The sequence below is a fragment of the Teleopsis dalmanni genome, chromosome 2 (assembly GCF_002237135.1).
Source record: "Teleopsis dalmanni isolate 2A chromosome 2, ASM223713v2, whole genome shotgun sequence".
Lineage (NCBI taxonomy): Eukaryota > Metazoa > Arthropoda > Insecta > Diptera > Diopsidae > Teleopsis > Teleopsis dalmanni.
In genome coordinates, this window is record NC_051847.1 from 174018179 (window position 1) to 174090267 (window position 72089).

The window sequence follows — 72089 nt, forward strand, 5'->3', positions numbered from 1 at the left end:
AGTCATAAATTTTGAAAACTATCGCAACTCGCAAAACAATGATGAAACTCATTAATTTAAACGAGATTTGACACATGCACTGATAAAACTTCAATTTATATTCCCGAAACAGTAAAAAAATTTGTTTGGAAAACTTTGAAGCTAAAGCGCAGCAAAATTAAAAATAAAAATAGGAGTGTGGATACTGTGGACATAGTCCGAAGAACTTTAGTATTTGAATACTAAATTATTTTAGTATATGTAGATTTTTTTGTGATTTTAAATAAAAATTCAAATATTTTACTTAAAGCCTTTAATTAAAACTATATGATTATAAAAACCAAGTGATTTTCTATAGAATAAATAACAGAAATGAATTAATGAACAGAAATCAATGAGGCAGATCAATTAAGTTCAGAAAACGATCTATGCAATCAATAGATTTAGATCTTCTCCTACAATAGAGTCACTATTTCCGTGATGTCTAACATTAGTACCAGGCAAAACTAACTAAGTTAACCACGCAAATCTCAACTGATATCAATAAATAACGAATTAACAAAATTATTGATATAATTTTCAGGCCACCGGAAAATACGAGAAATTTAAATTTTGAATAAATTAGCTAGACTAATATCAGAAGCATGCGTAACAAAGAAATCATTGATGCTATTAAGAGGTGCTTAAAATATAATAAAAAAAATAAATAGTATTTCTTATGATTAGCAGAACTTAAGCAAAAACCTACAAAGAAAATCCAATATGGCGAAGCTATTACTTATCAATTATGAAAATCTTTTCAAGCAGTGTTAGGAACAAAATGCCGAAACTGTCGATAAAGCATATAGATTATTGGCTAATAGACATCTATGCCAAAATATTGGATATCTGTAAAGACGGCAGAAGTAATAAAGAAGAAAAGAAAACAACTACATAGATTCTTTGCAGATACCTATGTCCGTCAAAATGAAGGCATCGCACAATGAAAGCCTATAAGCCAAGAAGCTTGGCTTAAAGCCATACAATTCTAAACAAAAAATTTCATATCCGAGTGTATGATAACAAAACAAGCAATTAGACACTTACGCAGTAAAGGAGGCACTAAAAAAGGCCTCCTCACACACAATTCTGAAAAATAGACTTTTCATCTTTTATTCTTATTCTTTCTTCTTATCCTTTATTTTTAAATATTTCTTTTGTTATTGTCAGGTATTAGGTGGGAAGTAAACCATGGATGCGTCGAGTAGCGGGCTTCTTCTTCGGTTTCATTAAAGTGGAGTTTTATATGGTTGGTTCCAAGCTCTACGCATAATCTCATAACCCCTTGAGAATTGTTTCGCTAGACGTATTATTCCACTTCGGACGGATGATTGTAGTGGGTTCCATATGAAAGCTATGTGTCAACATATAGAGAACAGTGACTAAAATCAATTTAGCATGTATGCTCACACTCTCAACCACTTTAATATTTGGTATATAACTTAATTTTATGTGAGAAAACATATCACTGAAATTTTAAATAAAGTGTGTAAGTGCTGAAGAATGAACGTGAACGGATATTATAGCACTGTAGACTCAGACCTCTGGTGAAGCGGGAAAAAAACATCTATTGGATTTTGGTTTTTTGGCAAAATTTGTTTAAAAAAAAGTATTTTTCATACTTTTAAACCAAAGCCACTTGCATTGTATATAAATATTATTCAATTTGTGGTTTTTTTTCACGTTATTGCAATGTAGTATTTGTAAATGTAAACAACCGAAATGGTATTTTAAAAAATTCAATCAGGAGTATATTATTTCTAATTGATTCAAGCCAAGACGTGGATGACTTTTCTAATCCATGAAATCGATAAGAAAGCCTCAACAATTACAGCGAACAAACAAACAAACAATTTGAGAGTAGGCAAACACTTCAGTTGTCACTCAAGCAAACATCTGTGTTGGTAATGAAAAAGGATTAAATTCCCGAAGCACATAAAATCACATTAAAACATTCTTTTTGTTCAAAAAGGGTGTGATTGCATTAAACTATCGCACAAAACAAAAAAAAATACAAGAAAATATAAATCAAATATATTTTTTAGCTCAGACAAGAAATGCAAGAATACAGAAACCATTGTAAAAATAGTGTTTTAAGTATCCTTTGACAAATTTAAAATCAACAAATTCGTTAATATTTGCACCAAAGACACCTCTGAAGGACATTCTCCATGACACCAGGCACATCATTCGTTGCACTTAATTTATGCACATTTGTGTCGCTTTGTACGTTAGTTGTGCCAATTATTTTGAAATATTTTGTTTAGAATTTATGAAAAATTTGAATTTGCCACATCATTTAATTTTGAATTTTTTTATTTTAACAGTTCAAATGATTCTCAATGCACAATAGCAACTCCCAGTAGATTATTAGTGCTCGCTACTATCAAAGGATCTGATTTGATTTGATTTGATACCCACCCAATTTGCCAACTGCTCATTTAAATGTTCGTTTGGGTGTGGAAATTTTTAAATTATTACCCGTGCTCGTTTGCATAATGAAAACATGAGCTTCGATCCTAAATTGAGCTCATTCGCTTTGGTCCTGAGGCCGTTTAAGTACCTCAGCTAACACGCAATGGAAAATAATGTTAATTTGAATCTACTTGCGTCATTGTGCTCTGCAGTGGAAGGATGCGAGTAATTTATGAAATTAGCTGAAGCAACACTTTTTATGCGCGGATGTTAAAAGCAAACTGATATGATAAATACTCTCAGTATCATCGCGAATAGTCCATATCTGTTTACAGATGTATGGTATTTTATATCAATATGACACATTGAATTCAACTAACAAACAATCACATAAACGCATTAAAGGCACTGGTACTGTTTATATTAAATTATCACCCTTGCTTTTATGCTCTGCACTCTGACGGTTCTACACGAAGAGATTGAATTGTCAAGGGATTCTTCCTATGCTGCGAAAAAGGTGCTGCATTTTAAATCAAATTATTGGGCTGGTTACCTAATTTGCCTTTTAGTTTTTAAATGCTTTTGGAATGTCATGATAAACATTAAATACACTAGAAAAAATTTTTATAAAATTTTGTTGTAATAAATAAAGTCATTCTATCCGAGTTACTTTGAGTTTTAACTACAGCTACCACCATAATCCCATCAAAATTTTAGGTTTCAATAACAGTCACCACTATATTCGGCTCCTTTATCTACACCAAAATAAAGGGGCCAACCATAACAGCCGAAGCTGTGTTCCCGAACCCCATGATACAAGATTTATACCTTTAGTCGGGTGGCGCAAAAGAAACTCATACATTACCATGTATACTCCAAATAGTATCGTATGAGGTCTATTGGATTTTACTATCCTCTTACGAACTTGACCTTGGAAATATTCTTACCCCTTTGCCGTGTGGCTAAATTAAAGTCACAATTAATTTAGTGTATTAGAATTAGAATTATGTGAGATTCTTGGTTGCCGTTAAAGCCGAACATTACGACCATTGTTAATCTTTTGAATCTTAAGAGTTAGTCAAAATCTTGCCATATACATATTATGCATGCCCACTATATCCGCAAAATTAACCAAATTCCTACCTACAAATTAAATTTCAACATAAAACTGTGTTGATTTTTTTATTATAATTAATATATATATTAAATCAGACAATCTAACACCCCAAGTCTAATATCTCAGCGTTCATAATTATGTAAGCAAGTACGCTATGCTTACATATTCTAGATATTGATTATTCACTTCTTAAGACAACAAACTAAGACACATTCTAGATCGTACGGGTTAGTGTTTACCAATCTGCGACGTATACCCCATAATTAACAAAAATTTGTACATGTTAGTTTCATCAAAATAGATATATATAATGTGTAACATACATATAAGAACTTGTTAAAATTCGATATTAGATATTAATTAATTTATACTATCTAATACTAACTAACAGTGCATACTAACTGATAAGCAAAAAATATGTGCATAATCATTATCTATGCCATAGAATAAAAAAAATCATAACTAGTACTTGTTTCAGTTTGCTAATATGCTAGGGGAGGCGAGAAAGTTACAAATATTCTTATGCGGGCCATGAAAAAGTTTGGGATACGCTATAAAAAACCATTGGAATCCTATATTCAGTTGGTACTAATATAGCAAAATTAGAGTCATTACTATATATTTCAGAGTTTTTTTGTCTGGAGTATTTTTAAACATTCCTATTTAGATAAAGTTACTTGAATATATATTTAAATCCTGAACTAATCTTTTTAATGGAAATTTTTACTTAAGTTACGCAAATAACATCAACTAAGTCAACTTTTGCTAGTCTCTCATATTCCATACAATTTTAAATTATTGGAACTCAACTAATCCTCAACTAACTCAAAAAAATATTAATAATAATTTAATATTCATATATATTCTGTTGTAATAACTTTTAAAAAAAATTTTATTCAAATTTTATTTATATTTTTTCAGTGTATTCATTGTTTTATAGCATTAAAGAAGTTTCCTCTAACTCACACACAACACTTATTGCCTGGATTGAAATTTTTAAATAGTAAAAAACTACATTATAATGTGATGACCTCTGGCAAGAATCGGCACAAATATATAAGCGAGCCTCAAAAATCTGAGGGTTGAGCAGTAGCTTTGTTTTTTTTCTATCGAGAAGGGAATAAAAACAAAAAACAAGGATATTTCATTAGGTATAAGAGCAGCTAACAATGCAGAGACATCGAGTAAATTATTGTTGTCGGTGATTAGCGCCGTAGGGGAGGTGGTTACACAATTTCGAACATATTTATTCCAAATTACAATGTTTACCGAACGTCAACTTGATTTTTTCTAATTGATGTCAATATGTAGATTCTAAAATGATTTTTTGTTATTCTATTAAGTGTTTGTAAACAGCAAATATAATTATAAGTATTTAAATATGTGAAAGGGTATTTGGACTGCGGATTGGTTTATGGTCTTGTACAAATATTTGAACATGGACATTATATACATATGTTCACATTTTAAAAATCTTGCATTCAAAAGAAAATACCATATATCATTGATAAATAGATTATTTTTTAAATCTTGAATTATTAAATCTAATTTAAGTAATAAATACATTTAATATAGAATTTAATATTAGGGATTTGAGTGTCAGATAAAAATTTAAAATTAATCTAATAATAAACATTAATAATAAACATTAATTTGTTATCTGAGAAAATTTTAACTGCATTAATTAATAACGTTTCAATGTGCATTAGGACGGATACTGACATAGCCATGCTTTCAGAAAATATTTCGCTATCTCTAGAATAAGTCTTACAAGTTAATCTGGATAAACTTCCGATTTGTTTCGGAGCAATAAATCCTCGATAGAAGTAGGGATCTGTTTTTAATAATCCCTTACAATAACTTGTCAAAGATCATTTTCATCATATCCATAAATAATGATTAACTTATTTATGTTTACGAATCTAAGAACCAATGCAAATCAAAACCCACGCTTGCTAGATAAATTCAAATTCTCAAAATTTCTTTGATCTCAGAAGTTAACAAATGATCGACTGATTACTTTTTAAATGTATTCTTTTAATTTTAATAGTAAATTGTATATTGATTTTCGAAGCATTTTTTATCGTATGATGTGCTTATGAGATCTTCTCTCCTAAGATTATGTACTTATATGTTTTGTGGTTTATTTTTAATTAAATAAATAAAATGATCATTTTTTTAATACCGATTTCACAAAAAATGTTAAAAAAGTTGGAGATTTTCACAGCATATATGGCTTTAAAAATGTAGTAGAGCTCATAAAGTATTTATATTCTTGATCAGCTGGACGAGTTAAGTTCGTTTAACCCTGTTCACATCTGTCCCGTTTATCTGTTTCAGTTCATTCTAATCTGTCATTTTTTAAGCTATTCAAATAAAACTTTGCAAGTATAGTTTTTGTAAATTAATCTTATTTATTTGTCCGATTAGACTATGATATTTTATAGTTATCATCTAAACTAAACAATGGGATGTGTGTTTTCTCCGTTTTTAAAGATATTCGAATAAAGTTTAGTGTGAAATATATTTATATTCATATTAGATTTGGATATAGATGCCATAAAAATTTTACTCTAACTTCCGAAATAAACACAGGGTTTTGTTAGAAACCCTTTTTTATTATAAAATTTACTTTTATTTTTAATGACCGTTTGAACAAAAATAACACTAATTTTTAATATGAACTATTGTTTTCAATATAGAAGTTTTTATCGAACAGTAGTGAACTACAACAACAAAAATTTTTATAATATTTTTATTTTTACTGACTTATTTAAAATTTGGAACTTAAACATCATTTATAGAACACACTTTTATAACAAAATTGATCGTTTTAGTTTTAGATATAACTCGCATATAAACCGGATATGTATTGTTTCAGAAATAATATTTTATTTTTCATTGTATTCACTTCTAATTTAAAATTTAAGTATCTGCTATAGAAAAATGATATGTGGCAAAAAGGAAATCGATCAGCTTAGATTTCGATATAGAAGAAGATAAACTGATACTTCAGATTTAACTTATTGTATAAAGAACTTTTTTATTTGTAATATTTTAATCTGAATCTGACACACCTTGGAAAATACAAATATCCTGCATCGACCATTATTTTTATATTATATTTTTACTCTTTATCATTAGTGTAAATAGTATATGCAGGCGTTTTCTTTTAGTTTTGATTTGTTAACATATATTTATTTGATGTAATAAAAATAATATAGATTCAATTAATACCAAAGTGAAAATATTTTAGACACTCTTACAATTCAGTGGAAACGATATCTAAACTACAACCAATTCAAAGGTCACTTAGATTTCAAAATAGTGGATAAACAGGATCATATAAAAAGATTACTCTAATCTCCAAACGTTTTGTTAGTGAATTCCAATTAGTTTCATTTAAAGTATACTTCAATAACCGGTAACCCAAACCTTTTTAGTTTTAAAATAATGTTTTCGAATGAAGTTACTTGTAGAACAATAGATCTGTTATGGTCATAGTGCTCAGCTTCACTGGGCGGCAGTGTTGTGTTAATTTCTTTTCTAACTTCCGATAAAAACTTTAGACATAATTTTAAAAAAGGTTTCTATCTCAATTTTAAACTGTCTACCAAAATAAATTAATTGCCAAAAACAAAAAAAAATATGTAAAAAAATGAATAAATAAAAGTCTCTTAATATTTTTTATTAATCTTAGAGTTTTAAAAGTCAAATAAACAACATCGGAAACAATAACAAAAATTATTGTCAAAACTTCAGGAACAATAGATCGAGATATGTTTGTAAAATTGTAAAAATAGCAAATGTCCACTTTGTAAAATTAAATTGCAATTACCCCCACTTTGGACCGTTTTTATTATTATGATTACAAAAGTGCCTGGCGTTATTTACCGACTTGGCCGCAACCGAAATTACTTTTAATCACAAATGAAAGCAGAGATTTTCTGCTGGTTCCAGTAGTTAATGTGTGTACAGTTTTTATGAAATCATAGTTAAAAACACTAACGAACGGTTCGCTCATATTTTATCCGATATTATTTCATTATGTTGGCAATTTCGACATTTAAAATTAGTAGAATCCCAAAAGACCAAAAGCCAAACATCAACAAAACTGAAAAATAAAAAAGAAAAACCCACTAAAAAGGCAGAACGCACAGAGATTGCAACATGAATTCCCAAATCCCAGAGGAATTCTAACGGGCATGAATCAACGCAATCATCGACCGAATACCGGCAACGGCAGACCGATATAGTAGATCGCAGGTTGAGGTATCAACACAAAACAATCGTCATAATAATCATAATAATAACCACATTATTGCGGTTAATAATGAAAAATACCATTTTCGGTAGTGAAATCCACACTTTTTGTTCTTTTTTTATATTTCATTTATTGTTTTGGATGAAGGTGGTGAAATGCTACCTAAAATGGGCGTAGAAGTCATGCCTGTACTTGGGTATAAAAATGCAACCCTTAAATTGTTGGCTACCGGTACGCAATTGAGGGAGACATTTCGTTGGATAAAATCACAGTTAGTGATTCCTTAAATAATTTTCGTTATGATTTCTTTTTCCTCATAATATTTGCCTTTGCTGCCGTTTTGCAATAACTTGGATGAGTACGCAAATAGTGGGCGTCTTAACTCAATTTGTAATACCCGTATATAGCATTGGCTTGAGAGGTCTTTGAGGAATAAAAAATATGTTTTTTATAATTTCGCAAAAATTCTTTAACGCAAAATGAGACCATGAATGTTATTCAGTTACAATTAAAGTATAAAAAGTAATTGTTACAGGAAAATAAATATTGGATCAGGGAATACGAAAACTTTAAATTGTGTACACCTTAGATTTCGCAATTTATATTGAATTCTATTTGAACTATATTAAAAATTATACATTTAAGAAAATATACTTTTATATATTATATATCTCTTAAGTTAATTACGTGCCAAAGTGAATATATTTTCTAAAAGTAATTTAAGTAAATATATTGGTCTTTCAAATAATCATTTTATTGAAATGATACCTAACCCTTCAACATCCTGTCAGAATCCCAATTAATATTTTGTCTCTGCGCAGTGCACAGAATCTCATTGAATCTGCCTCGTTTGATTGAAAGAATCTTTTATCCTTACTTTTATCCTTAAACTTAACAGCTTACCCAATATTTCTTATATTTCTTCCCGTACCAGCTTGTTTCCACAACCTACGCCTTCATAAGAGTATAAAAGAACTCAGATTTATTTAACTTACTTCAAATTCGATATTTTAAAAACATACATATCAAGATGATGTGCTAATAAATACCCTATTGGAAATTCCATGGAATTTCCATGGCACTAATTTAAGTTATGTGTTTGACATAACTTACTCCTGGTAAGAAGCGAAACCCATCCAATCTCTTCTGATCTTTGGATCACAGCACCCTGTGTGTAGCTCCACGCCCAATAAAAGTAAAATACAATCAATCTACCCACATAAGTTTAGGGCACTGACCTCCGTAGTACTAGGTATATATCTCCGATCAGGTGTCGCAAATGAATCTCACTCGCTGCCATTTACACTCCAAATAGTGTCGGGAATAGTGCAGGGATTTTAGTTGCTTCTTACTACAGGCAAGCCTTACCTTGAAAATATTCTAACTCCTTCCTCACCGCAGGCTGAACAAGACGTTTAACGAAGCCCCTTTGCCTATTTCATAGTATACATGTCTATAACATATTAAGAAGTAATTCAATTGTTTTGTTCTATTATATAGAGCCGATAGTCAGTTTTTAAGCATAGCCATATGAGTTCTGACAGAATTTAGACCAAGTAAAGCTGCTTAGCTATCAGATATGTTTATTGTTAGAAGACTATTATATTCAATTACAGTTACTCAAAGTTAAAGTAATTGTAGTTTAATAAGAACGAAAAAATGTGTCCATACTGAAAATTTCTTTCCTGTACATTCGAGAATCTTGAAAACAAATTTAATTCTCCAATGCAAGCATCGGTAAAATATTTATTCTCAAATACTTTAGTGTTTTTTCTTTAATTGCAATTTATTCTATCTTAGGTTGTAGTAAACCTTAATATATTTGAATTGTTCTTTTTAATAAACCTATTGAATTATTGCTACAATGATTTTACAATACGCATGTAATAACAATATCACATTATATTATATATATATTTTTTTTTCAATTTGCTTGAAAATTTAGTTTTATAGTAAAAAACGAACACATATAAATGATTTTTTTAATACAGGTCATAACACAAACACTCAACAGTCCTCTATAACGATTTGTTTGTCATGATTATTTTATCATTCTCTACGGAGACCAGGTGATAACATGAAGTATTTAATGAACCAATTGTTACAAGATGTCAAAGATAGTTTATCATTCTTGTTTCGATTACCAGTGAGAGCTCAATTTAGCAGTCTTATATCCATTTCCAACCCTACAAAAAACAATTACATGGTTCATATGTAGGTAATATGTCGTTTCTAAATCTCATTTTAAAACATATACCATATTATCCCATATTATTAATAGGAGGCTTATTATTATTAACGATTATTAATATGTCGTTTCTAAATCTCATTTTAAAACATCTATTATCCCATATTATTTATAGGATGCTTCTTATTATCTTAGGATGCATAGAAATATGAAAAAAATGTATAATATATATAGTAAATAAAATATATATTCAAATTCTAAAATTAAGTTAGATTGATGCATTGCATTAAATAAATGGAACCTGAGAGTTCCGGCAATAACGAAAACATATAATTTTACTTTTCTATTAAATACTTTTTAAAAAAAATAATAAAAAAGAATATTAGAATAGGTTTGTTATTACTGAGTAGTTTATTAGACCTGTACGTCTCTTTTATTTAGAATTTAGCTGCTAAAATCATAACATATGTAAAGTAAACTTAACTTATTTAATAAAATTTGGAATAATTAACTATTTTAGTATATGCAGTAAAGTTGTTTTTAAATAAAACTACGAAATAAGTTTTAAATGTTAATTAGGCCCGAATGTTATTCAATAGCTTTTCTTAAAAGTGAAATTCTGTGTCAGATTCGCCTATAAGTCCGGTGAGAACAAAGCAGTTATTATAAGATATTCTCCCTTGTAATAATCTACTAATTTACTAGTTATATAAAGGTTACGAATCTAGAAGTGTCTTCCTGATTAAAGAATCTAGACGTATATTCATTTTTTTTACTCAATTTTCTTTCAAAACTTTGTGAGGCTTTCCATATTAGCTTTTGATAGTTTTTCAGTGATTTCAAGGAAAATTTTTTCAAAAATTGTAAGTCTGTTTTTGACTAGAACTGAGCATCTGCTAAATAGGTGACCGCTTGAGAATTCTTCCAATTCATTTTGGTACAGAGACCACAAATATCGATAGCTAGAACTCTGTGATCTGCAATTTTTTTGAATTGCTGCACAGTAGTTAATGGCATGTTACAAAGGACCTTATATTATTAATTTCGATTATACTCAGGTTAATAAATTTTGTAGTTCTAGCTGGGTTTGAAATAATTTATATAACTCAATAAATACATTTATTCTACATACATATATTATTTAATTGAGTTTAGTTTGCATGAACTCATAAACTCCCAAACCTGGATATAATCATAATTCAATGAACTCTATAAAAGCAAACACTAATTACAAACATAAAAAATTCAAAAACTTTGTTTTTCAATAAATAGCTGCCACATATACGTGTTTCCACATACTAGTAATACATTGTTTTATCACATCATCTTTCACGCATAACGCAATTAATACCAGTGAAACCATAAATTTTCTAAATCACCAGAACTAAATGCACTGCTAATCCCTAATAAAATGTCAACTAAAAGTAGAACTTTTACACTAATAAGGCAATTAATCACCTTAATTACCGGTGATTAATCATAAAAGCCATGCCTTCCGTTTCAAACGAGATGCGTGCTGACACTTTTTAAGACAAATTTAGCTCACGCCCAAATGTAATAATTTAAAAATTTTAGATATTTAAAAAATTACAAATTCAATAAATAAATCATCAACCCCTAAAAAAATCAATTCAAATTCGTAGCCGAAATCTGTTTCAGTTGATTTCAAAGTTCTTAGAATTGTTTTTTTTTCAACTGGAATACAAAAAGATTCACGCTCCAAATGAGTTGATTTGGTGATGGCAACGTTATGGTGCTGGAATCTGAAATTAAAACAAAAAAATCCATCATCGAAATGTCAACAACACTCACATGCACAAAGAAACTTTAAAATCCTTCTCAACTGCAGTTCAAAATTGAATTTCCATGAACTTCCATGAGTATTTCGGTATGCCGAGAGCTGTGACAATCAACACCCTTTCGAAATTCGCTTGACATCGCATTGACCCATAAATAAAAGGTGTGCTCACGCAAGAAAAGTGTCTATCGTGGCAAGATAATGCAAGGCACAGATTAAAAGATGACAAACAAAGCTGAAAATCCTTTCTCACACTACTTGCCGCAGGAGTCAACTTAAGGACTGATTAAAATGTTAACACTGTGAAGCGCGTTGGAAATTTTAATTTGTAATTCGACACTAAATTGGGTGTAACTTTAGTCACGGCGGCATATTTGTGCGGTTTCGATTTCACTTGGAATATTCCATATCCGTATTGGATGGGAGAGGAGCAGAGAAGCAACATATGTGAGAAAGTGTGTCGAATTTGTATGTAAAATAAAAAAGGAAAGGCGGAACAAAATTACGTTTTAATTATGTCACATGGAGGATATTCTACTTCATGGCCTATGTTAATCATGTGGCTTAGCTTCATCACCGACACCGACATGGATTGTAATATAGTTTCGGTTTTTTAAATTTGATTGATTGAAATGGTTCAAAAAAATTTTAAATTAAAATAACATACAATAGTTTTTTTTTAATTTTATTTAATTTAATTTTTTTTTAAATCAATAAATTTGTATTTAAGATAATTAACATAATATTTGATATTAAGTAATACGCTATTGTCGGTCCTGAACTGCCGACATTCTGACCTTCGTTCAGAAGGCGGTATGTCTTCTGTTCGGTTTGAGTTTGTTGCAGCACAAAAGATCAATTATAGTCGCAGTGCTCTATTCTGTTGGAATCTAGTACCCCGTTTATTCCTATCATATCCTAATAATCGAAACAGCTTTATGGTCAGCCAAAAATTCAATTAATTAAAAATAAGTAAACATTTTTGTTGTTGCAATTCACTACTGTTCGAAACCTCTGTCTCAATAAATGGTAAATATTTACAGACCTTTTTATTTGTTTTAAAACTATTGAAATAATATTAATTTTAACACATAATCGTCATAAAACGTTATTATGTACAAATGAAATGATATCCTTCTTATATATGAAGAAATATATTTTAATGATTTCGAATCACACAATTTAGAGACCAAGTTAATGTAATAATTTGATGTAAATACGTGCTTTTTTCTGCCTTCTCTAAAAGGTATATAATATTATTAAATAGAGAACACCATACACTCAGGTGCTCCATTGTGCTAAACACACTTATTTTAACCAATTGTTAGGCTTTCAATGAATGTGTGTACTTTTGATGATTTTGTATTGTTCCATATGTTATAAGAAGTAATAAGTTTGTCCCACAGATGGATGAGTCTGTTAAGTGAGAGTATTTAGAGAACAAAATATTTTTTGTTTAAAATAATTTAGCAACTATAAAGAATCTAAATAAAAAACTATTAATTTACAAATATATCAACAAATATATATTATTTAATAAATGTAAAGATCATTTTCTATATATTGATCTAAAGCCACACCTAATTTACCTAATTTTTATGTAATATAACCTATTCGAAATTTTGGTAAATTCTAACATTCCGTGCCATATCGACATAAATTACTATTTTCCGCAATTTACAATCAATTTACTCGAACTCGCACACGGCCAAAATCTGTCTATTACCATCTCTTCGAATACAGATTTGAAGACCTGCCGTTTCATTTGTATTCTAAAACACCAAGTCCCCGAATTAGTACATCGAGATAAGCTCGGCAGATATATCAGATAAATGGGTTTAACGTGGTACAACCTGCGGATTCAATAACAAACATAACATTTTATTTAGAATTCAATATAAAGAAAAAAAAAATATATATATAAAGAAAAAATATCTTATATATATAATTCTTCTGTACGTGTGTTGACAGTGAACTCCTCCTAAACGGCTGAACCGATTTTGATGAAATTTTTTGTGTGTGTTCAAGTGGATTGAAGGAAGGTTTAGATTCACAATTTGGCCCACTGGATAATGTCTTTTTAATTAATTTCTTATTTTTTGGTATCCATGTACATTTATATTAAAAATTTAAAATTTATTCATGCTTACTTTGATTTGTTTAAAAAGTTTAAAATCTCTAAAATGAATCGTAAAACTGCCGTTGCATAGCTTAAGTGCATTTAAATTCCGCAGTATAATTATAGGTGACCCAATTTTTAATCTTAAGCTATGTGGTGGTATTCCTGGAAACTCCAACGAATTCAAAAATTCAACAGGATTCAACGATTCATTTTAGAGTTTAAACTTTTTAAACAAATCAAAGTAAGCATGAATAACTTTTAAATGTCTAATATAAATGTATACGGATACCAAAAAACTGTATAATAATTAAAAAAACGTTATCCAGTGGACCAAATTGTGAATCTAAATTATCCTTGAATTCACTTGAACACACACAAAAAAGAAGAATTATATATATAAAGATATAAATAACGTACAAAAAACAATGCCACGTCTTCGTGGACGAGGAGGAAATATTGGTCAGCGGACTCGGAATTCACAATTACTCCAGAACCGTCGGTTAAATAGATCGCCAGAAAACAATTAAAATGTAAGAAACCAGGATACAATCACACGTGCTAAGGAGCAGCGCATCTGGAAAAGTTGTATTACCACCATTGGATTCGCCGCCAGAACCATTGAAAGCACTATTGGCTGGAGCTACTCAATCTAAATTGTTTTTTCGTAAAATTCGCAAATTCAATTCGTGCTTTCAAATGACATCATTTGGAACAACAAAAATCATTCAGAATGAGAATGGTCGCAATTTTCAATCAACGTTTAAAATTCAGGGCCAAGTGTATCACCAAATTGGTTCTTTAATGCCGATGTCCAATAACGATCCCAAATTTCTGCAAATCTACTTCATGGGTGATGAGAAGCAGCAAATAAACGCACGTTGCCAGTACAACCATATCGAGCAGATGGAGGAGCAAGAAATTGTGGGTATTTTAGAACCGTTTTTAAAAAATCACAACTAGTTGGTCCAGTTGCTCAATACCGTTTCAAACAGACTGCTAAACGACAACTATACAAACCAGGAATGCTACCATATAACTTAAGATTAAAAATTGGCTCACCTATAATCATGCTGCGGTGAAATTATTTGCGAAATCTGACAGACTTACCAACACCGCGTTATTAAATCTCTGAATGGTTACAGGCTCCTCGGGGAGGTATGCAGATCTGAGGTCAATAATTGCTTAGTCTGATGAAGTGATAAACAATAACCTTTTTTCATTTAAAATGTAGTGCTTATAAGGATTTGAAGTAACATGAAAATACTTGTAACATAAGTAATGCATGTGGACTTTTTGTAGATCAAAAGAAAAAATCAATTCAAAATAATTTTCGCACTAAAATGCTAAAGGTTAAGTTGAATAACAACAGATATTATAACTCAGCTGAGCAGGAAAATTAATTGCAAGGGGAAACAACGTTCGCCGGGTCAGCTAGTATATATATAGATATAAAGAAAATAGAATAGAGATATTGATTTGGATCAAGTAATGATTGAACAATAATATTCTAATAAATAAGTAAAAAATTATATATAATTTTCATTAAATAAGGATTCCAAAAAATTTAATAAAAAAACAAAAAATTTAAAAATAAATAATACTTACATATAATTATATTTGTCATTAAGTTATATAGAATAAAATGTACTTATCCTTTTTAATATCAATAATATGGTATATGTGACAATATCTATAATTACCTTCCCGACCTCTGACCGTCTGGCATATTAAATTACTACAAAAGTAATAAATCACAATACGACAACTGAGTTTGCGAGGCGAAAAACAATTTTCCTTCCAAATGACCATGTCACAGAGATTTTCCTCATATGAGCACTGCCCGCCATTCACGTACGTGAAAGTTTGTACATAAAATGTACCCTGAGGTGTGGAAAAATGCTATTTTGTAATTGATACTAAAAAGCCCTTAATTGGCACCTTAACGTTTGTGATTTTCTGACAAATCCCTTAAGGACATCGATGTTACGTTTAGGGTGATTGTCTTAGAGTGGGGGTTGCATCCATATAAGTATGTGCGATTTAATTGAAAATAAATCGAATATTGTTGAAAAGCTGTAAATATGGTGTAACTTACTACAATGGGGAATAATTGATGAGTTAACATAATTCTTAAGACTCTTATGTTAAATGGAAACATATACACATTATTTTGGAATAAATTTATTAACTTAACTTCTACATACATTATTTCAGATCAATATTAGAAATTTCGATTTATCAGTTATTAGTTGTATTATTAGAAGATAGTTATAAAAATTTCTTAATAACCATCATTATTTTAAACTTTTTTGGTCTTATGAGTAATCTGAATAGTTTTAAAACTTATCTTTTAAGTTACACATTTTTCACTTTTAAATATGTGAGGGACATTGGACCCATGTACGGGACATATTTAAGCGACCAAATAATTTTTCTCACTCTTAAAAAATGTTCATTTCTCCAGAAAATAATTATATTTATTATATGTAGAAAGAGATTTTTTAATATTAAAGAGTATAAATAAACTCTTAAAACATAATTCAGATCAGATTCAAATGATTTTTAACCATCTTATTTGAAACAAAGGAATTATCTAAAAAAATTTGTGCAATATTCAATGTATTCCATAAAGCGATTAAGACATCAAGTTTCTATTAGACCTTTTTATACTTATATTAAACAGCAATGTACAATATCACTAAACCTAAACTTATATAAGCTTCATAAGTATATTTTAGAAGTAGTATGCCTTAAAGCTTAAAGTCTTACTTTTTGCAACACTTTCATAGATATCATAAATATAAATAAAGTTAAATTAAAAATGTTTTAATATATATTCAATGGATAAAGCTGAATATTTTATTTTAATTAAATCTGCTTACCTATATGATTGTCCATTACCCCAAAGTATAAGGAATCACAGTAATTCCTTGCCAGTGTAATTTTTCACACCATGTCTGCTTAATGCTTCACTGCTTCGTTCAAATGAATTTTCCGTATATTGTCAATCAAGGCTAACAAATGGCACTAATCCATAATTGTCTTATGTGTGGGTCAAGTGGAACGATAGCTTATAAATAGCATTCAACTAATTTAATATCAAAAGGAAATACTGGAGCTATGACTACTTATTCACCCATTTTTTCCAAACATAACACCGTCCTCACCCTTGCTCCTTTTTTTTTTTGATTTCCCTGTAGCAACAAGCTAACGAGGAAGGTATCCAGTAGTGAAAACAACCCTGCGGTTTTGTTCGTTTGCTGTCATTTGTTAACAATTTGTGTTGTTTTATTTTGCATATCCTTCCCTAACGTTTCACCATAGGTCAGTTCAATAGAGTTCAATACATGCCAGTAACCAGTGGATCTCCAACAATGCTCTGTCGTTGTGTGTTTTGATTTTGTGTAATTGCATTACACACATATATCCATTTTGTTATATTTGGGCTTTACCCAATTTGTTTTATAATTGAATTTGAAATTGAAGATGACACTCGGTTTCAATTGCAGTTAGTAGCCACAAACAACTGCCGACCACTCTTGCCTACCTACCAAGAGTATTTCCTGCAAAACAGAATATCCTTGTAGCCGTAAGGGTGTACAACGTACATGCATTGCATAGAGCCAGATACAGATATTTACATAAATAGATGGACGCGTATGTCCGTCCGTTTGTGTTAATGTGTATTTGACCGAAAATTCAATTATGTATAAAATTTCAAAATTTGATTTATTTTAAACATTCGTATACGCAATTTTCTATTTAATTGACTCCATAGACTTCAGTTATGGGCTTGTGGTGCGCTCGTATCCCGACTCCAACCTCAAGGTTAATATGCGTATTTAAATTTAATATATTACATTTTATGCATCATTTAAGTTTGTGGCTTTTGCAAGTGATTTATTCATTTTGCAAATTATCGGCATTTACTGCAATATTACAAAACACTTGTGTTCTGCTCGCATTTTGCATATTTCAATGAAATGCATAATTGCATTACTTTTGCAGTTTAAATACGTTTCGGATAAATCTGATATAACTGACACGTAAAGATTTATAAATTTATATAATTGTCCTGTTTAACTTATTTATAGGATATAATTTTCATTTATTTGATATTTACATATGGCTACAATTTACCATTTTATTTATATTTAATCTCCTTATGAAAGTTTTCAAGGAAAAACATTATTAAAAATATGTATAGCCATTTATTCTACCATAGAAATAATGTTTTTCGAACTGCACTTATCCCCAATGTTGGAGTCTAAGGCATACACAATTGCATTTTCATCGCATTGAGTCTTAGGTTTGTTCTACAAATAAGGTGTCTTTTTTCCCGAAATATTATTATTTATTTATTTATCAATATCTATTATCTTATCTTTAAAGCAACACCCTCCAGATATAATACACTTATGTCAGAGCTTTCTTTAATCCACGAAGTACTTCAGATATGCACTTTTTATATGGCCTTGAGGTCTTCCAACGATGCGATTGTAATTCTGTCCTTTTATGGATTTTTGCATTTTGGAAAGAGTCACATGAAAAAGAAAAAAGTACTGTGAATATGGTGGCCAAGTTATGAGGCCCCACTAACTTGCTTATGCGACGATTATTTTACTCAAGATTTAGCAGTTTCTGAACAAACTTCATTGACATACGATTTTACGTTTTAACATTTTATAACAATTCGTTTATATATTTTATAATTTTTTTTTAATAGAGTTTTTAGTTATCTTTCCTAGTAACTCATCATACACTGTATTCAATCGTCTTTGGTATAAATTAAACAATTTTGGAACAAACTACGTTGACACACGTTTTATGCCTAAAATATTCGAAAAAATTGTATGGTATAAGCCATCAGTATACCAACATCCTCCATAGATTAGGTTAGGTTATACCGGCAACCCCTAGAAGATCGTCCTATTAGCCTTTTGTGTTACTATATATTAAGAAAACTCGATATTTAAAACCTCTTAGAATCCCTGGCAAAGCTTATAATTCGTCAAGATTCTCAAAAAAGGAGAAGAAAGGGAATGATTCACATAAACTGGGTAAAAACATAGTAGATAAAAAGCACTTCATCATCTTCCAACATCTGCGACATGTATGATTGAATAGAAAATTCAATCTTCTAGCATAGTTCATTAGTCTGCAGTGACCTGTAAGTTAACCTACCATAAAATTGATATCTCTACGAGGCATCTCAATGCGAATATTGAAATTCCTTTCAGTGAAAAGTGAACAGATTGCATACAGATGCCTGCATACCCATCTACCCATCTTTTATTTAAAATATTAGCACAGAAAAAACTCAGTAACATTTTGCATGATGTTAACGACATGCCCAGATTACTTAGATGTTCCAAGTGAGTTTCAGAACATCCTCCACGATGGGACTATTTTCCATAGCCCTTTTTTAACAGCTTCAACGTTTTCATCCGTTGTTGACACACTAGAGACTGACAATGTTAACATTTAAAGAGTCACCTTTTTTTTGTACAAACCCTCTATAACAATACTTTTTGAGCCAACTTGATCAAAATTAATGAAAGTGTCACAATATTTTAAAAGGTCAAAAGTGTGAACTAAATCTGATTAGGTTATATCAATAAAAATTAGTGAACTGTCGAAGGCTATAGACCTATTACTTGACTGCATTTATAATAAAATTTATGTTGGGAATGTCTTAAGGTGCTGGACTTGATAAGGTTGGACCAAAAAGACAATTCCTTAAATATGTTAAGGCTCTGTGGGGAAAGAAATTCAATCAACGATGTACAATATTTTTATGAATAATCTAGACTACAATACAACGTGTATATAACATAGCCAACATAGCTTAACCCCTTCACTAGAAATCTTGTAAATCTATCTAGATATTTCTCGTTTAAAAAGAGCTGACGATCCAGGTACTAATTAAGCAACCAGAAGAAACAAGTGTATCTTTTTCTTACTGAATTGCTTAGTATTATTTGTTTTCTTTAAAAAATTTTATATGACTTAGGTATACTAATATAATTTACCCGAAGTGATTTAAAAGAGGATCTTCATAAAAAATTCACTTACTTTATATTATATTATACAATTGTATAGCTTAAAAAAAATAATAATTTTATGTAAATAGTAATAAGATTGTAAGTGAAGATTTTATAAATAAATAATCGATTATAAGTAGAAAAAAATCTAGTTATATGGGCAGTTACTTGTTTTAGATTAGTAGTATTGTTGTTTTTAGACTCATCTTTGTAAGACAATTTATAGATATAAACTATTTCGCACAGTTAACACGATTTATATGTACTAGAACTAGGTATACGCAGTCTGAGCTCAAAATGCAATAAGGATTGGTCTAAAAACGTGCTTTAAAAAATTTCTTAAAAATATGTTTGACAGTTCTGTCTCAGATATAGAGCTTCAAGTACACATTAAATTTGCAAAAATGTCTGCTACAACATTTACATAAAGGTTTAAATTTATTTAGTATCAAAAATTATTTACTAACCCAACCTAACTTTATTTGTATTCTCATATTGTTAAACGCAGGGATGTAAAAAAACAGCATTTTGAAGTTAGCTACATGGAGTAGCAACAATTTCTTTGGGTGTAACCTTTTAAAATTATATACATCAAATTTTCTTAATTATTTTTTGTTTTAATGACCAAATATTTTTAATAATAATTTTGTTTTTTAACGGGCTAATCGGTCAATAGTCAAATAATAAACTTTTAAAAAATTTTTTTTTTGTTTTTTTAAAACATTTTATTTTATCGATAATTCGACTAAAATCTATAATGGCCAATTAGTCCGTTAAAAAGCAAAATTAACAAAATTTTCTTTCCAAAAATGTAAACATTTTTTAAGAGATGTTTTTTATTTTATTGAAGATTCTTTTATATTTGATCATAAATGAAACTAGGAATAAAAGTATAGCGTATATAATTTATAATTTATTATTTTTTCTTTAGTAAACATATGATCTATATTATATCAAATGGACATTTACAAAGTTCTTAAAATATTTTTAAAACCAATAAAATTTATACGTAAAATAATGTCAAAACTCGATGTAGAATGGTGTAATACCAATAGATTTTTTATTACTTAAATAAGATTTACAACAATTTAATAGTCAGTCATCCTCCCAAAAAAAGCTCCCAAAAAAAAAATAGTTTGAATTTAAGAAGCAATAAAGTGAAATGAAATAAAAATCAGAACAAATTACGCAAAATAGCAATATAATTTCGATACAAACGAGCAAATTAAATTTCCATACGTTCAATAAAACAAATTTGATTCCTATCACAGGCAGCAGGACTACTTCTGTCACTACTATGGACTACTGCCCCTCAGCTCATGTGCACGTACATGTCATTTAACCAGCTTTTAGCAATAAAATTAGTTTTAAGCTACAACACACATAGTTGCTTTGCAGCCTAATCCCCACTTACGACATTTCAAAAGTGTCCCAGAAATTAATGGTTTAAGTCGAAAGTGTTTAGCAGTAGCACTAACAGATGAAAAAAATAAAATAGGAAAAAAATATGGAAGAAGTGGAAAATTGAAGCAAATGGCAATAGCAAAACGTAAGGAACCATAAAATAGTATTCGTTCGTTGGTTCGTACATTTGCAAGTAACTGGAGCAGTAGCAGTAGCAGCAGCACTAAATTATGCAGCTTTTATGTTGGCAATTTGTACTATTATCCTGTGATATCTTCCATGTTCTAGCGCCGTAAATGCTCGCATGTTAAGATGCTGCTGCTGAGATACTACATAGTATCAATGGCGCACACAAATAATACAATAAATCCCAAACTCAAGTACAAGTTGTTGGTATCAGGATCCATATTTCTATCTCGATTCGTTGGTGTGTGAGTGGTGTGGCATGGTGTGGTGTAGCATGGTGTGGTGTGGTGCAATTTGTTAAAGGGATATGCTGTGCTTAAGAAGGCGTGTAATTGAAACATTCAAAAGACAATTTCCAAGTCTTAGCACAGACACACTTAATGGACGCAAAAGATGTAGACGTCTATGCAGACAAAGATGATGCCTGCAACTTGGAACGGCTGCCAACTTGAAAGCACAAGGCATATAAATTGGAACTTTAAGCGTTTTGTGTAAAGCAATAATAACAGCAGCAGAAGAAGCAGCAACAGCAACAGCAACCAATCAGCCGAAACAACCCCATGAAGATTTTCAAATCGCTGTCGTACTCTATGGAATCTATCTATTTATGCTGTTCATTAGTGCTTCACAATGAGGATTAGAGGATTAGTTAAGTGCATTTGAGGTAAGCAGGCATTGATTTAGTAATTTTAAGTTTGTATAATTTTAAGTTGTATAATTTTATGTAATTTATTTCAAAATCAAAAAAATTTTTCAACTGCTAAATGTAAGATTCGTTGGTATTATATTTACATCATGATATGCACATACATCATCACACAGTACATATACACATATTATCATTGATATGAGAAGAAAAAAAATCCAATCAATATAAAACAATCTGCCAGCCAACAGCAATAAGATTGATCATCGTTTGATTGCAAAACAATTGGTCATGCTGCAATCAACATTAAAAATATATTAAAGCCAATCGACAAATCGGAGAGGACCAACGTTTTTATCGCACTGAAACAGTGAGAAACTAAAGCACAGTGCAAACGTCAAGTAAACTCAAAGTTGAAACACATAAAATCACATAAAAGCTAACAAACTTTGTTATTCCATATTGTGTCCATGAGGGTTAATGGCTTTTTGATTTCAGTGCTGTTTCAATTTTTTGTTTTTGAAGTAGTTTTTTCCCAATCCATGGCCTTTTGGCAATGCCCAACTAAATGTGTTTCTTGTGGTTGCACATTTTTTATCACTTATGTAAACAAGTAATCAACAACGGCAACACTTGACACTGACATTTAGCAAAGAATCCAAAAAAATTGATAAACTTACTCGCAATTCCAAGACAGCATGGAATCCGTATTCTGGCCACTCGTTATGGGAGCAAATATTTGCATCTATGATGAGTTTGCAAGCTGCAGCAGTTGCCACTCCAGATTTGATAAGTTTCTAATAAATTAATGTACAAGAATAATAGATGTATGTGTGATATGCATATGCATTTATGGTAATTGTTCGTAGTATTGTAGTAAACCGTAAAGTAATTAGACTAGAAGGCTAGATAATAGACATGGGTATATATTTCGTAGTGTTCCAAACAAAACTTAATTCATTAGAAAAGTGCTAAACCTTTTTGTATTACAGGCTGCGTAGGCGTTAAATATAAAACTTTAAATAATAATTATTTCTAATAAAACTATTTTTAGTTTCGGTAATAATTAAATTATATTATTTCTTAAAATTATTTACAAACTACAAATTATTTTTTTTGTAATAGATTTTAGTTATCTTTCCTAGTGACTAACTTTGGTTTGAACTAATTCTCCTTGAAGAAACATGTTTTCATATAAAATTTTATCTAACCTTACATATATACATATATATATATATTATATAAATATTGTAGGACGTTACATACCGCCGAAGTAGACCACGAAACGAATTGTGTGCTTTTTAATCCTTCGATTCTCGGATATCGTTACTGACTTTAAAGCTAAAGTGGCATCTCTTGTTATTGCACGCAGCTCATTTAGTTTGGAGGTTGACTATCAAGTCATCACCAACCCAATGGTGTCCCAAGACAGTTATCCTCCTGCGTGCCAGTGCTGGCCATTAGCGCAATATATGCACCGCTTTCTCCTTTTCTTCGAAACAGAGTTTGCAAGTGTCTTCCTCAATAAGAGTTACCTTTTTGAGGTGATACTGGAAGTTTATGTCTTCCATCTTATCTTACTTTACATTTGATTAGGTTACCTTTGGTTAGATTATGTTAAATTAAATAAGGTTATGCCGACAATCCAAAGGATCCACTTAGCCCTATTAGCACATAATGTTACTGTATAAGATAAGGTTTAGAAATCTCTTGAATCGTTGGTAAAGCTGAAAATGCTTTTTGGTGAGCAGTCTTGGAGTTGGCCAAGAAAATAGAGAATAAGACAACAAAGCCAATTTGAAGCACTTTCCACAACTGCGACAAGAATAATTTAAAGGAGAATTTAATCTTCAAGTAAGGATCCTTAATCAGCTGTGACCTATATGCAAACCTGCCACAAGACTGATATCTCTGTTTACTGCCATCCAGAACGTAGCCAACTTCTATACAGATACCTATGTACGATATCGTAAAATCTTCCCAATATTTAATAATTCCATAATACTCTGTGACTAATCTAAAATTATCAAATGACAAGAAAGTATTAAAATGAAATTTAGAAACAATTTCTTTTTTTTAAACAACTACACGGTATAAATTTTCTATCATAACTATGCATGCTTCCGCTGCATGTTTTACGTTTTAGAATATCAAATTAAGATAACTCTACTAATGATTGAATAATTGTTTTTATTGTTTTCTTTTCAAAAGTATTATTCTCAGGAACACATAGCTCCAAAGACCACCGTCACGTATGTTGGTTGTCAATCGTTTAAATTTCAAATCAACTCTTCAGGCAAAGATATGTGATAAAACCATTTCTTTGGATTATTTATTTAGTACACGTTATAGGAAATCTATTAACAAATCTATAGGCATTGACAATACCTCTATGTTAAATGTAGTGTAACTATAATGTCTCAGCTAGTACGTTTTCAGAAAACTAACCAGAAAAGCGCCTAGATGCAGAAATTATATTTTATAAATAAAACAATAAATAATTAATTTTATTATTTTTATTTTTATTTTTTTTATTATTATTTTTAAATCAATGCATTTCAATCACAAGGTATTTAAATCAAGGTATAAATCAAGCATTTCAATGACTTCAACAGTGTACTGTTTACAACATTACTTATGACTTTTGATATTCTAAGTGGGTTCAAAAAATAACCAAGTCTACGTCCCAAAGTCACTTGTCGAGTGCGACAAACAATTACCGGTAGCCACACGCAAGAGGGACTACACAAGCATATCACTAGGTTATAACAGCAATTAGATTGTTAGGAAATAAATATAAAAAAATATTTTTATAATATCCTGTGTCTAAAAAGCTATATAACAGAAAAATTTTCTGTAGCAAATTTTATTATAAATATTTTTAATATATGGATAATTATACTAGATAATAAATAAAAACCAAGAAGCTATTTTTCGATGCAAAAGCACGGAAGTAAGCAAGGATGATGCGGAAGTCTGAACGAATATGGCAAAAGGCCAAGAACGAACAGGAAGCTTCCCGAAATAATGCAAAAGTAGTCCCAGGAAGCTCTCCCTAATGAAGAGATATGGTCTTTTAGACGCTAAGAGTCTGGCATACTGGTATCATGAAGATGCTACTGATGGCCGATGATGGGTTTCAAACGCCTCAGCGCAAAAAAAGGAGAAATAAAATATATAGATAATTAAATAAATTGGAAACTTATTTTAAAATTAAAGCTTAATGAAACTGATTTCCATCTAATAAATTTAATTAGTAATTAAAACTCATTGTCTTGAATTAAATGATTTTTAATAAAGCCAAGCAAATTTTTTGTCGGTGGAATATATTTTAAATACATTTTATATATACATATTAATATTCTACTAGTACATGTATTTTTTGCATATATATTCGTTGCTTCACAGTTTTATGTTACAACCTACAAAAAATTAATTAAATATTTGGTTTGCCTAATATTATTATTGCTTTTGTAAAATTACTAAATGTAAATGTGCTGTTCATAAGTCTTCTTCTGTTGGTGTAAAATTGTTAATTGATTTTTAGTCATATCCATTAATTTCTTAATACAAAAATAAGATTAAAACAAAAACATGATAAATAAATAAATCATATTTATTTAAACCTCGCAGCTAATAGAGGGTAAAAGTGCTGATGGCACTGACTCAACTAGCCTCAACATAATAATAAATAAATAAATTTTATTTTAAAATTTTAAATTTAAAATTAATTAAATTTAAATAATTTAATTAAAAACATTTTTAGTTATTTTTCAAAAAATACAAGACTTAACTTGTAGGAATCACAAAATATTTAGGCAAGCATGAAAAATGTCTTTCAAAACATAATAGTTTTAAAAATATTTATAAAACATAAATTATAAATAAAATGTTATTATATAGAATTTAATCAAAATTAATTTCTACATGTATTGACAATTACGATTAATTAATATAATCATAGTACATAAAAATACTATTAAAATAAAAATAATGTTATATAGTTAAAATATATTGAGATATATACATCACACTTTTAGATTTATAATTGTTATTACATTTTCTATAAACAAATAAAAATGCAATAGCAAAATAAATAACTTCTATTATTTACTGGCAGATTTAAATACAAATATAAAAAAATAGAAATATTATAGGCGAATAATGCACTACATTATAAATTAATTACTGAGAATATGAGATATTTTTACATCAAATTCAATAAAATAAATTGGCATTATCCAAAAAAAAAAACAATTATTGATATAAAATTCTAAAATTTAAGTAAAATTTAAAAAAGCAGAAATAAAAAAGCTATTTATATTCAGTTTTACAAAATATTTACTTAGAAAGTATTGTAATAGAAATAGATATAATAGATATAAGTTGATTAAAAACTAAACACATTTTTAAATATTATTACAATTATTAAAAAGAAACATTTAATAAAACATTGAGTTATTGAAGAAGAAGCATTATAATTAATTAATCATTTTGATTTTTCATACATGATTTAGAAATATTTTAATATAAATCAAATTTATATTTAAAATAAAATCAAACTTATATTTAAAATAAAATTAATAATAAAATGAGGTATTCAATTTACTTATTTATTAAAATTCTTCATGTGTTCTTAAAATTAAAAATATTTTCAAACAAACATTAAATATATATAATATATCATTTGTTTAATATTTATAGCGACTTTATATTATTGCTTTTTGCAACAAAGTTATATATAAAAGTGTTTATTAATACAAAAAGCTGCTTTCTATAATAAAACAAACATAATTTTGAAATAATTATAAAAATATTAAAATAAAAAAAAAAATTTAATAATATAAAACATAAATGAATATTAAAATATACGAGTTCTGTAACATGTAAAGAAAATAATAAATACTTTATAATAATGATCACAAGATAATACAATTATTAAATATATAATATCGTAAAACTAATTCCCTACAATACATACGCATATAAATTTGCTTTAGCAAACGTTGCAAAAATTTAGTATACAATTCTTTTTGGTAATTAATTGTGTACTTATTTATGACAATTGTTATATTGGTGTAAGATCAACAGTGGTCTAATATATATACTTCAGAATTTACTACTGCAAAGTGCTAATATTAATACATATATTGCCATTTATACTTTTAAATATAATAAATATAATTTTAAATAATGCTATTCGTATTTTTCTCATATTTGTTATGGGGTCTTAAAGTGCTATTAATTTGGTTTTGCATTTATGTTGTTCCCAAAGTTCTATGAGCTGATCACGTCCACTGACATTTCTTTCTGGAGGTGTTACATCAGGTGATTTAACTGTAGGGGATAATACGCCACTCTAAATTAAAAACAAACGTTTAATTAATATTTATTTACACCGGTTATTTAAATAACTTACCTTCGAAATTTTGCGAGGATCTAAATTTAAGCTTATGTTTTGCATGCCCTTTGCTAGCTTGGATAACGGACTAGTTAGTTGTTTTAGTTTATTATTATCTGTTTGTAAAGTAGTTGCAGGTGTTATAGTTAAATCCTTCGGAGTTGAAGATCTAAATTTAAAATATAAAAAAATTTTTTAAGTAATAAAAGACGCAATTGAGAGATACACAATTGCTAGAATATAAAGCAAACACCATACAGTAATCAGTTATATTGAAAATTTTAATTTTATTAAATTAAACAATAAAAAATTCAAAAATAAAATACAAAATAATACAGATTTAAAATAATATAAGTAAATAGAATTGCACAAAATTAAATAATTATAAATTTTTTTGTGTGTGAATAAAAAGGAATAAGGAATATCGTTTTAAGAAATATAAATAGTTTTTTGATAATAATTTTTATATACTGATTTCTCATTAGACGAATATGAACAGCTTATTGCAGAAATGCATTCATAGTTTTAAGCTAGCTGTAAAAATAGATAGAACACTTACATTAATGCTTACAATACTATTAAAATTCTACAGTCTTCTACTTTTTAAAGCATTCCCAAAATGAGAAATAGTATTTTTCCTTTTTCCAAAATTAGAAACAAGAGACATAGGTATTCTTCTAGAATATTAACGCATATAATTTTAATAAATAAGGAATATAGGGATAAAAAAAAAGTAGAAAAATGCAATAACATAAGTTATAAATAGCAAATAATTATGATGATTAGAAATAAATTAAATTGATAGAATTAATTTTGAAATAAATTATGTAAATACACAAATAAAATATTATATAAATGTTTTGGAAACACATTTATTTGGCCAGTTAGACCAACTAATTAATTATTTTTATAATTACAACAAAATTAATTATTCACTAAACATTTCGATAAGAGTTTTATCGAAACTCACAATTAAATTAAAAATAAATAATTTTTGTTTTAATTTATATATATGCAAACAATACATTTTAATCAATTCTTGAAAACATTTACATTTAGTACAAAATAAAATAAAATTATTTGTATTAAATATATATTTAGTATACAGAAAGCAATTGCATTAAACATTACTACATTAAAAAATTTTTTATATTGACGACAATTAAATAAATAAAGGTAATAATAAAATCATAAACAAAATATACATTTTGGGTCAATAAAATTGATAATATAATATCATAAATTATTTTTTCTTGAATTTATAGAAAAATAAATCCACAATAATTAAAAAACAACAGTTTAAGTCAATATTATCACAAATAAAATACCGACCTTGATTGCTCAACTGAATCAGTATTTTTTTCCAATTTTTCTTCTTGTACACAAATTTGTGGATTTGGTGTAATGGGACGAACTGGCTGAGCATTTTCCAACAATCCAGTTGGCATAGTAACATGATCCGTTACAGACGATATAGAAATTGAGAAAACATCTTCAATATTTTTCACCATATTATCTTTATCTGCTAAACATTGTACTTCATCCGAACCAGGTGATTGTTGGTCGTCTTTTGGTTTTTTCTTACCCATCACAATTCCAACAGATGGCAAAAATACATTTTCACTAAAAGTGGTCTTATCAACTGCAGATACAGCAAGCTCAACATCAGAGTCCAGTTCAGGTTCATATATACTATTGTCATTATCATCTGTTTCGGAACTGCTGTTAGAATGGCGTGATTCACGACCCAAATGAAAAGTAGCCTTTTCGGCTTCAATGCATTTATCTATTGAATTTTGTGACTGACGCATAACTTGTGGATTTATTTTAGCTGCTGCATTACTAATATTATTTTCTGAATTGGCACTTGATTTATTTATTCTATTTTTATTTGGATTTAGTGACTGTCCTAGTTTAGAAAATTGTCCTGCTACATTGGAGAAAGCTTTGGAGCTTATTTGTAAAAGTTGTGACTCAGATAAATTGCGTGGCATACCCTGAAATATTTTTAATTGGTAAATTATTTATATTTTCATTAATATTATTCTTATAAATACCTTTGGCACATCTAGAAGTGGGTTTTTGCTCTTGCGTTTTTGTAGCATACCTCCAGTAATGTAACTAACATCATTTTTACCAATATTTTCCAAAGCGATACGAAACATATCCACAATTGACATAAGAGATTCTACAATTTGAAATAAAATCTTTTTATTAATAATCGTTTAATATTAAATAAGAAAAGGAATGATTAAAAACTAAAAAAAAAATTCGAAGATATGTTACTTATAATCCAAAAAAATAGTGTTTGAAACATGGATTTATTTTTATATTTTTTGTTTTTTTTTTTTTAAATATTACTTAGTAACCACAACATTTGTTAACTTGGCGTCTAGTCCTTAAAGGCACAAGCCAGTAGAGAATTAATAACTAAAAGACTTTGTATGTAGAAATATTAATACATTTAAATGTTTACTATTAAGTTTAAGCTGTAAATTTGTTTTGCAGTGTTTTATTTATTACTGCCATTCTCGGAATATATTATTTTAAGAAGTTGAAAGATTTCATTGTTTATGTGTTGAATTAATCTATTTAATTTAATTAATCTATCTATTTAATTAAAAATATGATAAGTAGAAGTAATCACAATCACTCACTTTTGATTAAACAACACGAAAAAGAATTTATGAACTCTTCATTATTTTTTAATTTAACACTATAAATAAATAATTAAACCCTTATAGACCTTAATATCATTTCTAAAAATTATAAATAGAAATAGAAATCTAGTGGCATACCCGCAACTTCTTCTTGTGTTTTGATAATATAAGCAGTATTATTAAAAAAACGTATATTAGCCGAACGGAACATATGAAAATATCCACTAGCACCATCGATAGTATAATTTATTCGTAAACACAATAATGCAGGAGCAGATCCTTGAAATATTTTTGTTTGTTGATACATGCCAAGTTCCAACATTGTTACATTTTCCAACTGTACTTTCTCAAAGCGAACTATTTTATCTAAAGGTGAATCATATTCTGCTACAATATAGCAGTCATCGGTTAACAATAAAATACTATCGACTTCTGTTTCATTGATATCGCCGGTACTGTAAAAAGCAAGTATATTGTAATTATTATAGAATAAATAACACCAAAAGTTTTTAAAAACCTTGGATCTGCATCAATTAATCCCCAAGCTCCAACAGGATATTGCGCCGAACCTAATAACAATCTACGGCAGTCTTCCACAAGCAACTTTGCGTGTTCGGCGCCTTCCAAAGCATCATTGTCATCAGGGGCCGCTTGGCCCCCTAAAGCGTTTAAAGATTCTGAAGTGACTTGACCACCTAACATAAGATCAATAGTAGCCTGTCGGTATGTGTCCTTAAAGCGTGCTAAGTAATAACTATAAAAATAATGATAACAAAAATTGTTTAGTAATAAAAAGTTATTAAAAACATAAAAAACAACATAATGAAGACATGCTATAATAAAATTGATATGTGCAAGCAAATGAAAACGCAACTTAATATTTAAATTAATTAAACAATAAATAATTTAAAAAACATAAAATATTACAATTAAAAAAAAATATAAACATGTTATGAAATAAATTGTATTTTATTAATTTCATTGTTATTTAACATAAAATTTGTTGTATATAAAAAGTTAACAAAAAGAATTTTGCATTATTTAAAAATTTGCTTTTGTAATTTACATCAACAGGTTTCTCTGCACACCTTGAGAAAAATATGTTTTCCAATAAGAGTATTTCTGGTCCGAGAACCCCAATGTAATAATGACCTCTTGAAGGGGTTGGTAATGTTTGAAAAAAAATATTTTTTACAGTTTTCATGATTTCATCTTCTTTTAATTCCGTAGAGTCATTAAGCTTGCCATGCATAAGATCGATAGTACATTGTCGAAATGAATCAGCAAAGTTTTGTATGAAGAAACTAGGAATAAGTTCTTGTTTATTTATCTCATAGGTTTCCTTAGCGGACAAAACACCCCAATCGAATTTGGGATAACAGTTTTATTGGATCAAAGTAAATTGAAATCACATTCACAATATTCAGCGTTAAATAATATAAAAAATTATATATATAAATATATATAGTATATATGCTAAGGCTTACGAACAATGCATTTTAAAAAGTTTTTAATTGTTTTTATATTTCATGATATAACTTTATTATCATATTATCTCAAATTCAGTGTGGGGAATATGACCGAATATAACACATATATGAAAGTATTTTTAATTACAAAGTTTTTATTATAATTTAAGGCATTGGACTATGAAAAAACTAACTAATAATTATGTATTTATGCAAATTGAAAAATTGGACAAATGCAATATAGCAATACTAAATTTGTGATTAAATAATAAAAAATATTAATAAAAATAAATAAAAATGATAATAGTGCACTAAGATGTTAAACGAATTATGAATTCTCTTATGAAAAAATAGACAAAACGTGCACTTTTTCTAACTAACCGATTTGCTGAATTCATGCCATCTTTCATCATCCCACTAATTTTCCGTTCACCAGTACGTGTATAATCACCCTGGGAATAATAAATGTTAAAATTAATAAATTTGTTAATTTATGCATTTTATATATATATATATACCTTTAAAGCATTTGTGCCCGCATACTGTCTACTGATTATATCACCATTATTTGCCCATAGAATCATAAAAGGCGTTTTTAATTGTTCTGGAATAGGCGTATATGGCGGCGCTAAACCTAACTTCACTAATTGTGACTCTAATACTGCTTTACCTAAGGCTGTTTGGACTACATTCGTACGATCCAAACAATCCATACAATTAACACGAAAAACAGACTTTTGATTACATATCACACCACGTTGATCACGCCAATGAAAACCCATAGCACCAGCTTCCGGTGCTAGTGCTTCAATCAAAGCTGAAACGTTTTCAAAACGCATACCCCGACTTAAAGTGAAAATTAATAAATTAGTAAGAAAATGTTTATATAAATTTATATTTACCAGTATTCGTGAAAATCGAATGTTACATATATTAATTTATCGCAATTAAAATCTATCACATGTTTTGCATAAGCATCACCAATCAATTTCTCTTTACCAGTTTGCTCTACTAAATTGACTATGCAAATACCTCCATAAATTGACAGTTCTTTCTGAAAATGTTTTTCTAACGCTTCTTGAGTATCTTTTTCACCTAAATAAATTGAAATATAAAATTAATAATAAAAAACTAATAAAATAAGTGAATAAATAGTGAAAAATTAAATTAAATAGTTTTTCACATTTAAATGTGATTTATTCTAGACAAATTCTAGAAATTTTAACCTTTTATACCTTTGTCTAAACGCGGTGGGGGTCTATATTTATAACCGGGTTGACTCCAGTATACAGGAACCGAGCCACGTATTTGTGTGAATGATAATTGATGATGTCGGAATGAAAGTATTTGTTCAGTTTCAACATAATTTGCACAGTTTCCTATTTCGTCAACACCTCGTCTTTTATATCTAAAAGGGAAAATCAAATAAAAATTATTAAAATAAAATAAAAAGGAAGAGCAATTCACATTTTTACAACGAATTTTGGAAAATTTAATATTGTTAGCATTTTTTTCACAATTCTAACCGATATAACATAGTTCTCAAGCTATCGGTCTTTAAAGCTGCAAAGTTCGTCGATACATGCCGTCCTTAAAAACCGATTAATTACCTTACACAGACCAAGTGCAACTAAGCCCTTACGTTGCAACATATACCACAATGAACACATAGCTTTATTCCATGTTTTCGTTATATTATCCTATTTTATGTATACATCTTGTTATCGTTTTATATGCTAGCTATCTAATATAACATAGTGCTGTTATAATTGAAATCATGTGAAATAGTAAAATTAACATATGACTACAGTTCGGCCTCAGTTAAATTGATTCAAATAGTGTAAAAACAAATAACTTTATAGTTTTTTTAGATAAATTTTGTATGAAATAAGTTATATGAAAATTTCCTCTATGTTTACCACACAGATAGGCATTCCAATGGCGACGCAATCAGAAACTTCGCTTCATGTTATATATACGTTTATCTCTTTCTTCATATTATGAACACAGCGGCACTTACTACACTTACGAAAATGACATTAATAAACTCGAATATAAACGAGTTATATAGCAAATTTCCAAGCAAAAGCAAGTTTTTCTAAAAGGTATGATGCAACAAGACTCTTAACAGACCCCATATTAAGCAAAGAAGGTTACATATTTCGTGTACCAAAAACTGTTGTTAGTTAAATGGAGTTAGTATACAAGTCACATATTAATTATTTATTTGGAATATCATATATATATATATATATATATATATCAATTTCAAATACATGACCTACCAGTAACTCAACTCTGTACGACATCGCCACATGTTTTCATGCCATAAAGGACACACTAATTTAAGCTCTATTGAGTTACAGGTAATACTCTTTAAAGTGGCAAAATACCTTCGCCTTGACTTATACTTATTATTGCCCACCAAAACCCCTACACCTTATTCTAATTCATCTTGTAATTTGTTCATGATTTCTGCTTTGTGCCCTTCAAATTACAACAACAATAATTAAAACAATTTAATATGTATTACTTTATACATATTATTTATTTTAAATATGCCTACATGTAGTGACTTTTGCAGTTGACTGCTCTAGCAAAGTTTCTAATTTTTCGCTTTTACGCCGTAAAATGTACATTGATGCAGACCACTGCTGGTCAATGCCAAATGTGGTCTATTCAAAACGATTATAGCCAGCATTTGAAACGACTCTCATTGGTTGTGCTACTCAAATTAAGTCATACTTTCAGCACAGAAAACCTTATAAATATAACTAATGCAACTCTGGCGCACATAACAATTTTCTCTTTTACGTAATTAATACGTTTGTTACCTTGTACCGGCACGATGTCGTGATCTGCGTGATACCAATGCTAATGTGAAACATTCATTGCCAATGACACAAGGTTCAACTTGCACAAATCCTTGTATAATTGGTAGCACCCATGTTTTATCCTAAAAAACAAAAATTTATATTAAATTTAGATTTTAAAAGTCACAAAATAGAAAAATCTATATTCAGATTAGATTAAATTACATTGAGTTCAAGTATATCCTTAATCATGTGCATGTTCCAGAAGAAACGTTCATCGTACTGCTGTTCTTCACTGTGGCGTTGCAAATTATTGGTAATATCACTATCAAAGCAAAAATAAAAACTGTCCGTTTCATCGAATATTTTGTGCAATTCTTCTGTAATGCGCTTCTCAATTCGCGATGGATCACGTATTCCCACAGACGATTTCACTTGTATGGATGCAATCGCAGCTGCTTGTTGTGTAGTATTTTTGATTGTATTACCAGCACTTTTCACAGCGCCCCATGTTTTATTCATAAGTTGATTTCCTTCGAAGAGTTTTGACCTTGTGGATGTGGCATTTTGACTGGTATTCGTAGAAGTCCCAGAAGTATTGGAAGTGTGTGTTGGTGTTGAATTGTTGCTTCTGGAAAGGTTTTAATTATTAATGCAATTTTGCAGTTGAGTAAGCAGAACAAAGGTGCTGCTTTACTTACTTTGAGTGTCGTGTGCATGATGTTAAGATGGCATCAGGTTCATCCGCACTTAAAATACATACGGATTTTATTTTGTAAACTAAATGTGGTGGAAATAAGACACCAACAGGTGAAGCCTCTTTTACTATCACAAGATGCGGTTCATAAACATTTGGTAAACTAATTACGCCAATAATTCCATGCGTTATGCCAATACACTCAATGTCGTCAACTGATGAGAGGTCCCATCCTGTAAGGCAAACAGTGGAAATACCATATAATTAGCAAACATTCAGGTAATATAATTATTGTTTTAGATTCAAAGGAAATGGTTACTAATATAATTGTTTGTTATTATTAATGTCCTTGCCGTTTCACTTAAATGAATGATTTCGATAATTATTTTAATATAAGCCATAAGTGCAAAACACTAGGGATAGGTCACGACTCATTTTCCGTATACATATTAATCTTTGTAAATTCAAATAAAACACGCACTCATTATTGATTATTTAATTTGCTAATGCACGAAATATTTTAGATATATTTTTGGCGCATTATATACGACGTGAGTTCCAAAGTAAACAGAACTTTTTAAAAATAGATATTTTGTAGTGTGAACATCTGTAGTACAATATTTCAAAGGCAATAACTCTAGTTCTATTTGTCCAAATGTTATGAAATTTTGACAATGCATACAACAGTAAAGGATCATAACTATTATTGTCAATAGTTGGATTCACTACAAATACATATTTTCAAAACGTCAAGTTTACTTCTAAGCTCACTTCATATATTACAAAATTGACACTTATCTAATGTCTTACGTATAAAATCAAGATATGTAAAAAGGCATTATTTAAAGTCTGATTAGTGATTAAGTAAGGCAAAATGTAACATAATCCGACATCAATTATTTATTACTCTGTTCTTTTTAGGGATGTGTAGAATAATCCATTATTCATCACAAGGCCATGAAATGTAGTTTTTTTCTTAATTTATTTTGAGAGACATAAATTAGAAGACCAGGAATGACTTAAGTACTTAAAAAAATAAATACAAGAGACTGTAACATTTAAAAGCTGATCTAAAACATAAAAATATTTTAGTAGTTCACTATTTAACATTTCTGTACTCTAGGTTTTCGGTCATAGAGACATTTTCGGCAATTACAATAGCAGATGAGCTAGCCGGATATGGTACTTCATGTAATCATTTGTAATACCTTAAAAATCTGGACATATCGTTGACACTATGCAAACTTGTGCTGAATTCTTTTTGTGCGAAACATTTAATAAAACATTTATAATAATAAACATTTAATAAGACTCAACGATATATAAGCATCGCTATGCAAGGTGGCCCCATTCTGTTAAGAAATCCAATACTCTCTTTGAGATGTCTTGTAGATATCTTGTGGTAGATTTGCTTACTGGTCACAGCTAATTTAGAGAAATATATAAAATTGAATCTCCCTTTTAATCAATCCCATTGCAATTGTGGAGAGGACCATGAAAATACCTCACACTCACTTTGTTTATTGCCCAGCGTATGCGTGATTTCATTTCACTATTTAAGGGGCCTCATTTTTGAGGATCTTGTCAATTCCAAAAGCTCATACTTAAAAGTATTTCAAGCTTTGCGGAGGATTGTTTTTAAATCTCTGTGTTTTTATACGGTAACACAATGGGCCAATAGGGCTAAGTGGATCGTTTGGATCACTGGTATAACCTAACCTAACCATGTAAACAGTTAAGGACTGAGCGATTGAATAGAAGTATCAGATCTGAGTATCAGTTTAGTGATAGTTCTAGCAGCTCTTTGAAATTCATATTTAGACACAAATTCAAAAAACTGAATACGAATTCTTTTAAACAAACCTATGTTAGCACTCATTACACAAAAAAAACTAGAAACTAGTTAAAAATGTATAAAAATATTAACAGCTTAACAATGAACAAGTCAGTACAATTTTTAGACTAGTGTATTACTTTAGTAACAATTTAAGCATTATTTTCAAAAATTGTAAATAAATTTACAATGGACAGAACTTCAGAAATTAACTAAGAGTCCCTTGAATTGGAACTGCATTATTAACGGCAAGTATGACTTGGAAAAAAAGGAAATTAAAGCAAAACTAATAGGAATGTGACATGAGACAGTATATACAAAAATATCGCTAAACTAATTGGGTTTAAAGAAATCGATAAACATTTTGATCTACAAAAAAAATTTTAAAAAATATTTTATTGCCTTTTAGCGTAAAATATTTTTTTATAATTATTACGATTATAAAATTTATAGTCAAATTTCGAAAGTTTTTTCAAGGGACTTATTTTATTTTTATCTTTATTTATTTTATAATTCAATATTACTCATTTGCTTCTAATATAAATGTATGTCAGTTGATTTGATTTTTCAATAATTATAATTACTAAGCTTACACACCTTTTGGAGTATAATTTATACTTCTTATATATACCTTATATATAAATAAAATATTTGTAGTATTGAATTTTATCAATAACAATAGTCACTAAATTATAAATGAACATTCTCCATTAAATGTAAAAATATCTTCAGAAGGGATCAATTCCCCTGACAGTTTATTTGCCTCCCACGTTTGGAATTAATTAAAGCACCACTACTACGTAATCTACTCCATATATCTTAATGACTTTTTTTTATAAAAATAGATTTAATAAATATTTTTGTGTAATTACAACTTAAATTATTGTGTCTAAATTTTATAAAAGTGAATTAAACATTAAATTGTTATGTTACTAATGAAATAAGTTATGATTTACATATATAAAGTAGTATAAATTTTATTGATTAATTATTTAAATATAAAATCTTCATGATTAATGCAATCAATTTAAAGATGTTTAGGTGTTATTATTAAAAATAATTTAAAAATTTCCAAAACATATAAACTCAAAATTCTTAGAAATAAAAAAAAAAACTAAAACTTAAATATATGAATTACTAGAGATTTCTTAAGGTTTAATACACAATCAAGGTGTTACAACCGTACTTTAGGATTTAGACTGCAAATCGAGCATTTTCACATATGAAAATTGGAATTACCTCTAGATTTAATCTTTTAATAATATTAGTTTTCTATCACTATATATTACGAACGTGCAGAATTGGCACACTCTAGCATCCCTCACAGAGTTACAAACCACTACGACGAAGTAACTGTTTTCATGAGATCGGCTTAAATAGTTTGTATGTTCTTATTAACTATCTCTGTAGTACATGACATTCGTTGATATTGCTTATGCAGTTCAAATCTTTAGATTTATACATATTTATACATATTTCGGCGGCTTTTATAACAATTCGACAGTGTCTTTAAGAGTCGCATTTTCCTGATCGCAACTCTACAGTTTTGCAGATTCCGCTTCTAACTTATATAGCTACGGACTCTGTAAACTATCTGCTGCAAATTGCCAACCAGTAGAAGTCTGTAGTGAACTACATACTTCCTACAAGCTAGGGACTTGATAACCAGTAAATTTTTCTTTGATAGAACTTATTTTAAACATACTACTGAGAATAGAGCATTTTATGACAATTTGGTCCCAAATCAAATAGATAAAATTAAGCCCATAGCAAATACAAGATTTATAAATAGTCTAGAATTAGATTAGAATAGTCTAGTTAGATCAGGATGCATTCGTAGTCTATTATTTATTAATAATAATAATGACTAAATTTTTTTTTGGTACAGGTTTTCAGCACTCCCTATCTTAAGTAATACCCAAAATAGAATCTTTCATTCTTTCAAACGATTATTTTCTTATATTGACATAAGAAGTCGCTTCCTAAATTTATTAGACTTCAGAAGAAGTATCAAAGTATCAAAAAAAAAAGACTGAAAAATTTATAAAAACGTATGTCAATAAATAAAATCAATACAAACTAATTTGCAATAAATAAAATGTACTGAGATATATACTGGGATATATATTGTTGCCACGGTCATAAATTAAATTTTCCACACATTTATTTCCTTAATTTTCCGCAATGTTTAACTAAAAACTAAGAAAAGTTTTTGTTAACTTTCTCAATTCCCTTTTCACAATTGGTGGGTGCGTGTGTCGCATGGCACAATCTTAAAACCACAGGTCATGAGCACAATCAAGGATAAAAAGCTGTGAAAAACATTTATACGCTTGAGTATTTTTGAACAAGGAAAAAATTAAATAAAAATAGTAAGAAAAATACAGGAAAATCATTTTATATAAAATGTTTTGAGGTGTGAGATGTGAGAAGTGTTTAAATATGGAATTTCATACAAGTTTCCATTTCATGAGCTCACATCGTCATGAAACTATTGAAGTGGAATTGGTGCAATTCAAACTGAAAGCAAAAATTTTATTTTTAAATGAGACAGTAAAACACTGAGAGCGAAGCACTTGATTACTTGCTATTTTAGTGACCTCAAAACGCTTTAATATGGAATTTCTTTGTTAGAAAGTGCGAAGTGGTATATACTATTTTTGTCGATAGTTATAACAAATTCAATTTATATATGGATATCAGCCAATGATTAACTCAAGAAAGTATTATAAATAAAAAAAGGCTATACTAAAAATAGATTAGGAAGGAAACAAGTTACGTTTTGTGGATCTTTAAAAAAAAAAATAAAATTAATTAAGTAAACTAAAAATAGATTATTAAACGACGTCAAAGTCAAAGCATGTCAAAGAACAGTTTGTATGAAATAACGCTCAAAAACTATTTAATAAGATATCCTTAATAACCAAATAAACCTTATTTGTATAAATCACAGTAAATCATATATTCCTTATCATATATATGACTTCTTCTAGAACAATGGTGCTTCCATCGGTGCCCCGCATGTAGTTAAATATGGTCCGTTAATCAAATTTAACAGGTATGGACACATAGTTTGTAGTTTGTAGTTTCACCACTGAGAACTTACTTATTAGAAAATAAACTCAAAAAAATTTCAATAAATTATATACATACTTATTTTATAACCTATGTAATATATCTTTAAACTTTTTCAATTCATTATACATACATTATACCAAAGATTCATAAAGCATATTAAAATAATCATACAATATATTATTCTTAAACTTTGTAGTCCCTATTAAAAACAAAAATATCATAGTGGTCCTTGATCAAAGTAAGGTTGGAAACGAATATTCTAGAAGAATATACCTTTATCTTAAAAATATGCATTTGTTGCGACTGAAATTGTGTATTTCTGATAATTCATAAAATTATAGATATATATTATTTATATAATCTTCTTCTTTAATAAAATGTAAATTAATAAAACTTAAATTTAACCATTAATTTAATAAGATGGGAAGAAACTGATAACTAATGATAAAAAAATGGAATAAATTGAATAGTTTATACTTACTAATATAAGAATTACTATTAGAGAGGCTGCTGAAAATATTTTTATATAAGTTTGGGGAAGGAAACGAGTACCAGTAAAAATTTTTTATAATTTATTATACATGCATAAGTTTGATGTCATAGTTAGTAGTGGCAAGCAGATGATTTATTGAAGCTGATTGAGGTTTTGAAATAGGCTTATTTGTACCCCAGTACCTCTATGATCTGAGCTGCGATTATAATAAAAATAAACTATGATTGATTTTATTGAATCGAATGAAGTATGGGATCTATGCATCTATGCGAAATAGATTAAAGTTAACACAATAGGTTGTTTTTATATAATATTATTATTAACTGTAAAACTTATATAAAAGTTAATAACTTTATCAACAATTTATCATTTACAACACATGTTACAAAAATTAATCAATTTGATTATTAATCAATTAATCAATAAAGCCAACTGTTAAACTATAAACTTTGTTGAATTAGCAATTTATATTGTAAAAACGTATTAGAAAATTTGATTAAATACTATCCATTAGAAAACTTTTAAAACATTTATTCTTGCAATTAACTAAATTGTTGTATTTCGCACTGATAAAATAGTTGATTTTAGATGATAAAAAAATAGTGACAAATTGACTTAATTATTAAACTTGGCTTTTTATTCTCAAATATTAGTACTTTTTTAAGCAAATAATTTAGCGAATAAAACAAATATGAAATTGTTGAGAAATTCACTTCACGTAATTTATGACACATTGACACGATACATTGAAAAAATAAAAATGAAGGTCCTGATATGTGAAGTGTAAGGATATAGCACACATACAAATAATGCAGCACTTTTTCATATCCTTGAGCTCATGTCGTAGTGAAATAATTTCATCATACAGAAGAGTTAAGTATATTCGTGCAAATTTATTGAAAGTTCGAATAAATTTTACATTAAATTTGAATATTTGCCAATTTTTTTAATTTGGAAAACCCATGGAGACAGCCTTCTTTCCTTTAAGTTAGTATAAGGTTGCTCAAATTTTGTTATTCTTTATTCTCCTTTTTTATTATATATTGTATTAAATCAATTTTATATATTTAAAATGTGTTCATGATGATTTAAATTGTATTCATATGAAGTACACTAACACTATAGTGATAACGATTTTCCTCTTTTTTTTTTCTGAATTTATTAATGTATCAAATAGCAGATTATAACAATTATTGATGATACAAACTTAATCTCAGACTTGTGCAAACATAAATTCAAGAAAGATATACCCACCAATTTAATATATATCATCAATTATTGTGTATTCTACAATCCCGTCCCAAAGAAACTCTTTTGCTTAGAAGTTCAAGTGCCACTCAATTTATTCAACAATTCCTAATTGAGAAAAACAGGTCTTCTGGTAGAGTTACAACAGCAACAACATTCATAATAAGAATAAAAAAATTAAAAGCAGAAATCTAGTATGGGAATAAGTCAATCTTTAAAAGCTACAGTCAAATAGTCAATATAATGAACAGCAAAATCCATCCTGTTCTAACTTGGGTCCGGTTACAGCCACAATTAATCAATTATTTATATACACATAAAATCGCCTATTCGTACCATATACTTTAAATGTAACTATTCTATATCACTCCAATATAACCGCAATTTGTAAAGTCTTGTCAGTTTAAACAATTTCAGGACATATTATATACCTAGGTAGGTTGGAACAGTAACAAAAATTCACCTATGTTCTGCGCAGCCGCATATTGCTTTGAACCTCACAGAATAATTTTGAAGTATAGATGCAGTTATAAATACTGATATGAAACCAAATTAATTATATATAGTTCAGTTTCATTTCAGTTAACCTGCAGGCTAAAGAGCTCACACGTTGCTTTGACAAGAAACCTTATTTTATTAGAACAGAGAAGTTAGTGACTTACCTTATAAAACATATTGACTTGAGCTATCATCTCAAGAAAATTAATTATCTAACAGCATAGGATCAAAAGTTTTAAGGGATTAACACATGTAGTTACCATCTATGTGAGTTTCAAGCTTTACTTTGGGCCAGGAGGATGATACTGAATTGGGAATATGTGACTCTCTTAGAGTGTAGGTATCACTCAATAACATATTTTTGGTATTTCTTAAACAAGCGGAATACTTTCTGATAGGTTAGGGTCTTTTGTGACAAGAAAAATGTGTTGAGATAGCACAATTCTACTTTTCTGAAACACTCCACTCTTACATTATCTTGTTATAAACACAAATATATATAGACAATATGTTACTTTGTCTGTTCAGCAGTCAAGCTGGTCAAAAATAAATATAAGTTATGGGGTCTCCATCACTACAAGTGAAAACTTTTCACCAAACTTAATATATTTTCCGTATTATATATGTAATTAGTATTAAAGAAGCTATTCTGACTTAGATACCAAGACCTCTAGGTGGTAAACTTCTTGATCAAATTTCTTCCATGAAGAGATTTGCATTCTGCATGAAGGAATGAAGTTTCTGCATTGCGGTGGAAATCTGCATTCATTCATGAGTTTATTTTAATGGGTTAAATAAGCTTTCCTGATCAACTTATACTTACGATAATAAAAATGAGTAGTTTATATCAAAGATAACATAACTCATACTAATTATTTTATGTTAATATGTTACATCTACTGACAACTACGAAACAATTATTCTAGTGACGTAAAATATAAAAATTTACTGTTAAGATTTGTTGAATGGTCATAATTATCGACATTGACAAGTCCCAAAAGAGAAGTTATCAAAAGTAAACGATTATATTATCTTTTTTTATTGGTCAATAAAAATAGTTATTAAAGTAAATGCAGTCCTCAACGTAAAAATAGTAATTGCAGGTGACGTTTGCGTGTCAAATTGAAACTCATGAAGTAATTTCATTTCTTAATAATTTTCGATTGAGTAAACAATAATTTACCGCCACCAACTTTTTATACCAAATAAAATAAATTATTCAGTCGATAATTTTATTTCGCAGTAGAAATAAAATTTTACTATTTCATACGTATTAAGCAACAATTTATGATATTTGGGAATAGAGAGCAAGTAGCTAATGCTCAGATAATAGCCAGGATTAAAAATGTAAAATTATTTATAGCTATTAACAGTTGGTACGTGATGGTAAATGTTTAATGGATTTCTATTTTTGGTTAAATCATAATAAAAAAAAAACTATTTTTGGAAAGAATTACCAATTATCATTCGACATTAAGGAAGTTCAATAAATGAAATTGATTGAAGTGGAAAGACACACAGTTGAAAATTATTTAAGGAATTAAATAAGGAAATTGAAGAAACACTTCATCAATACAGTGTAGAATGAAAAATAACTAAATGTTTTTTATTTAGTTGAACTACATCATCTTTGAAAAATTGAATTTAAATCTAGGGCTCTTAATTAATGAATATTGACTAAGTAAATAAAATTTATGCAATTGGATTTTGAGAACTACAAACACTAGGCACTTCAAAATTACTGCCTAAGATTCAGTTAGGGGTTTAATAAATTAGAACCTTAACCTTATTATTGATATCATATCCTTCCGTTCATTAGAGGTTAACCAGCACGTAGAAAATATTGTCGAACTACCATGTTAAGTGTAAATTGTGAGCTTTGGGATAGCGGTCCTTCCGCTTGGGTAGAAAGAATAACTAGTTTGAATATACTACGCATCAACCTATCAAATCAAATAAGTAGTACATAACTCTGAGCTTAACTGACGCTTTTATATTAAATAGGATTTGAGAATATATATATGATGTTATTGTCAATCAACAATAATATCAATACTGTTATGTGGATTATACGACTTATGTTCATACACTTTTGACATTATATATAGATGAATTCGTAAGAATTACAAGAAAATACATAAATCCAGAATTTGATATTATTTTGAAATCATTGTCGGAAGCAATGGGAATAATTTGTATCTAACGTAACCACAAATAAATTGTGCACAGTTGTGTTGTAATTGTATATTTTATATAAATAGGTTTAACAGTCCATTAAAACAAATAAAATAATTGAACAATTTATTAAAACTCATTATTTTGTATTACACTTAAGTGTTAGAATAATTACGCAGACGATAAAATGTTTTATTACCAATCCTGGTTCAGAAAGAACGGCCAGGTCTACGTACCGGCGCCATTCTTCTGCAGCCGACGACCAAGTACCGTTCGACACTTTCCAAAAGGATTTCACAAGTAGATCCTAACGGGTTACAACAACGACAACATTACAAATCCTGATATATGTATAATGTACAGAATATGTAGATGAAAGAATCTTTTTAGCACGTAGTTATACCGTTACCTGAACTAGTAGAGCTTTTATTGTATACTCATCAGTATAATAGAAAATAAAAAATTATTTACATTAAACTTGATACTATTCTTTTACAAATAACACTTTAAACTCTTTATGAAGATGGTGAATACGAGACATATATTAGAAATTAGTCTGAAATTCTAGTTTACTCAAACTCACACAAAAGAAAAGGGAAACTTCTAAAGAACATTATTTATTCTTATTTAATATTTATTATATAAATATTGTTTTATAATTATTTACAACTTAAAGGTGTGTAAACCCCGCCAAAACTTGACGAAGAACTGTTGAAGACGAACTAAATGCGATGGGTTATTCGTAGAACACAATATGCAGAAAAGCAAACAATAGAGTGAGATTTAGAGGGATTGTTGAAGCCCTGTGCTCCACTGGGAGAATAGGACCACAGTAAGTAAGTAACGGTGTGTGAAACATGAACTTTAGAGAATGGTAATCAACAGTCGTCTGACATGTAAAGAACAACTCACTTCATAACATACAGTGGGTTGCTGAAGATGGCAAAAGCTTTACTAAGAGCTTAATCCACAGTAGAAGCCTTATTTCATTGTAACATAACAGTTTCCAAACAGCCCAAAATCATGGTACAAGCTCTACTTTCTTGTAGCCTTATTTCCAAGAAGTTCTAAGCTTACGACCTCAGAAGAAGTCTTTATAGCACATTAATTTTAACTAATAACTTATGGAAAAGGTTTTAACGTAGTTGTAAATTTAACAAAAATCGTATGTGAAGCCCCCATAAACCCTAAACTTCAGATATAAACATTACTTTAAAAAAACTTTAAAAAAACAGTCAATTCTATTTACCATATTTAAGAGAGTATTAAGATATTTAAGGAAATTGTTAAGGCCAACTTCCTTAAATATGCCAGCATCATATCAATGAAAGGTTAAACTAGAAAATGACATGAAGGTTATTTGGTTACCTTCTCTAACGAGGTCTGAAAATCTTAGTACAATGAAGTTTGAGGTCAACCTAATTCTCATAGTAATTTCTTATCAAAATGTATTAACCTTGAATTTTATCCAATATACACAGTATAAAAAGATTTTCAAAGAAAATAATTTTATTTGCATATAAATTATATATAAAAAAAACGACACATATTAATATTATATAAGAATATTACGAAACTTTTGGGTGCTAAAGAATGTTGGGATCTAAAGATTTAGCAGAGATAAAATCTTTTAAAAGAATTTTTAATATTTTCCGTATGTTTATTTAATTAAATAAATAAGATTTTTTATCAATTGCAGTGGTTAACTTTCCATGTAAACAATTCGCTTTATTAGAAAAACAAACATAAACAAAAACGCCCACAAATTATAAAAATTTCAAAACAATAAAAATTTAGTTTTAGATGCAAAAACAAAAAAAACAAAACACAGACAGGAACGTTTCGCAATAATTTTATCTGCGCTTAATTAAGTAATTAACCGAAACTCATATGATTCACACGATATAAGGCATAAAAGCTTTATTTAAACAAAATTATTAAATTTCTTTGTTTTATGAATGCATAAACAATTTACCAGCTTTTAGTGTAAATTCCGATGTTGTACGATTCCACCACAGACTTTTTTCACGTTTCACAAAAATGTAATAATTATTTGTTTGAAACACTTCCATTTGCAATTTATTATTTTTTCTTTCCAGCACCTTATTTATTCTTTTTTAGATATATTACAAAATAAATACAATTTATAAAAATAAGTTTCGCTTGAATTCTTATTAGTAAACAACGTTTATGCTTCCGCACAACATGAATGACATTTCTTAAATAAAAATTTTTTCTCTGAGGTTTATTGCACAAAGAGCAAAAAGAAAATGCGATACAAAATTAAGTGTTGCCAACTAGTCTTAATTGTAAATAATTAATGACATTTGGAACATAGGTAATGGCATTACATTTTACTTAAAACATGTAATTAGTAATACACATCTGTATATATTATATTAGCAGTTGTTTTTTATGATAAATGTTTATTTTTAGTAAAATTTGTTTTTTATACTATGATATATATATATCGTTACACTAAAAATTAATTAACTTAAATAAAAGAAATCAAAAATAATATTAGAAGGACAATGGTAAGCATTTTTATCTGATATAATTAAATTAACTTATTTATTTATGTATTTGAATTTATTAGCAAATGAAATGCTTATAAAATTTTAATTAATGACTGGAATTTGCAACATATATTACCAGTTAACATTCATAATTGACTGATTTTTGAATTTTTATTTCATATGTTTTCTTTCGTAAGTTGCAAGTATATTTTTTGCTACTCTGAAAAAAAAATTACGGCTATTGTTCATAACATTATATTATTTAAAATATACAATTTATTATTAATAAAGGGATATTTTCAAGAGTAGAGTACAATAAAATTTTATTATTTATTAATAAAGTTCGCAATTTAACTGTCACATTATCTTTTGCTAAATGTTTTATATCTAATTTTATTTACACTTTGATTTCTAACCTTAACAAGTGTGTGTTTTTGATGTGAATAAGTCACATACAAAATTTTTTTGTTTTATTACGTCAAACTTTAATTTCTAATTGGCATACAACAGGCGTATTTATTATATTTTTATGTATTTAACAATTTAGCACATGTATAAGAATGATATATATGAAATTCTTCTCACTGTGATATGTTTTATAAATCTAATTATGTTTGTTTTTAATTCAATTTTCATAAAAATATTTAATAATATACAATGTAATAATACAGTATAGATAGGTTTCTTGCATTAATTCTTTTAAGGTTTATGTACTACTCAAACACTATGAGTTATGTATAAATTCACATTATTCACGTGAAAATATTGATATAATGCGAATAATATTACCGTATGCTGTTATTTAATAAAAACAGTTTTAAAAATATGACAGCATATTAGAAATTTTTATAACAGAAATAAAATTTTTATTTGAAGTTTTTGAAGTTTAATTTTTATTAATATTTGATTATAATGCAAAAATAAATAGTTGTCAACGCGAAAATTGTAATAGATTCGATGAAAGGTGATGTAAACAATAACAGCTGACAGGATTAAAATAGTATTTCCAAAATCAAAAGTGCATAACATTTTATATATTTTTATTTATTTTATTTAGTATTTTGCTTTAATGTCAGTTAGTAGGTTTACAAATTATTTAACAAATGTCAGTAAGCAACGTGGACTTAATTTACTACGTCACGTTGTGGCACAAAGCAGAAACCAAAACAATAATAAACACAAAGAAGAACAGAAACACAGGACGAGGATTTTTTTTCGATATATAAAGCCGGTAATATTCAGTACATTCTGTGCATATGCACTTTACATATACAGAGATGACATACTGCCAACTATATCAGCTAAATCGTTTACATCATTATCTGGACGTCGGAAACAGTATAATTTTATTGCGGATGTTGTCGACGTATGCGCCTCCTCGGTTGTATATATTGAAATCAAGGATAAACGACATTTTGACTACTACACGGGACAACCTCTAACGGCTTCAAATGGCTCTGGATTCATTATCGAATCAAATGGTTTAATATTAACAAATGCACATGTAGTTATAAATAAACCACATACGATGGTGCAAGTGCGTCTAAACGATGGTCGCACATTTCCGGGTGTTGTGGAAGATGTTGATCAGACATCTGATTTAGCTACTGTGCGTATACAATGCAAAGATTTGCCTGTAATGAAATTGGGTAAAAGTTCTACATTACGCTCTGGAGAATGGGTCGTAGCTTTAGGTAGTCCTTTAGCATTAAGTAACACCGTAACAGCTGGTGTAGTCAGTTCAATACATCGACCATCGCAAGAATTGGGTCTAAAAAATCGTGATATTAACTATATACAAACAGATGCTGCAATTACATTTGGTAATTCAGGTGGTCCGCTAGTTAATTTAGACGGCGAAGCGATTGGCATTAATTCTATGAAAGTAACAGCTGGTATCAGTTTTGCAATACCAATTGACTATGTGAAAATATTTTTAAAACGTTCCGCTGAGCGACGTACACAAGGCAAAAGTACTAAATTACAATATCCAACTAAGCGATATATGGGTATAACAATGTTGACCTTAACGCCGGATATTTTGTATGAGCTCAAATCCCGCAGTCAAAGCGTGCCAGACAATGTGCAACATGGAGTTTTGGTGTGGAAAGTTATTATTGGTTCACCTGCTCACACGTGCGTATTGCTCTAATTATTTTTCCTAAAATTACATATTCCTAATAGTACTTTTTATTTTTAGTGGTGGCTTGAGTCCTGGCGATATTGTTACACATATAAATGGCAAGGAAATTAAAAACTCTTCTGATGTTTATGAAATCTTAGCTGAAACTCAGAAGGCTCTTGACATTACCATATTCCGTGGTCTGAAAAAGATGTCTATACACGTTGTACCAGAAGATCCTTAAAAATTGTATTTTCTTGAAAAATATGATGAATGGATTTTAGTCTACAAAACCATATGTGTTCAAACTAGAAGGTTCGGAAATACCGTTGAATTGTTAAAAGTTGTTCAGATTTTACAAGTTTAAAACTTGACGATGTAATTATAATAGAGTATTTTGCTTTTGCAGTATTTAAAAATAGGTTTTGATTTATAATTTTGTATAATAAATTTTTTTGTTGCTAAGATTAAGCAAATTAAGTGGCTTTGAAATATTTCTAAATATTATTTTAAATAAAGTGATTTATGATATGAAAAGAATGAAAATAGCTTGGTATATTAAACAATTAACTAAAATTATAACGAGTTGCGGTATATCGTTTCGATATTCTTTTTATACATAATGGTGTCTGACTATACGCAGAAATGACTAATACATACATAATACATAATTAGTTGAATTATTAGAAAATTAATGATTTAAGTACATATGGCAATGAATACAATATGTATGAATGCAATGTTGTAACTATAATTTTTGACATTCACCTTATGATGAATTGTATCATAGAGTCAGTGATTTTGAATAATTTTTTCCACTACGCTTTATGCCGATATAGCTTATTCCTTGTGATATTGATGTTAAAAGTTGTACACTTTTTATATTTACGTGATTCATACACAGAGCAGAAGGATTCCCGGAACAACTGCAGAGCTCAACGCATGAACAATCGCATAAAATAATAGTGAGTAGTAAATGATTATATATATATATATGATCACTATATATATATATATATATATATGTATACAACAAATGTCGATACAAAGTCATACTTGCTTGTAAAATCCTGAACGGTGCTGAACGGCATTTGGACGTAGTGGTTAACGAGTAGGTTCGCTACATGCTACCGGTCGTTCTTTGAATATTCCACCCATACCCAATCCATTATTCAACCATTACCCATTCTAATCCATGTCGTGTAATTCCTTTAAGAGCTATCATAACATAAATCTTAAAATTTAGATTTTATTAACAATAAATCTTAATGAGTAATTGGTGGAATCAGGATCACAAATAGATTTGAAACAAATATTTTTTCTATTAAGTGTACTTTTTAACCAACGATTAAAAAGGCGATTGTAGAAATTTTAGCTAAGATCCATTTTATATTTTTGTGATTATGATATAGTTACATAATGCGATCTCTATGTATATAATGAAGATAACCTAACAAAGTATTCAATAGGAGTGATACAAGGCGAAAGACTTAAAGTTTGTAGGCTGAAAAGAGTACTCTCGTAAGAATCATTACTGTCCATTCCTAGATGAGTGAAAAACAATAACTTTCTCCATTGAAGTGGATTTGTGAGAATGGCTCCCTTTCCATTAATCGTCCTTGTTCCAGCTATGAGTATTGAATTACAAACATACGTATATACATATGCAAACATGAATGCAATATTAAAAGTCCTTATGGGATCTACTCACTCTGAATCAGTTTAGAAAAGAAAGTAGTTGGAGATATCTTGTCGTTATTGAGTACAAGGTACACGTGTTTAAATAAATGCTCGTATACCTAAATCATTATAATTTCCGCACACATTTAAGCATAATAATCAATAAGATATCAAACTACCTAAAGCATATATAGGTAGTTAAGATGCTTGGATAACTTGAGAGGAGTTATAAAGTTTTTGATTAAATAATTTTTTTAGTTAAAAAATAATTAAAAATGGATTCCAAATCCAATATGAACTTTTCCCTACTTGAGCCAAGTAATCCTCTCTTGCATTCATTTCATTTGGTTCGATATTATGATTATTGAATTTAGTGGCTTTTTATTTTTAATTTTATATAATTAATTTGGTTTATAATTTCAATAATTTACTTTTAAATCTCTAATGAGTTAACAACCGTAATATAACAAAAAATCTTTTTAAAACAACAGCACGTTTTATAGTAAGTAACATTCATTGAAGTATTTTTTTAATTAATGGAAACATTTTTATTTTTTTTTAAATAATAAAAATTATTCAGTCTACTTGGAGCAACCAAAAATGGATGAAATGGTAAATAAATGAACTAAACGACACATTCACGTCAGCGTTAAGCAAATGCACGAGATGTGCGCTCACGATTCGTTAGATGCCTTCGCTACCGCCTGGTTGCATTCCCAATTCGCTGCAGTTGAATGAAATCTTCCAAAAAAAAAACAAAATAAAAAAAGAAAGAAAAAACATTGAAAATGCGATTTTTCAATTTTCATTTCATTTTCATGCGATCGCAGTTTATATTCCAAGACTTGTAGGATCTCATGAACCAGCGGTGTCAATCGATTGAAGCAGGCGCGCATTACTAAATTTCTCATATCGAAATTTGAAGTCATTTTGCGTAGAAGGCAGTTCGGCCCAAAAAATGTTTGTGGTCATTAAAATGACAGCAGAGCTACCAAAATTTGATTAACTGATATTTTCGTTTTCAGTGATTTAAATTGAAATATATTTCATTACGAACACGTCGACATGAACTCCCACAAATGGCAAAAAAAGAAAAAAAGAAAATAATGGCGAAAAAAAGTACCAATACATGAGATGCAATTCTCACAATTAAAGCCTTGCAAACTGCTTTGAATAATGCAAATCACCGAAATGTAGTCTCATGCAATATAAAATGTATCTTTTCTATTTCTTTTATATTTTTTCAGTTTTCTGTTTGCTAAATTTTGTATCTTAAATCGTTCGTTAAGATTGCTTGCAGGCAATTAAGTTGATGAGGAACATGGAAGCGCGCATCGCTTCGCAGTGGGGGAGTCTTTTGTCTTTAGCGTTTTATCTGGTGAAAATCTTTTGTTACATTTTCATTTGCAAATTTCCACGAGTGGAATTAGTTGAATGCTCGCCTGCCTATGCTCCGTTGATTATTTTAATTGGTTTATTGACTTAAAGACTGGAGTGTGAAAGAGGAAGAAAATACTGAATTAAATAAACTTGAACTGAGTTTAGTTTAGTTTAAGCCATGGATTAAGTGGGTCAGATCTTGTGTGGGAAACTAAACTAGTTAATTGAAAATTTATTCGCAAAAGACTTAAATAGTTGGTAAATATAAATTCACAGTGAAGAACAATTTCAACTTTTAGACAGATTTTAAATAATTACCAGTGTTTGAGAAGAAGTACCGTTCCATATACTTTAAAAAATTTTACATAGTTCACAAAAAATATTTAAAATATTAATTATAATGCATTGATAAAAATATAAATTCTCCTATATATATATAAATATATATATAGAGTCTCTCATAAAATCTCATATTTTTTTTATAATTGGAATTCCGACATCACAGGAAGTTTTACGATTATCTTTCATTAATATATGTTTTTCGCAAGAATAGCATTTTTTGATTAATATTGGCTTCTTCAACAATAAAATATATTATTTCCAGTGTTTCCTTTTTATTTTAACGTTTATTTGTATGACGATTGATCTTTATCTGTTATGTAAGCAGTTGTCTCGGCAATATGACTATTGTTGGAGCATCATTTTTTGATCTGCAAGCAGTCAGTAGTCACAAGTATCTGCGAATATAATAGATAAAAAAGAAACTAGAAGTGTAGTCCACGTTGGTGACCATTGACATGGTATTTTGGTAAAATAATACTTTCAGTAAAACTCTTATTTTAATTAATAATATACTAACAATAATTTATATTCATTTTAATAATTTGATGTCCAGAGCTTTAGCCGCCAGTTGTCTTACCGAAACTCCATCATTCATATAAGTCTATATCCAGCTTAATGGGTATGGGCCCACGCCCTCAGTATATCGCCAGTGTATTACATCTACTCAGGTGTATCATAAAGCAAATTGCAAAATCATACAGTGACGGTTAAATTAGAGTTATCAACTTTCTTTAGCAGGTATTCCATCTCTCCGAATAATAGTGAATTTTTGGCTGACCATACAGCAGTTATGAGCATTGCCAAATCAGTGGTTTGTTGGAATTATTTGTTATATTTAATTATTTGTAAATAATTTGTTGAGAATAAAAAACTGTTCCAAGGGTCAAATTCGAACCTTGCCAAATTTAAAGCTCACTGTCAGTGTTCATTAGCCAAATAAGCAAAAACCGTACTTGGCTTGTATGTCAAGTACAAGGATCTAGAATGAGCTCCATTGAAGTTGCTCTCAATAGTTAAAATAATAAGCAAAATATGTTTGCATTATATAATTATATTTTATATAATATAATTTCAAAATCAAAGTTTCCCAGTTAAAATTTATCAAAAAATTTTTTATGTAAAATATATATTAATTTATATAAAATATAATTTATTTATATTTTCATTATTATAATATTTGTTTTTATTTTTCATATCTTTCATAAGAAATTCAAGATATAATTATATTAATTAATTTATAAATAAATTATAAACCAAAAAACTATTCAACTATAGAGTACACTATGAATAGACAAAACTATTGCGTCAGAAACGATATGAGGATCTTAGTGCTGATTGTTGTGCCTCAACATAGAGCCATAACGAAGCAAGAGATCATCGAATGTATAAGTGCGATCTTCGGTGTAAGTAGATATGCTCGACATAAAAATAGATATATAAACATTTTATAGTTTGACAAAAAAAAATTTGGAATATGCCTAAATCATGTCAAATTAGGTGTATTGAAGTTAGATGATTAGAAAAGTGAAATGATAGATAATAAGGTTAATAATTAAGAGCGGTACTACGACTTTGGTATATCTTTTTTAACGAAAGCATGTGCCTAATTAAACGAAAAGGTTTCGCCTATTTCATAATTGGTAGAATATATATTGTATAAGTTTTTCGTTACATACGAAATCAGGAAGTGCCCTTTTTGCAACTTTTTGTGAAGATATACTATTTCTATTCTGTATTCTTATATATTTAATATTAATATATTAAAACTTATTTAAAAAATAAATACTATTAACATTTATAGCATATATCTTTATGTAATTGGAAATTAATTTTAAATAAATATTTTTTTAGATACCCAAGGATCATGTAATAAATCAAATAAATAAAGCTTTAAGATGGGCATTACAGACTAAAAAAATTAAAATACATGATAAAAAATTTATAAAGACTGTATCTCTTGATTTTTGGTCAAGTACAGAAAACCAAACCGAAAGTAAAATTATATGTTGCCCTCATTGTCATCACAGGATAGTTTTGAACCAATTATATTGGAGCTCTCTTATGAAAATACGTTCTCCAAGATTCAATATCAGATGGTTTTGTAAAAATATATGCAAATATTGTAGAAGAAAACGTAGTGTCTCTTGAAAGGTCTAGATCTTTGTGTATACGTTATTGTGATGGTGACACAGAAATCGAGAAGAAAACAAAAGATCTGTTACAAAGTTTATACAAATGCAGATGATTATATCCCAACATAAAACACAAAATTCTAGACGAGGACCTCTTCACAATAACAAAACTTTGGCTATGCGGTTTTATAAAAATTTTTGGGTACTCTGGTGATTTCTGATTTGAAATATTGAAAAGATCCTCTTTTATGGTTTCATGTACTATATAATAAACGAATTAGTAACTTTTTATAAATGTCAATTTGAAGAAAAATATTCATCTGATATTCATATTGTTCTGCTAAAATTACAACATAGAAAAACCTTAATAAAAGCTGTACTTATAAAGATCCACATCGTGTGATATTGTTCGCACTTCTTCAGACAGTAAAGAACTTAGATTATTTATTTAGGTAATTGATAATGCTTTATGGAAAAAGTGCTGCTAATACAAATGAACATATTCATAAGGAAAGTTCTAAAAACTCTACTCCAAGAAAATTGGTCAAATTTATTGTTATGTTAAAATTAAATACCGTTCTTCAGGATCATAAATTTATGAATTGTCAACAAATTATTGATATTGTATGGATATGACAGGAACGTTTGCGCATTATTTTATTTACTTGAATAAATTTATGGTTATGAAGGCTGTTTAGACATATTGAAGTACTACAATAAGAATTCTTTGTTTGCTTTCTTACGCGACTCAGTATACTAGTCCATAGTCAGTTGACAAGCAGACAACACCCGGCAAAACCTAACGCAGTCAAAAATTAATAGTTGACTAGATATGTTAGAATATTTTTTGGATATTTAGTGCTAGTATATAACTAGCACTTTAATTTTTGTTTATTTTGTGTATTTTTCACCAATCCTGTTAATGGGTTCCTGTCAGTTAATATAGAGTAAAAGTGCTCAGGTGCACTAACTCAACTTTCCTCAACATAATAATAATATAGGAGTATAACGATTATAACGATGTCCAAATTACATGAATTATATATCAAATACTTCTTCTTCATATATATTGACTTTCTGTCTATTACTATCTATTTGCAAACCTCAAAAATACACGCAGGATAAGTGATTAGGAAGTGATTGACACATAAAAGTATCGAATATCGTTCTATGTATATAAAAAGTTGTAAAATCATTGGAATGTTTGTATTATGAATTGAAGAGGAATATATTGATGATTCAAATCGAAAAATGTATTTTATTATGTTAGGCTCACAATTTTTTGTGCAATTTTTATGTATATCTTTCAAACAATCCGATGATTAACACTGAAGATTTCCTATCCTACCTTAGGGATATGACATATAACCTCTTATACGTTTTTGCCGCAATTAAAAACATATCCAGAAGTAAACCTCTTAAAAAATATTTTTAACTATGTCATTAATATATTTCTACCAATTAAAATGTTAGTACATTTAATCATTTATAATTAGAGTTAAATCTGCATATAGTACGCCACTTTTGAAATGGAAATCTAAATAAATCTAAAGTTGAATCAATAATATATTATAGATCTGTAATTTAGAAATATATATATTTAAGAGTTCATATAAGACATCATTAATAAATACGGTTAAATAAATAAATGGTGGTTTAAGAAAATATTAGACCTAAGTATCTATAGCGATTCAATTATATCTGGCGATGGATTAGCTACTTTCTATATATAGAAATGAGTAACATAGCGAAATAGGTAGAGTTCTGAAACCTTTATGCTATTGGGTGGTCTGATGTTCTAGTTAAGATGGGCACAAAATTTTGTAGAGAATAAAAGATGAACTATTTTGTTGTATGCTCGTGATATTTTTAACAGGACAGGAATGTTAGAAATGGTCAGCAGTACCATATGCGGAAAATGAAGGATTCCAGTACACAAGTCAGTAATTTCTTTAAGTAATAAGTAATTTTCACAACTCTACTCAAAAAATTCTAGCAATTTAATAGCACTAGCATTATTATAAGAATAAATTTCCTTGTTAACAGATTTCATGATACAAGGAAGATACTTTTATTATTTAAAAATAAGGAGTTAATTCATACTATTGTTATTAAAAATTAATCAATTAATCAATATTTTAAACATAACATTTTCAAAATTTTTTAATATGTTCAAAAGCGCAATTAAAAACCAAGATATATAGTATTTTAAAAAATTTCGATAATACTAATTTGTTACTGGATCTTATTTGAGCAAAAAAATATCCTTTAAGTATTATTTTTAAGAAATTCAAATACAAGACTTATTGTATAAAATCTTTATATTTATGGACATTCCTGTAGTAATTGATTAAATAAAAGCTAATTGATAATTCGCAATTCACAACACGTCCACTATAAATTTATGGAGTCTAGACATTGCTTCACTCTTTTATACATGAAAAATCCATAAAATATATTCATCTTACATCGCATTATTTGTGATTATTTGTGTTTGCTTAATGTATGGCTTATTCCAAATCCAGCTAAGAATTGGTATATTATTTATTTCCTTAAAAATGTTCAAAAATTACACTTTCCATTAACAACAAAATTGTATTTGATATTGTATAAAATTCATTAAAAGTTGGCTTGGGATATTTTTCTATTAAAGTTTTCACGCTGTGGCCGTTAAAGAAATATACTGAGTCCCATTGATGCCACCTGTAGACTCAAGTGTTAAAATCATTAAATTGTTATATTTTTAATTTTGATCAAATAAAATTGGTTGGATTGCGCACGGCAGGCCGCTTCACCCATAAATCATTCGAAATTTGTATTTCTATCACTTAAACAATTTTAATCACTGCACGACTACGAATTAGTAAACTTCACACTGCGCCCAAATTGTGCAAATATTTGAATATTGAAAAATTTCAATAAAAACATTCGAACTATAAGGAAACTCATTTTGTATTAAAATTTTTTTTAATTCAATTTTATTATTTTATTTTTATTTAATTATTGAAATCAATTCCTTGCCGTTGATTATTTTAACAGATATTAATTGCATGTGGCAACTCCACATTACTGAACATTTTTCTTACATTGACAAGAAATGAAAGTAGACTTTTATAATTAAATAGCGAATAGATTAGATATATTTATATTTAAATATTTATAAGTAAATACTTATTTACTTGGTAATTAAATCTATTAGTCTTTAGTTATAAAAACGGAAAAAAGGAATTTGGAATATTCCTTTCTATATTCATAAAGCATATGTTAATAGTTAAAATTATTTCAAATTAATATTTTATCATCTGAAGTAACAACTGGAAGTAGATAAAGTCTTTACAGTCTTATTACGATACCTTTTTAGCTCAAAACGTATTAAAAACTCTTTAACCTAACGAACTCGTCCAGTGCTTTACAAACTGTAAGCTTTACTTTCATATAGATAGGGTGATTGATTTCAGAAAAAAACCAATTTAGAGATTAAAATTTTCTGTGACAGTAGAACCATCGTTCCCGCTCTGTTTAACGATAGTTCAAAAACAAAACCAGTAAATCAGTATAAAACCCAATCAAATTCAAGAAGTATACAGTGAGTAATATCATTAATTTGGATCAGGGGAACTTGGAATACAAGAAAATAAAATTGGATACAAAGTAATGAGAATCTTTGGTAGGAAATAAATATTTATTTCATTAATAGATGCGTTAAAGTATGTCCCAAATCATTCTTTAATATTAGCGGTATATAATTGAAAGATAGTGGTGGGCTGTCGAAAATTCCGACTTTGTCAAATTATAATAGCCGTAATTTTTTTATTCAGAGTAGCAAAAAAATATTCGCAATTTACAAAAAAAACATTTGAAGCAACAACAATGTTCTTAAAATCTTCAGAATTGAGTTTTACTCACAAAAAGTTTTACGTCTTAAGTTTCAGAGCGGTCAAATTCAAAAATCAGTCTATTGTGAATGTTCACTAAAAATATGCTGCAAAATTCCAGTCATCCATTAAAGCAAAGAATACCTTGTTTGAACCAAAGATATTCTTTGCATTAAAGTCTTATTTATTAAAGTCTTATCGTTTTATTTACTTAGAAATTTAAATACATAAATAAATAAATTAATTTAAATTTAAAAAATAAAAATGATTACCATTGCCCTTCTAATATTCATTTCGTTTTCTTTATTCAAATTAAATAGTTTTTAGTATTTCCATTTATTATATTTTATTTTGTTTACAATATTTTCTTTTGTAAGCATATCACAAAAGAACAACTGCTTATTTTAAAAATAATATATGAAACAACAACACTACTGGCTTATTTAGTCCAACCTTTTTAAAATCGCTTAACTAATAAGCAGCTCAAATTGCATTTTTGCCAAGACTAAAAATTCGTCTATTGTGAACGACTTTTGGAAGCACATACGAAATTTTCAGTTAATTATCTCATTGTTCATAACAAATACGTTACTTTTTTATTTATTATTTATCTGTTAAGAGGCATGACTGTTAAGACAGACTTTACAACTATGAAAGAAAAAATTACGGCTTATATATCTATAACAAAAATACTACTGGATTCGACTAGAATCTTTGATGGATTCATCAAAGAAAAAATGCGTCTTGGTGGTATGAAAAATAAAGTAATACAAATTGAGAGATATTTTTGGACTAAGACCATATTTTAAGAGTATTATGCACATGATATTAACGATGTAATGAAAAACGTAGTGAAGGAAGATCACTCAATCAGTGATCTTTCGGGAGCTGAATATCTACGTCGGTAGTTTTAATAAGAAATATATTGCACACGTGCCAATATATTTTAAGTTAGTAATTAAAAAACTGACAAGATATAGATTTGACGGGCACGCCTATTTGATAACGGATTTTTAGGAAAGACACCAATTTTAGCAACTTTGTCTACTACGGTGTATATCACAATAATTTTGGCTTGAAAAAAGTCCATGAGAACTACCAATGAGAAATGCACACGCCTTACTGTTAGTCGTTTTTATAATGACAGTAAAAATCTATAATAAATTGTGCAGAGAAATAATTTAGTTGATTTAAGCAGATTTTCACTAAGTCTCAGGTTAAAATATTCTTACTCCATACATCATGTTCGTTGAATCATACTATATGTTGTTAGAGAAGATATTTCTCTACCAGATGAGCTATAATTTCTCTAACAAAATTATTAGGTCAATTTAACTAGTATGTGGTTAGAGCATATATTTTTAATATAAGAACTTCTAACTGAAAATCTCGCTGTCTCAAAATTAAGCTATATTAGCACATAGCGTAGAGGGGGGCGTTGTTAAACATAATTAATTTTACCTAAAACCTCAAAAGTTCTCAAATTAGCATGTCTGGGAAATCGTGACAATAAATTACTATATATATGATATTTATGTGACATGAAGAAATACTAAGAAGAAAATACAATATATTTTTTTTAAAAAAAGGTAAAACAGTAATTTTAACACAAAATTAAGTTCAACTGGAAGTTTTTCAGGCCAGTGATGTATAAATAGTGAGGTTAGAGGTTATCATTTTATTAATAGTAAATAAGTTATTAATCGAATTAGATAGGTTAAATTTAAAGTTGAATCACCTATGTGTTCAATTCGATATTCTAGGGCTCATATTTTGATAAGTGTCACCTTTTAGAGATTTGATTATTCCTATTTCAAGAGAATTTCTCTGATGAGTGTAATTCCTGCTCAAAAGGAACTTTCATTCAACCAAATAATTTTCTTTGAATATTATGTGTTGCTTTAGATACCAGTTTCTAATAGTACTTAGAAGAAGAAGAGTTCCCATAAATGTAAAGTACAGCAGATGAGAGCTTGTTAATTCTTCCTCCATATTCCGGCAACGAAATTATAGAACGAGTTAAAGACCGCTACATTTCAAATGTAGGACATTGATAATTATTTAATAGTATGATTTGAAGTTGATTCGGGCTTTATATATTATTATTTTATTAAAGACACGTAAAAAATTATTTTAATTTCTTTTATTTATAAAAACTTTAAAGCTGTATTTTTAAATTCAATTTCATAAATTGTGCAAATTGTAATTAATATGTAGTAGTTTCTTTTTGCAGATAAATGAAGTAAAATACATATTTTTAACAGTCTGGGAATTTCTTTATTTTATTTTTATAAATTACAGTTTTATATGATAAAGTGCTTACATTACGATCTTTTCTCACAGCCACTCCTGTTTTTTAAATTCGAATAACAGTTGACAAAACTAATTTAATTCAAACTGAGACCCTTTTTTAACATATTCTGAATTAATTTAATTATTCAACAGTTTTTCGTGATCATTTGCATAAGTCATAACCAAGTTTAATAACGAAATCGCATTTGGGATTAGAACACCAAACCCTTTATTGGTTATCGCACCTATTGCAATGACGAAAAGAATGAAGCTAATAAATCTGTATTAAATATTTGCAAACTGGTGGTAACCTTTTTCCTCGTGTTTTAGTTTTAATAAAATAAATGTTAAAATTAAATTTTATTACTTGAATTTTAATTAATGTTCGTTCGGAAATCCCCGCTTAGTCTCCAACTTCTCATGCCAGTTCGTCGTTAGTTTGCAGTTCAAATTGATATTTATTTGCCGGCAATGAAATAAATTTGAAAACACCTTAATGGGTCAAAAGTTGAACAGTGTAAAAAATAGCTTCAAAATATATTAAAAAACCGTAAGGACTTGAACATGAGTTCGCTGAATGTCGAAGGCAACACATGGCGTTGTATTTGCTTTGTGAGTCAAACACCCATGAACATTGGGCATTGTTTATGTCTTGTATTGTAGAGCAGTTTTGTGTTGTAAGATACAATTTCAATGGCCCATAAATGTACCGACTTCGTTGTCAGCACATAATTTTCAAACAGTTGACATTTTACTTAACAGAATAATCACTCTGCGTTGCTCAATTTGCGACATGGAAGTATAGTACACTGTGGATGCAAAGAATTTAGTTTCTTAAAAATTAACTAATTGATTGAGTTCTGGTCTCGCAAATAAAATATATTAAAAATAAAATCACTAATCTAGTAAAAAATTATAACTGTATTCATTTTGATAATGTAAGATAATTTGAACATAACATTTGTCTATATCCAAAAACAAGATATACAGCAATTTCTGGTTACAGGTGTAATACAGTTAAATATTCCTGGTGAAGATTTGTATAACTATTGTTGGTTCATTAATAAAAGATATCCAAAAAAAAGTGAATAAATTAAATAGATAATGTACGATGTATGATTAAAAAGTAAGGAATATTTTTTTAATACTATTTAAAAAATGTAAATAAGTACCCTGAAACTCAAACTTTATTGAGCTGTGTATTTTTTTGATATTGGTTGCACTGCTGCTAACGGCCGTGTTAAGTCTCAGACAGTTGCATTGGTTAAGGTAGAAACATATTGACTCATAGTGTCACGGTTTTCTTACAATGCTATATATTTATTAATGAAGTCGATGTGAGAAACATTCCACCTTAAGGACCAGATGATCAAGTGGTCAACGATTAATCTAATAGTTATAAGTTTCAAAAATGGTAAGATTAATTTTAATATTTCAAGACCAAAAACACTATGTCGGTAAGCATCAGTGTGTTTATACCGAAAATTGCCAATCATACGAATGAATCACAAGGTTTGTATGAATTTTTGTGTAAAATGCCGATATTAATTACAGAAATCTCAAAAAAGAGTTTTAGAGGCAATTATCTATAATAATTATAACGCAAGAAATATTTTCGAAAAGGTTGGAGAGACATTGAATATGACGCGAAGTTTAGGTGCTTTAATTCGGTAATTTTTTCTAGTTTGCGATGTCGAGTACATTTTCGAATACAAATATATAGAGAGAAATCACTGTATGCTTCCAACTGCGTCAGTATATCATACTAATTACTAATACTTATTTAACTAGTAAATAAACTTAAACTTCACCAATGGGTTAATTATTTATATATTTTTACATATGTGTATGAGTATGTTGTTTATATTTTCTTGATTTCCCTTTTTCTTTTTTATAACGTCTCCATATACAATAGTAGGTAAGCGTATACTGGCCATATACAATTAATAGAGGGAGCACTTACACTGACTATTAAACATATAATGCTTCAGTCTTCAGTATATTATTAAGATGTAATTTAGAAATCACTAAAATATTGGAAACAAGTCAGTTTTGTATGTAACCCGTACAGTTAATAGAGATTATTTCTAAAAAAATCATTATTCAGGTGGTCCGCCAAGCTTTTAATGAGCCCCGTATATTTCCATAGTTCAGTAGTTCTTTTTGGTTGTCTTTTTCTTGGCAGATTCTACATATCTGGTAGAAAGGATACTCAACTCAATCTTAGTTGATTTTTACACTGAATTGAAAAGATTCCAACTTAAACTCCACATTCTATCCTCTTCGAATCCTCAGTGAATATGTGATAGTCCTACTTGATTGTGTCTGTTCTTATTTATATTTCGATGAAAGATTGTAAAAATATTTATATACGACTTACAATATTAAATTATTTTTATATATACATATATCATATAAATGTACTATAAAAATTTGGAGCGGTAACCTATGATGTCATGAGATTCGATAATTTTGTTAATAAAGAAAATTTGATATATCGATTAAAGAAGACGCAAATAAAATTCATTAGCAACCAATGTACCCATCAGTTTTTAGACTGATTGTAGGATTGGATCGTACATGTTTATAAAATGATAAAAATCAGTATGTCATCGACAATGGCGGCTGGGCTGGACCCATAAACAATCATTTATTTTTCCATAAGTGGATGAACATGCTCTGCATAAATTTTGGTCATAACAAGACAATGCAACAGCTGATAATTAAACTATAAACTAACACAAAGAAATCAACAAGTTATTGAAGCAAATATTCGATTATGTCTAGAAGTGAGTGCTATTAGATCATGTGATTTACTGTCATCAAAAAAAAATTTATAGCAAGATGTCACCGTAGCTATATTAAAAATGGTTAGCAATATGCAAGACAATCAATTTTTTTCGTTTATTGGATTAAGGACTCATCACCAAACTATACTTTAGTTTTTAGTAAAGGACTCTATACATCCAATTATAAATTATTTTTCCCATTTTCTTTTAGTTAAAAATCTTAAATATTTCAAAAAAAACACCCTATATATAAATGGAAATTATTCAATCAGATTAAAATTTGATTTCAAAGTATTTATTGCGTTATTAAAAATAATTAATTTTTAATTTCAAATTCGATTTAAATAAATATTTTTCGTTATGGTTTTTAATTTTATTTAAAATTTTACACTATTGTATATAATTATGACAAAATGAACTAATAATTGTGTATTGATTATACGTGGAAAGTAGTTTGTTCTTTGTCAGTCATGGTTCGATCAGTAAAGCGTGAGTTATAAATAAGATGAAATATACGCAAAATAATCTATATCTTTGGATGTGTATAGCGATTAATATTCCAAGCGTAAGTATTTCTCTAAACTAATCTGGAATTTACAAATAATACAGATCATACTAGGTGATATGTGTCTTCAAACTTTCAAATGCAGTATGTGAATCCTATAACGAATCATGGGTTGTAATCAATACTTGCCGACTAAAAGCCCTTCGACGTGATACTACAGCACTTTATTTGAACGTAACACTTGTGGAACCTGTGGAGAATGTTGTCGTATGTATACTCGAATTATTTAATTAATTTTTATATTCATATATATTATTATATATTAAAGTTGAATGTAGCCCTTCTGAAAAGAGCCAATGGCTACAAACCATTTTTGTATAACTTTACCGCTGACGTTTGTCAATATTTAGCTAAACGAAATAATCCTGTTTTCAACCTAGTGTTTAAATTTATAAAACCATATTTAGTTATTGATCACTGGTGTCCTTTTGAGGTTTGTTTTTTTATTTATAATTGAAAATGATTTCCAAAAACATTTATATTTTTAGGGATTTCTTATTATGAGTGGCATGTACTTAAAATTAGAATACCTACAAAATCTTCCAGTTCCTGATGGCGACTTTGTGTTGGCAATGAAGTGGATTGTAAATAATTTTCATTTAGTTACATCAAATTTCTTCTTTACCTTAAAAAGTTGAATCATATTGTATAAAAAATAATGAAACTAAGCAATAAATGTATTGGAACTTAACTAGAATAATTATTTATATGAGGTATTCTTCATGTGGTTCTCATAATGATTACGAAGTGCGAAACTTTATGAAATTTGATAAAATAATTTCTAAAATAAAGCACCTTTTTGAATATTTGTTGTCACGATTTATTATTAGTATGACTATTATTATTAGTATGAAAACAAGTAGATTTACTTGGTGACAATTGTTTTTTTACGAAAATATCAGTGGGTTCTGATTAGTTACATGCAGGACACCAGATATCCTTTCACTTTCCAAAACAATCGATTAGTTATCCTTTTACTAACACATTATTTGCAAGAAGTCTAAATAGATAACAATTATAGGTCTAACCTATCCTAGAACCAAAAACTAATGAATTTAGGTGATTTAAAAAATATTTTGTCATCAAACTATAGAAAAAGTACCGTTTTTTTATGGAAGTGAAAGCTGAGAAATTAAAAGATTATGTAGTTTCTATTTGTGAGCTCATATACAGCTGTAGCCAGAGAGGGAGACTGCAATTTGCCTCAGTTGCTGAGTTTCTTAAATTTGCATTTGTTATACGATAACCGACAAGTCGACTTAAGTAACTTAACACGACTTAAGTAGCTTCTACATCTTAGCTAACTGAAGAGAATATATGTAAGGACTACTTGCAAAATTTCAGTCTGAAAAGTCGTAGCCAAAGCGACCGATTTATTTTTGTTAATAATGAGAAAACTCCCTCTGCTACTTCGTAGACCATATCCGAGCCACCCGCGAAAATGTATATACATTTTATTTATATATAGTTATAATATATAAATATATATGTATTAATATGTAGTGCAAAGAATATTGAAAATGTTTCCTGTAAGTAGGTTCCAAAAGAGAGATATAAAGTTGAAAAGTCTGATGTCGTCCTATAAAGATAATTGAGAATTGTATCAAGAGTCCGACTGTCCCAATATACAGGTAATGTGCAGCAGTCTCTTGATGTGGGTCAATGCTGTTGCAAGCCTTACTTTTAATTGAAATGCAATAGATAATAAAAGTTACATTACATTACGTTCTAAGGGCTCCTGCAATTGCAATACTTTAACCTTCTAAATTCAGAATGTTATAGCTTTCGTCCACTTCAATAAGATGTGTAAGATTGTACGCGCAATCATTTTGTGTATTCAATGCATAACATCGAGGAAGTGCTCTATTATTATTATAAGAAATCTACACAGCCAATATTTTTGGTTGGCAATCATTGTTCAGTAAAATTTCCTGGAATTTCGATTTTTCTTATAGAATAATGGCTTATCTTCTGAAGGTAAGGCGATTGGCTCTATTTATTTATAATTTATTGTATATAGATTTTGTTATATGAAAAACAAGGTCTACTAATGTCAAAAATGGTTAGTTTTAATAAGTGATATGTATTTTTTTTACTTCGTTTTTTTACTTCTCCGAAAAAATTCACGTAAGGTCAATTTTCTAAACCTAACCTCTACAAAGTATATACATTTGATTATTAGTTATATTTTCACACAAACACATACACATACACACACACACAGGGTACTATTAGTTTTAAAATCGAGCAAACAGATCTCAACCGTAAAATAAAATTATTCATGAAAAACAAAATCATTAGCAGTACATATTTACTCAAAAATTTATCTTAATGATCAAGTTTTATTGAAATTAATTATTGCAAGCAGTTATCGGCCATATTTGTTTGACAAATTTTTGAATACTATAAAATGAATATAATAAAATGACATTTTGTAAAAATATTTTTATGTTCTTACTTTTTCAAATTTGTACAGACAATTCGTATTTTCCATTATCCATCTGAAAGTATTTACTCTTAACACCTTCTTTCAACACATCCCTTACATGTTTTTCGACATCCTTCTCAGGCACCTTATATTAGAAAAAGTGAATAAAATAGTAAAAGATTAAAAATTAAAATGTTTTCCTTGACTTACGCCGAACCTAACCGCAACGAATTCAGTTAGTTCTTTCTCATCAAGAGATTCAGGTAAAGCAATTAAAACGTCTGTAATAATTTTTAGAACCTTTTGTTTTAATGTCAGGAGCTTACTGCTTTTCAGACTCATTTTCTAAAAGATAATGTGACACAAAGTTTATAAATCTATAACTTGATTTAATAAGAAAAATAGTGTTCATGTAAATGTCTAAAACCAGTGTTGCCTGATGTCAATCACAAATTTTTTAAAGTCCAGGCATATAAATACTTTTTGAAATCAAGGTGCCGATGATAAATTTCCCTTTCACTATTATTCGCTGCTATATTGGCTGAATATGCTTGAGTTATAATTTACAAAATTACTAAAACTTAGAAAATTTTTCTTCATACTACCGTCAACCGAATTTATTAAATTAAAATAATTGACAATGAAAAACTATAAATTCATACGTTGCTGCGTTTTTCTACTATATATTTCTAATAAAATTTTATTTATTATTAATTTATTTTTTATTAGGCCTTTTCTTTTGTTAACATGTCGCAAAAGAACAAATAAAATAAGCATTACTTTCGATGGCAACTTCGGACAAAAATCCTTCACAATAGACAGATTTTTAGTTTTGGCAACTATGTGATTTGAGCTGCTTATTAGTTAAGCAATGTCAAAAAGGTTAGACTAAATAACATAGCAGTGTTGTTGTTTCATATTATTTTTAAAATAAGGAGTTGCTCTTTTGTAATATGCTTACAAAAGAAAAGGCCTATTATTAATTTTTATTTTAACTATTTTAGGTTTGTTTCCCTCATAACTTGTAACTCATAATTCGCACACTACAATAGAGGTATTCAGGCAACTGATTAGTTGCTTAGTAGTTGATTACAACAAAAATTTCCACACAAAAATGAAACTAAGCAGGGAATCAACTATTTCGGTGATTCTCAGATTAGTACAAATTTGATTAATAGTGCTGCCAGTCCCAAGTGTCGTAATAATAACTTAAAATGAGCTTTTGTATAGAAATTTGTTAGCTGTCTCTCTCAGCTGTTTGAATTGTATGTAAACAATTTTCACTGTTAACGTATGTTTCGCTTTTGCTGTTGATGCGAGTGCTGCCAAGGCATTTACACACAACAAACTAATCAGATTAACATCAAAATGCTAAATTTTTTTGATATGAAGTTTTTGAATCAACTAAGCAACTAATCAGTTGCCTGAATACTCCTAATGATTTAAAGAGATGTTTTTTAATTATATACCAATACAATATAAATGAATATTTACATCGCACATTTTTATATGGATTTTCGATAAATTTCATATGGAAAATGTGTCAAATTATCAAGATAAATGCAAGTATCGTTATATGTTATAGTGAACATTTGTATCATCATTATTAGTGAACGAGTATCATTATTAGCTGGAAAACATTTGCAATTCTTATATGTCGAAACGTTCAATTTCCTTGAACATGTCGGTGATAGTATTTCCCAAAGGACTTTTCACGTTCTTAAGATTAGATTTTTGTTGTGGTTTTTAAAATTTTATAGTTCTATGTTGTATTATATTTTTGTGTTTTTGTATTTAATTATTAAATTATTAAAGCATTTTCCACTCAATATTCCAGAAACATTATTATAGTAATAATAGAAAAATAAAATCAGCTGTTTGCGTCTTGACTTATCACTTTTTCTTCCGTTTAAGTTTTCTACATTTTGTTATATTCTAACATACATTCTATTATTACTATTATATTACATTTATACATTTTTATATTTTTATATTTTTATTGTAGCCCGTTAATAAGTTTATTGAGATTCTTTACTTGGAACCGGGAATGTAAAACAGTTATAGAGTAAAAAAAACTAAATGGAATTTTTTATTACAATTATATTATTTTGTTAAATGAATTAAGTGTGCACAAATGAGGCATGTTATTTAATATATGTGGATATATATGATGTGGATACTAGATACTAGTGTTATCGAAGATATGAGTCCACGTTATCTCTACGAATCGAAAAAGCAATCAGAATTTAGAAGAGAATGTTTTATACAAAATATTAATCCTATACTATGCATATAAAGATTTGAGTAATGAACTTAAATCGTAATAACATAAATAGTCAAAGCAGCGGAAGATTAACTGTAAAATAAAGATTAACTGTAAAATTCATATACATACGTAACCACGAAAATATATATCTATTCAGTTATGTAAAATACATAAACTGCATTTTAATTTCTTAATATGTCTTATGTTTTTATTGAACAGAAAATTTGAATTGTATAAAAATAGTAGTTATACATAGAATTTCAGAAAAAATCAACTTAGACTTAAATCGATATTAGCCAGACTGGTTACTTTCAGCAGAATCTGTGTCAACAGATACGATTGTTATATCATCATCATCTAACGAAGACGAGACGTTAGATTCAGAAGACGTGTTGGAATTCTCCTCACTACTATTTTCAACCATTGATTCTAATAACTGTCTCTCGAAGTCTCCTAAAACATGCCTTAAATTTGCATTGCGTCTATTCATGCGCTCAATAAACTCATTCTTGACGGGATCTTTGGTAAAAACTTTCTTTGGGGAGTCAGTATTGGTGATGAACTTGATGAAATTTGAACGATTTAGTAGTTTCTCATTTTCCTCTGCTTCTAGTTTAAACCAGTCGTGTTCAACATCATTTTCCTCCTCGTCATCAATAGATTCTCCGTCACTGCCATATTTGTCAGGATATGCTTTTCGGGATGAGTTTGCATTTAGTTCTTGACGAGCCCTCTAAATAATTTTGTGGAATAATATAAAAATTTTTTTTGAATTATATTCTAAAAATAAACGCAATATATAAAAACAGATGAAATTTAAAGACTTACGTTTATATTTGCTTCAAAGAATGCATCCAAATTTTCAATGGATGGATCTCGGTTAATACGAGGCATTTTTGATACAGGATTGAATATAATACTACCTTAAGCATGTAATAACAAAAATGATGTTCAGTCAGTTTTAATGATCCGAAAGTTATCAGAAAGTTCTACTGAAAATACTATGTGTTATAGATTACTTAACTTCTTTTAATAAATAAAAAAAGAAGCATTTTAAATTATCCTTAATTTTTTGCATATGATAACATAACATCAATAAGTATTTTATATCATGAGTTTGTATTATTAATAAATGAGACAAGTAGACCGTAACGTATAATATCCTGGATAAAGTAATTTTATCTAACCTTAATAGATAGATAGACAATGTTTATATTTCATCAAATGATATTGTTTATATATAAAAAATATAGTGTAATATATATAATAAATAATAATCTCTCTTTCTATAGATATCCTCAAAAGACTTACAACTACAGTTTTATTAAGTTTGAAGAATGAAGTTTGTGATGGAGTTGAAAAGAAAACCGATTAGTTACCGTACAAACATCATTATGCAATAGTAGTTATGAGTCGTGACTTCCCGTCTGAAGTTGGTTTATATTTTATATTATTTATTATACTTAAAATTAAGAAAAACCCGTTAATGCAAACATATCTCAAGACGTCTTTTAAAAAAATTTGGGTTTCGATATGTTATAGGTGTTATATGTATTACATATATTACTCGATTTGGAGTAAGATAAAGATACAAAATGTATAAAGTAGAAGTTTGTATGCGACGTTAGTTCTTTGATCGAAGTGGAATTATAAAGGAATTAGATAAACATAGTTGAAAAAAGAATTATATACGCCTTATACTGTCCAGGAGAACAAACAGAAAATCAACTGTGAATAAACTTATGCATTTAACTCATATATAAATTATTATGTATTATCATTTTATAAAGACTTGTATATGATTTGATGATTGTCTGGCATTAATTTTATTGACTAGTAAAAGATTGAAGACCTACTTACCTTTACGTGGTGTTTACCAGGAAAATGACTTTTGTATTTGAAATGTATAAATTGGCCGATTATTTTCGATATGTTATTAAATTAATCAATAGTTTAATCAGCTTATTGCCTTACGTATACATATACATATTAACCAATTTGGTACGGGGAATGAAATCCAAACATTTTTGTGGAAAAAAAAAAATATATAAAATTTTTAAAACTATAAAAACTAGATAAAAATTTAAATATCATTTCGTGTTGCTATGTTAAAAAATTATTTTAAATATTATTATTATCACTGTACTTTTTTATACACATACGTATATGCTAAATACTTTTGAAAATATATACGTTAGGTTAGGAAAATGAAACTATCATTTTGATTAATTGAAAGAAAAATATATTATTTATCATGGATATTTCCAGTTTCAAAACAGTTTAAATAAACATTTTATGATATGTTTTGAGTGCCATTATATTAAGTCCAAAAGTCAAAGTTATTAGTTACTAGTTAGTTAAGAGTATTGGTTTCTACTTTTGCTGTTCTGATCAACTTCAATAATGGCTTTTGTAATCACTTTACTTTAACTTCAGGTCCTCAAAAGTCGGTGTTAAGTAGCTACAGATATTCTTTTGATTAAAGTTTTTGAATGCTATCTGTATTAAATTCAATGTATGTATACATTAATATTGGTATGTTTTCTAAGTATTAACTTTTTATATCATTGCCATATTATAATCATTTGTGAGTGATGCGGATAGAATAGAATAGAATAGAAATAAACGGGGTATAAGCTCCCAATGGAGCAGAGCACTGTGACCAGATTGATCTTTTGTGCTACAACTGACCCTAACCGAACAGAAGACATTCCGCTTTTCGAATGAAAGCCAGAATGTCAGAAGGAGAGAGCAGACCTCCTCCCAGTGACCTCCTCCTTGTCCAGATCAAGGCTGGGCAGTCACAGAGAATGTGACTGGTAGTCTCGTCTGCTTCTAAGCAGAGTCGACGAGATCCGTCTTATTAAGGTGATAACGCAGTCCATGGTGATCCGTTAAATATCCCGCCAGCAATCTCAAGTCTGATCTGCTAAGGAGGGATGCCTTGCCATAACTATATGGGGGAACCAGCTCTTTAACTTGACGGTTACCTCGATTGTCGCGCCAGTAGCGATCTCTCTCGGCTAAGATCCATTTATCAATTAGATACCTAGTTGTAGACCAACTTAATCCACAATAGGGTTCCGGTCCACAGATTTAAGTGGCAGAACCTGCCCTTGCAAGACTGTCGGCAG

The 72089-nt window shown here is 28.6% G+C and overlaps 4 protein-coding genes across 7 annotated transcripts; 2 read left to right on the plus strand and 2 right to left on the minus strand.

Moving 5' to 3' along the window:
• Positions 1 to 27155: 27155 nt before the first annotated feature.
• Positions 27156 to 46831, minus strand: LOC119679136 (phosphatidylinositide phosphatase SAC2-like). Of its 2 annotated transcripts, XM_038091326.1 has the most exons (15): positions 46544 to 46831; positions 35247 to 35475; positions 34771 to 35176; positions 34567 to 34688; positions 32968 to 33140; positions 32635 to 32827; positions 32251 to 32578; positions 32114 to 32184; positions 31352 to 31567; positions 30781 to 31017; positions 30402 to 30718; positions 29661 to 29791; positions 28936 to 29600; positions 27622 to 27772; positions 27156 to 27561 (listed from the first exon to the last, which is right to left on the minus strand). In XM_038091326.1, the coding sequence occupies exons 1-15, from the start codon at positions 46638 to 46640 to the stop codon at positions 27433 to 27435; spliced, it is 3465 nt and encodes a 1154-aa protein (XP_037947254.1). In that variant the 5' UTR covers positions 46641 to 46831; the 3' UTR covers positions 27156 to 27432. The 2 variants fall into 2 exon arrangements, with proteins under 2 accessions (XP_037947254.1, XP_037947255.1); XM_038091327.1 differs by lacking the exon at positions 31352 to 31567 and having other exon boundaries at positions 27433 to 27561; positions 46544 to 46640.
• A 1146-nt stretch (positions 46832 to 47977) lies between these two features.
• Positions 47978 to 49680, plus strand: LOC119683986 (serine protease HTRA2, mitochondrial-like). Its single transcript, XM_038097895.1, has 2 exons — positions 47978 to 49220; positions 49285 to 49680. The coding sequence occupies exons 1-2, from the start codon at positions 48154 to 48156 to the stop codon at positions 49448 to 49450; spliced, it is 1233 nt and encodes a 410-aa protein (XP_037953823.1). The 5' UTR covers positions 47978 to 48153; the 3' UTR covers positions 49451 to 49680.
• A 4153-nt stretch (positions 49681 to 53833) lies between these two features.
• Positions 53834 to 55115, plus strand: LOC119684167. The gene is made up of 2 exons (XM_038098134.1): positions 53834 to 54011; positions 54460 to 55115. Exons 1-2 carry the CDS (start codon positions 53892 to 53894, stop codon positions 54754 to 54756), a joined length of 417 nt encoding a protein of 138 aa, XP_037954062.1. The 5' UTR covers positions 53834 to 53891; the 3' UTR covers positions 54757 to 55115.
• Positions 55116 to 69179: 14064 nt separating this feature from the next.
• Positions 69180 to 71001, minus strand: LOC119682903. 3 transcript variants are annotated; one of them, XM_038096441.1, is made up of 3 exons: positions 70816 to 71001; positions 69784 to 69944; positions 69180 to 69688 (listed from the first exon to the last, which is right to left on the minus strand). In XM_038096441.1, the coding sequence occupies exons 2-3, from the start codon at positions 69847 to 69849 to the stop codon at positions 69248 to 69250; spliced, it is 507 nt and encodes a 168-aa protein (XP_037952369.1). In that variant the 5' UTR covers positions 69850 to 69944; positions 70816 to 71001; the 3' UTR covers positions 69180 to 69247. The 3 variants fall into 3 exon arrangements, with proteins under 3 accessions (XP_037952369.1, XP_037952370.1, XP_037952371.1); XM_038096442.1 differs by having other exon boundaries at positions 69784 to 69947; XM_038096443.1 differs by having other exon boundaries at positions 69784 to 69956.
• Between the last annotated feature and the right edge of the window lie 1088 nt (positions 71002 to 72089).

What these genes read in the sequence shown, in the direction of transcription:
- LOC119679136 (XM_038091326.1), bottom strand. Translation starts at nt 46,640, where the DNA reads ATGGAAGTGTTTCAAACAAATAATTATTACATTTTTGTGAAACGTGAA. An exon ending in TCATGCACACGACACTCAAA is followed by an intron (nt 35,177 to 35,246) that starts GTAAGTAAAGCA and finishes AAACCTTTCCAG; the next exon opens with AAGCAACAATTCAACACCAA. An exon ending in GGCATGAATTCAGCAAATCG is followed by an intron (nt 31,568 to 32,113) that starts GTTAGTTAGAAA and finishes ACTTATTCCTAG; the next exon opens with TTTCTTCATACAAAACTTTG.
- LOC119682903 (XM_038096441.1), bottom strand. Translation starts at nt 69,849, where the DNA reads ATGCCTCGTATTAACCGAGATCCATCCATTGAAAATTTGGATGCATTC. An exon ending in TCTTTGAAGCAAATATAAAC is followed by an intron (nt 69,689 to 69,783) that starts GTAAGTCTTTAA and finishes AAAATTATTTAG; the next exon opens with AGGGCTCGTCAAGAACTAAA.
- LOC119684167 (XM_038098134.1), top strand. Translation starts at nt 53,892, where the DNA reads ATGAATAGACAAAACTATTGCGTCAGAAACGATATGAGGATCTTAGTG. An exon ending in GTATAAGTGCGATCTTCGGT is followed by an intron (nt 54,012 to 54,459) that starts GTAAGTAGATAT and finishes ATATTTTTTTAG; the next exon opens with ATACCCAAGGATCATGTAAT.
- LOC119683986 (XM_038097895.1), top strand. Translation starts at nt 48,154, where the DNA reads ATGTCAGTTAGTAGGTTTACAAATTATTTAACAAATGTCAGTAAGCAA. An exon ending in ATTGGTTCACCTGCTCACAC is followed by an intron (nt 49,221 to 49,284) that starts GTGCGTATTGCT and finishes TTTTATTTTTAG; the next exon opens with TGGTGGCTTGAGTCCTGGCG.